Source organism: Crinia signifera, chromosome 4 (assembly GCF_055691185.1).
Source record: "Crinia signifera chromosome 4, ASM5569118v1, whole genome shotgun sequence".
Taxonomy (NCBI): domain Eukaryota; kingdom Metazoa; phylum Chordata; class Amphibia; order Anura; family Myobatrachidae; genus Crinia; species Crinia signifera.
In genome coordinates, this window is record NC_139220.1 from 297,436,545 (window position 1) to 297,488,359 (window position 51,815).

The window sequence follows — 51,815 nt, forward strand, 5'->3', positions numbered from 1 at the left end:
TTTGTCTCAATCCGTGTGGCATTATATGAATTTTGGCTCAATCCATGTGGCATTATGTGAATTTTGTCTCAATCCGTGTGGCATTATATGAATTTTGGCTCAATCCATGTGGCATTATATGAATTTTGGCTCAATCCGTGTGGCATTATGTGAATTTTTTCCAAATCCATGTGGCATTATGTGAATTTTGGCTCAATCCATATGGCATTTTATGCATTTGGCTCAATCCGTGTGGCATTATGTGAATTTTGACACAATCCATTTGGCATTATGTGAATTTTGGCGCGCGCACAACTACATCCTTCACTTTTGTCGCCATGGTGGGCCTGCGTACATTAAATGCCAGGGCCTATTTTTAATTCCATTCCCACCCTCTCCTGCCGCTCTCTTAGCATGTACACTGGCACCACTAACACCGCCCCTCCCCCACCCAAACCCTTTTTTATCATGGTGCCCCCCCCTGTAATTTTATCCTGGATCCGCCCCTGGTCCCCATTCCGGCCCCTCTCCCCGAACCCGCCGCTGATTGCATTCGAGCAATCGCATGTGGTTAAAAACCACATGCGATTGCTCATGCAATTCGATAAATATTATGTGTAGCTCATAATATCTATCGAATCTCAGCTTAAAAATGCATGCAATCATTCGATTTATCGGCCAGAGGTGGCCGAAATCAAATGATTGCATGCAATATCTCACATATGTATGGGCAGCATTATTCAGCTCTGATTGCCGTACAAATTTGCAAAACCAAAATGGGCAAAACCATGTGCACTGCAATTTTTTAATTATTTATATAGTTGCAATAATGATTTAATTATCAGCTGTATTGCGATTATCAGCACATTGTGGTATTCATTTAAATGTACTTTACTTTTTGCATATTGCATTTTTACCTCAGACCATATTGAAGATTTAATATATATAGATATGCCGTAATTGTAATGTTTAGGACCTCACATTAGTTTACAAGCATGGCTTTTAATCATTGTTATTTTATTATAAATTCATCTTTTAGACCAGACATTTCCCACCTGCAGCCTTCCAGCTGTTGTGAAACTACACATCCCAGCATGCCTTGCCATAGTTTTAGCATTCCTTGTTAGCAAAACTGTGGCAAGGCATGATGGGACTTGTAGTTTCATTACAGCTAGAGGGGCTGCAGGTCAGACATGCCTGTTTTAGACTATAACACAGAACATGTGGAATTTGTCTCCTCAGTGACATCTTGTGGTATTTGTACAAATTGCAGTTTTTTTTATACAAGTACACAGGTTTTATATATAATGCATTTTTATTCAAGTATGTTTAGTATATTCATGTAAGCACTATGTATGCACATGCACATTTGTGCACTTTGATTGCTTTCGATGTATTTAGCACTTTTTCCAGTGCTCCCCCGCTGCCACCCGGTCTCGTATACTGGCGCTGCATCACTTCTGGTCTGAAACCCAGAAGTTAACTCCCGGACCTGGAGGGAGGGCGGACTGGCGGCGTCTTAGCTCCTTGTCTGTAAGTATATATTCACTTATCTGCCCCTTGTATTTGTGTGTCCTGAAAACGGGCTAATGATCAAAATGGCATAGACCACATATAAAGATTTTTTTTTTTGCGAGGGGTAATCAATTTTGGTGACAAGGGCCATTATTCTGGTACATTTTCTTGGATGCCCTTGCGAATGAACCAAACCCCCCCTTGTGAATTGTTAGCCCGCACCACCCATTTGCACGCTGAATTCATTCGCAAGGCTTGCAAACGACCATTCGGATGCCAGTGGGAACCTCCCCCATCTTTCAATGGTCGCCGACCATTGAATGATGGCCAAGGTGGCCGCATATGTAATGGTGGCCCAGACCAATTGTACATATGAGCGAAGAAATGCAGGGAATTGGGCGAGCAGCTGACATCCGGCTATGCCAGCTGTCCGCCCCCTGCACGAGCGTGACGACCGCATTAGCATATGTACGCCCCAGTGTTTTAATGGGAACACCCATGAAATGCAGGGAGTACACATATGCTAATGCCCCATGCCCCTCTCAACCCCCCGCTCGCAAGGCTGGGAGCATGCACTCGGTGACCAGCCTTCTCGCCGACTTCACACGCACATACACATATGCAGAAATGCTGCTGCGCATATGAAAAACATTGGTCCCTGTGCTAATTCCTGTACGAGCGAATGAACCAGAATAAGGGCCAAGATGTATTGGTAAAATGAATCCAAAAGTCACATTGTGGAAGCAGCAATAAAAGCACCAGTTCCCCAGTGTCCTCTCTGGCATGTGTCAGATTTAATGTTTTCATTTTATTTATTGTGCATGTATCAATATAATATCAATGTTGGGCATACTTGCCGACTTTTGCTGGCTGCCTTCCGTGAGAGGGCAGCCAGCTCTGTTATGCAGGGGGGTGGGGCCATCGCCGGGAGTTAAAAAGAGGCAAATTGGGGCGGAGCCACAGAAGACTTTCCTGTTGGGGAATTTTAGCCACGCCCCCCGTCGTGCAATGCCGGTATTTCAGGCATTGCACTGCGGGGGGCGGGGTTAAAATGACGCAATCGCGTCATTTTACCCACGGACCCACCCGCCGAGGGCCGGATCACGGGAGATTTTCGGGACCCTCCCGGCCATTCCGGGAGGGTAGGCAACCCTGATGTTGGGAAAGATTGATATTATTTTCTCGATTCCTTTCTGTATTAAATACAAACAGGGAAATTGGTTATTGAACTATTCGAGTGATGCTGGACTGCAGATTGGCCATTCCTACTTCTTATTGCTTTGAACAAATGGTAAACAGTGTGGTAAGCTCTAAACATTCTCTCTCAAACATATACTCCTTTCTTCTAACATATCATCATACCACTGACTTACCAAATTTACAACAGAAATGGGAAATGGAAGTGGGTGGGTTATCTGGGGACGAATGGAGTGAAGCACTTGCTTGTCCTCGAGAATCTACTGCTTCGGTTAGATTTCAGCAAATTCAATTGTTCATTTTGCATAGAACCTATCTGACTCCAGCTAGAATGGTAAAATTTGGTGGGAGGGCTTCAGAGGTATGTCCTAAGTGTCAGGGTAGCTCAGGAACCTTTTGGCATCTATTGTGGGACTGCCCAATAGTGAAATCATTTTGGGACCAGGTGAAACAAGCCATAACTGTTACAGGAATTCCCCAAAGTAATCTAACACCTAGGTTTTGCTGCCTTGGGGTGTCTGGTGACGATGCCCTAGATAAATATACTAGGCAATATGCAATTAATTTATGTACATTGGCTAAAGTCTGCCTAGCTAGACTCTGGATGGCTTCCTCAGGACCTGACTTTAAGGCCTGGAATTCCTTAGTTAATGCTACAGTGCAGCATGAGAGATATTTATATATTACGCGTAAGGCTGAATCCAAATTTAATCGTATTTGGTATCGATGGCTTACTTCAAAATATGCATCCCCACAACACTCCATTAATTAAATAAGAATGTGTTTTCTGTTTTGTTTACGTAATTTTTTCACCTTTGGTTATAGGCAGAATGATTTACAGATCATTCTTTAATCCAGCATATTTTATATAGCTAACAGTGGCCTTACATGTTTTCTTAGGATAATTGATGTTTAAGATAATTGAAAAATTGATGTAAAAAATGTTATGTATGAATATGACTTTTTAGCTTAAAATAATTATAAAAGATGATAAATATTATTCACATAAATAAGATACTGTTAATGTAACGATATAATTGATTATCATGTGATAGTCTTTTATATTATAATGTAATTATTTATTTTTATTTTTTTTTATGTTTTTTTTATTTATTTACTTATTTATCTATATTTTTCTAATTCAAGTTGTAGTTTATGTTTGATTTGTGAAAAAATAATAAAAAATGACTCAATTTTAAAAAAACAGTGTGGTAAGTGGAATTCCAAACTATAATCACTTCCTGAAGACAGAAGTTTCCACCTTCATTACTAGGATCATTTCCTCATTGTTACTTTATAAATCATAGTTAATACTTGCATTATTAGATTAGATTATTTTTACAGTTTCATAGTACTTTGGTAAATTACAACTTAGAAACATAGAAACATAGAATTTGACGGCAGATAAGAACCATTTGGCCCATCTAGTCTGCCCCTTTTTTTACCCTTTAGGTAAACTCAACCCTTTTTAATCCTTAAAACTTGACTGAGTTTATCCCAGATCTTTTGTGTTTTCTAGTGAAAATGGCTAATTGTTTCCGCAAGGAAATGGCCTTACTTAGATTGCCTGAAGAAAAAAACAGGCAAAAAATAGCAAAAAATATTTTTTCCAAGATAATGGAATTCTTTATAGTGGTAAAAATGAAAAAAAAAAAAATTTTTTGGTGCTTGTGTATTATCACGGCGCCCGATTTTATCTAAATCGTATACGATATCGCATACGATTTAGCGGCCGATTTGCGACCGATTTTCAGCCGATTTTCCTAGTTTTCCTGCCGATATGCATGCCATTCCATCCTTGCACACCTCCACTGTCCAAGTTAGCCCGAAGCGTGGCGAGCGGACGCGGTACGCATCCTCCCGACCTGTTCATACCGCCACTATCCACGTCGGCGCGGAGTTGTATTTTACAAAGCGTGGCAAGCGCAGCGAGCCACCGAGCCCGAAACGTGGCGAGCGGATGCGGAAAACGATCCTGAAGCGTGTTTACAAAAATCTATTTAAATATTAAACACACAGCATAAATAACATTGCTTTCTTCTGGAGATTCCTCAGCTCTGCGAACAGCACGAATTGTGCGATTACTTCCCACCTTACGTTTTTCTCTTCCTCAGATTTTCCCGCTCTGGTTACAGCAAGAGCTGCGCGATCATGTTCCAGTCTTCTAAATCTCTGTTCTTGAGATTCCACTGTCCGAGAAGATTGTTAATTTGCCGCTAACATTTTATTCCTTGTGGAATTGTTTTAATTTCCACCATATCTAGCTCTTTTCTCTTTGGTGGCATTTTATTATTTCAACTTTATGCGTTCCAGAAAAGAACAATTATATATTAACGAAGATCATACGTGGAATGAAATATAAAATTTCACAACTGCTAACACATTTCTAAATCCAAACAAAAACAAATGCATAGGTGCCGATTTATGTTTTTGCTGGTGGGTGCTCAAGCCAAAAATAGAGAGGAGTGGCTTCATGGGGAAGGGGTGTGGCCACAAAATAATACCAATTTATATTACGGAGCACAGTTGTCTCCAATATTCAAATTACGGCAACAGAGTTCCACATACATAAATGCCCCCACAGTGCAGGTACATAAATTCCCCCCACAGTGCAGGTACTCCGCGGACAGAATACACTCTTCCCGGCATACTGTTTCCCAGGTGGCGGGTCTGGCGATGTGGGTGCTGCAGCCGCAAATTAGCAAGTTAATATGGCGGTCCAGCAGTGGGTGCTCATCAATTTCCGTGGGTGCTCGGGCCCTTGAGTACCCACAGAATCTGCACCCAGGGGCGTAACTAGAACTCTGTGGGCCCCATAGAAAAATCTTGCTTAGGGGCCCCCCATGTGGTTGTCCATGCGATGCACCTTAGGGGACAGGACAGTTGGAGACAAAGTGGGTGTTGGGGAGAGGAAATAGAGGGGGACAGGAATTGAGAGGGTTTCTGGAAAAAGAGGGAATGAGAAAAAGAGAGAGACATGGTGTCACAGAGAAAGGGGTTAGAAAGGGGAGGGAGAGGAGAGAGAGAGAGAGAGAGAGAGAGAGAGAGAGAGAGAGAGAGAGAAGGAATCAGGGAGACAGGGTATCAAATCGACAGTGGGAGGAGCAAGAGAGAGAGGGTATCATGGAGAAATAGAGAGATGCATTGCCAGAGAGATACAGGGAGAGTGTTTCAGGGAGAGAGAGAGAGAGTCAGAGGGAAAGATGGAATCAGGGAGAGAGCATACAGATAGACAGATTAACAAATGGATGGGGGAGGGCACAGACTGACAAATGGACAGACAGAGCACTATATGGGGGCATACATATACAATACATATATCCAGGGCCAGCTTGGGAACTTAAAGTTCAGGCAGGCTGTCACTTACAGGGGCAGGGTTGCAGGCACATACACACTGTAGGAGAGAGATGTGTGTGTGTGTGTGTGGGGGGGGGGGGGGCATGTGCAGGTCAGAGAGGGGGAGCAGGTAAGACTTATGTGAAGGTCAGAGAGGGAGGACAGGTGCTGTGAGTGCAGGTTAGAGAGGGAGGGCAGGCACGTGCAGGTCAGAGATGGAGCAGGCACGTGCAGGTCAGAGATGGAGCAGGTAAGTGCAGGTCAGAGAGGGGGCCTGGGACTTGCAGGTCAGAGAGGGGTCCAGGCTGTCACCTATGGGGTGGGTCAGCATGTATGTGCAGGCTGTGAGGGCAAAACATGTAATATACAGAAATGGGTGGGGGTGTAGTAAAAGTAGCACATCTATAACCAGGGCCACTCCCCCATCTACAACACTACCTATCCCCCTACCCAGTTACCTGCTCCTAGCTGAGAGTAGTACACTGCCCACCTGTGTGCATGGATGACTGACTGTCAGCGGCCACCCGACTCTGCTGCGCTGAGCTCTGTACCGCTCTCCTTCCAACATCACTGTGCAGCATACATGGAACTGCAGTGCTCCTCTTGTAAAGGAGCCGCCGGGCACCCACTTGCGGTGTGCTTCCTGGCCACTTTCTCACTGCGCTCTTCAGTCCTCGCTGCTCCGTAGATTTACAGCCAGCCGGGAAATAGACAGCAGGACCACGGACTCTGCTCCTGATGGATCAATGGAGAGTGCAGCTGGAGCGCCCTCTAGTCTGGCGCTTCACATAGCCACCATACTCCACTTCCCGGCTTCCGTCTGCGAGCCAACATCAACTTAAAGTGGGAGACCCCTATTACTCAGCGCAGCAACGCAATTTATTTTTTTGGGGGGGGGAGGCAATAATGAAAAGGGAGCAGACCGTGACGTAACTAGGGTGCAGGGGATAGCATGTTGGGTCCTCGGGGCCCCCCAAGCGGCCGGGCCCCATAGCAGTTGCATCCCCTGCACCCTCTATAGTTACGCCACAGTCTGCACCTATGAACAAATGCATGCTCGTGTATAATATTTCATGATCTTCATTTTCAAAACAATAGAACATTGTGAAAATCATTTCTGAAGTAATATTGGCAACAAACAAAGTTTGTTTACATACAACCTCCAATCGCAAAGCGTAATTTGGTATAGTCAGAGAATGCTGGCAAAGCCTGCTAAACTCTCTTCCATAATAAACGCTTGCTCCGAGTGCCTACCCATATGCCGTGAGGCCCCACAACGAGTGTACGGCTACAATTGTTTTTTTTTTATTAATTAAAAATTAACAATAATTTTGAAAAAAAATAATAATAAACAAAATAACAATAATTTTGAAAAAAAATAATAATAAACAAAATAACAATAATTTTGATTTAGAATTTTTTTAGTTGCCTCGGCCATGTTTTAATACGCTTGTATGTAAAATTAAATGACGTTCGCTTGTAAACTGTTGATTTGTATAGAAAGACAGAAGGACAAATTTTCGCTTTTATATATTAGATTATATCTGGGTCTCTTGCTAGAATTGAATATTAACTAACACTTTAAATGCATGAATTATAATATAATTCAATATATATTTTTTAAATGTATTCATTTTCAGGGCTTATAGAAATGTACAAATTTTTTTATTTGTTCAAACTATAAAAGTAAAACATTTACACGTGTCCACCAGCTCCAACCCCTCAGAGGTTAACTTTTAAACAGTGCCATTGTGTCCATCTCTGAATTCAGCCTAATATCCTCCTGCTGGGCTACTCCCCTCTTAGTGGCCTGAGATGGTAATTGCCATGAAAGGAAATGCAAATCTACTCCCACAATCCTCTGCTCTAAGGAACTAATGACGATGTGTCTCCATAGCCTTAGCCGGCATTGCGTGTAAGGTGATCCTGGCTTTTTACTACAGTTTAGTTAGCTTTGCGCAGTGGCAGTATCATAGCCAATGAGGTTAATCTGAGGCGTGATTATTGCTTTTTGAAAACTTTTCCCAATACCCCGCCATGATGACTTGAAATATAGTCAGCATCGGCAATTTTTGACAGTCTCTCTGGAGACTGAATAATTTGTTGAATAATAGATCTATGTAGTACATACTAGGGATGGTCATCGTTGCCATTGCCATCATGGCAATTCTGCAACAGGCCATCGATACTGCTAAACTATGCAATGGATGATCATTTACATATCGATGGTCATCCATTGTGTTTGATTGATTGGCCTGTGGGCCAATCAAAACAGGGGGGCGGGGCTTCGCGGGTGTCAGGGGGCGGGGCTATGCTCGGTCCCCGGCACTTTGAAAAAAAAAAAGCAAAACATCGTTTTGCTGTTCCATCGATGGAGGGAAACCATCTGGTTCTCCCCCATCGATGGCAAAAGTATTCGACATCGGCCATGAACCATCGATAATTTCGAATCATCGATGGCCATCCCTATCGCTTAGCAGCGCATGCGCAGAGCTACGGGAAGGGTCGCTGCGGGCAGCCTGCTTGACCGGGATCTGCGCGCATGCGCAGAATAAGCTTTATCGATCAATCCAGTTTGTTTCTTTTGCGCTTGCGCGCACCTTCTGGCGGGACGGGCTGCCCGCAGCGATGCCGCTGGACGCATGCGCCCACAACTTTTACCATCGGCAGCCATCCATCGATGGCATAAAGGTAGGGATGGCCATCCTTGCCATTGATATCGATGGCAATTCTGCAACTGGCCAATATAGTATTAAACTATGTAATGGATGACCATCGATATTTTTAGATATCGATGGTCATCCATTGTGTTTGATTGATTGGCCGGTGGGCCAATCAAAACACGGGGGCGGGGCTTCGCGGGTGTCAGGGGGCGGAGCTATGCTCCGTGTCCGGCACTTTGAAAAAAAAAAAAGCAAAACATCGTTTTGCTGTTCCATCGATGGAGGGAAACCATCTGGTTCTCCCCCATCGATGGCAAAAGTATTCGACATCGGCCATGAACCATCGATGATTTCAAATAATCGATGGTCGATGGCCATCCCTATCGCTTAGCTGCGCATGCGCAGAGCTACGGGAAGGGTCGCTGCGGGCAGCCTGCTCGGCTGGGATCTGCGCGCATGCGCAGAAGAAGCTTTAGCGATCAATCCAGTTTAAGTTTATTTTGCGCTTGCGTGCACCTTCTGGCGGGACGGGCTGCCCGCAGCGATGCCGCTGGACGCATGCGCCCACAACTTTTACCATCGGAAGCCATCCATCGATGGTATAAAACTATTCGACCATCCACTATCGATGCCCAAAACACTGAGCACTAGGTCCCAACCATCGATGTTTTGGGGACATCGATAGTCGATGGCCATCCCTACTATAAGGGATGTGTTTGAACATAGGTTTTTTGGGAAACTATACTTCAAGGGACTATATATTAGGGGTAGGGATGGCCATCATTGCCATCGATGGTTGGCATCGATGGCAATTCGACAACTGGCCATCAATAGTGTTAAACTATGCAATGGATGACCATCGATATTTTTACATATTGATGGTCATCCATTGTGTTTAATTGATTGGCATGTGGGCCAATCAAAACACGGGGGGGCGGGGGCCTATGCTCTGTGTCCCGGCACTTAAAAAAACCCTCAAAACATCGTTTTACTGTTCCATCGATGGAGGGAAACCATCTGGTTCTCCATCATTGATGGCAAAAGTATTCAACATCGGCCATGAACCATTTTGAATCATCGATAGTCGATGGCCATCCCTAATTAGGGGATAGGGTAGTGATGGCCATCGTTGCCATTGATATCGATGGCAATTCTGCAACTGGCCACTATAGTGCTAAACTATGTAATGGATGACCATCGATATTTTTAGATATCAATGGTCATCCATTGTGTTTGATTGATTGGCCTTTAGGCCAATGCAAACACGGGGGCGGGGCTTCAGGGTCTCGGGGGCGGAGCTATGCTCTGTGTCCCGGCACTTTAAAAAAAAAAAAGCAAAACATTGTTTTACTGTTCCATCGATGGAGGGAAACCATCTGGTTCTCCACATTGATGGCAAAAGTATTCAACATCGGCCATGAACCATCGATGATTTCGAATCATCGAAATTCGATGGCCATCCCTAATTAGGGGATAGGGTAGGGATGGCCATCGTTGCCTTTGATATAGATGGCAATTCTGCAACTGGTCACTATAGTGTTAAACTATGTAATGGATGACCATCGATACTTTTAGATATCGATGGTCATCCATTGTGTTTAATTGATTGGCCTTTAGGCCAATGCAAACACGGGGGCGGGGCTTCACGGGTCTCGGGGGCGGAGCTATTCTCCGTGCCCCGGCACTTTGGAAAAAAAAGCAAAATATTGTTTTGCTGTTCCATCGATGGAGGGAAACAATCTGGTTCTCCCCCATCGATGGCAAAAGTATTCGACTTCGGCCATGAACCATCAATGATTTCGAATCATCGATAGTCGATGGCCATCCCTAATTAGGTGATAAGGTAGGGATGGCCATCCTTGCCATTGATATCGATGGCAATTCTGCAACTGGCCAATATAGTATTAAACTATGTAATGGATGACCATCGATATTTTTAGATATCGATGGTCATCCATTTTTTTAATTGATTGGCCTTTAGGCCAATGCAAACATGGGGGCGGGGCTTCACGGGTCTCGGGGGCGGAGCTATGCTCAGTGTCCCGACACTTAAAAAAGAAAAAAAGAAAAACATTGTTTTACTGTTCCATCGATGGAGGGAAACCATCTGGTTCTCCATCATCGATGGCAAAAGTATTCAACCTCGGCAATGAACCATCGATGATTTCGAATCATCGATAGTCGATGGCCATCCCTTATTAGGGGATAAGGTAGGGATGGCCATCCTTGCCATTGATATCGATGGCAATTCTGCAACTGGTCACTATAGTGTTAAACTATGTAATGGATGACCATCGATACTTTTAGATATCGATGGTCATCCATTGTGTTTAATTGATTGGCCTTTAGGCCAATGCAAACACGGGGGCGGGGCTTCACGGGTCTCGGGGGCGGAGCTATGCTCAGTGCCCCGGCACTTTGAAAAAAAAAAGCAAAACATTGTTTTGCTGTTCCATCGATGGAGGGAAACAATCTGGTTCTCCCCCATCGATGGCAAAAGTATTCGACATCGGCCATGAACCATCGATGATTTCGAATCATCGATAGTCGATGGCCATCCCTAATTAGGGAATAAGGTAGGGATGGCCATCCTTGCCATTGATATCGATGGCAATTCTGCAACTGGCCACTATAGTATTAAACTATGTAATGGATGACCATCGATATTTTTAGATATCGATGGTCATCCATTGTGTTTAATTGATTGGCCTTTAGGCCAATGCAAACACGGGGGCGGGGCTTCACGGGTCTCGGGGGCGGAGCTATGCTCCGTGCCCCGGCACTTTGAAAAAAAAAAAGCAAAACATTGTTTTGCTATTCCATCGATGGAGGGAAACCATCTGGTTCTCCCCCTTCGATGGCAATAGTATTCAATATCGGCCATGAACCATCGATGATTTCAAATTATCGATAGTCGAGGGCCATCCCTAATTGTCCTGTGTGCCAATCAAAACACAGGGGCGGGGCTTCACGGATGTCGGGGGCGGAGCTAATAATTTTCTTTGACTGATTTGCCTGTGGGTTATTTTTGTACATAGGTTAAGGGATGGCCATCTACACATCGATGCAGGATACTGTACTGAAAGCCTGAAGCCTCCGAGTCCCAGCAAGTTGTGTTGCGTGATTCTGTGATAGACCACAGACTGTTGTATGTACAGCTAGGGGAAGTGCTTCACACTGGAGACTGCTGGACAGAGGGGGGCGGGGTCCAGGATAGGGCAGGGTCCACTGTCCTGGGCGTATAGTTTATGAACACAGCCAAGCTGAGCGTCAGCCAGCGACGCCCACCAATGCTGTGCACGCGCACACATGCCCAGCCATGTATCATAGCTGCTACTGCCCAGGGCTGCATCGCTGTCTGACAACTGGTAGGGGGGGGGGGGGGGGAATCATCATCGGATGCCATCCATCGATGGCATAAAACTAATCAACCCTCACCTATTGATGCCAAAACCATTGAGCACTAGGTCCCAACCATCAATGTTTTGGGAACATTGATAGTCGATGGCTATCCCTACATAGGTTTTTTTGGATGAACTGTAATTCTAGGGACTATGTATTATGGATGGTCATTGCTCTTGTTCCACGGTGCTACACACTGAGCTAGCTTCCGGGTAGGCAGTATCAGTGACACTGCGTCTGCCTGGAGTGCGCTGTCAGTGGAGTGCCGTGCGCTCCACTCCACAGGGGGGGGGGACTTGGTGAAAGGTAAGTGGATGAATCAACTGTCTCCTGCACTGCTTGCAGACCCCGGCAGAAGAATCGTGATGGAAGCGCCGAGGGACGGTCGTAGTAGAAGCTCAGCGGGAAGTGCACCATCAGAAGTTTGTCCGCTTCTCAGCCTTTTGGCTAAGATCAAGTGTAGTATCTGTTCTTATCAGTGGGTATGGACTGGCCTCTGGCAGAGAATAGAGAAAGGCTGGACTGAGTAGCTGCTCTGATGGGCGGAGGGTTTGGGACCCCTCATGCCTGGGAGTGGTGAAAAGTCTGGCTGAGTACCTTCACCTCTGCCAGTGGTAGGAGGTGTTGTTTCCGTAAACCCACTGGTAGGAGGGGGGGGGGGGGGGGGGAAACACTGGGCCTAGTAGTTTGGCTCTCTTGATGGGGTTCGTAGCCCCCGAAGGATGAGACAGCGAAAGGCTCAGTCTAGTATACATTCCCAGGGAGCGGAGAAAGGCTGGGACTGAGTAGATGGCTCCTGTTCCAGAGGTTTGTAGCCTCTGATGGGGAGACTGTGAAAAGCCCAGCTTAGTACCTTAACCTTGGGACCGGATAAACACTGAGACTGAGTAGATTGCTCTTCCAAGGGGGCCTCAACCCCTAAGGGAGTCATTCGAAAAGCCCAGTGGAGTACCAATTCCCATGCCAGGGGCTGGAAAGTGCCCTACGATCAGTGGCGTAGCTACGGTGGAGCCGGCGGAGCACGTGCTCCAGGCGCAGAAATATCCCACGGCGCCAGAGCCGTGCACTCTGCCGCCGGCTCCCCCAGCAAGCCCGCTCCCCCGCTTTCCTAGCAAGCCTGCTCACCCGCTGTGGTGTCAGCGCCGCAGTCCCTAGTCAGCGTAGGTTGTCTCCTCCGCTCCTGCGTGTCACCTGCTGGGAACGGTAATGCGCCGCAGCCTGTGCGGGAGACCCTGCAGGTGGACAGTGTCAATGCCGGCACTGGGAGACCCTGCTGTGAGCAGGACAACAGTGTCGCAGCCAGCACGGAGAGACCCTGCTGTGAGCAGGACAACAGTGTCAATGCCGACGCCGGGAGACCCTGCTGAGAAGCTGAGTGAGACCTGGTGAGACAGTCAATTATTGTGGCACATCTACATTCATTAGTGCATTATAATGCAATTAGTCTTTTTTTTATTCCATATATCTTCTGGGTGTCAGCATTGTGGCAGCTGCAATTATGGTACAAGAGGGACTGCCTTTGTCTCCCTAGCCCCTCTTCTTCCTCTCTTACAGGGTCCCCAGCACCCCCCTCAGTCTCTGCAGTCCCCCCCCCCCACTCCCCCCCATCTGACCAGTCCCATCTCTCCCCCTTCTCCTTCCCTGACTCACCAGTCCCCTCTACCTCTCTTTATCCCCAGTCCTGATCTCCCTTTGTACCCCGCCCTGTCTCCCAAGTACCTCTCCCTGTCTCCCCTGCTTTCTCCCTTTCTCCTCAACCCCCCCCCCTTGTTATATAGTATGTAATTGGCATCATGAGTGGCCTTATGTGTAATTGGCATTATGGCTTGTGGCTTTATGTGTAATGGGTATTGCAAAGTTCACTAAAATGTGCAATGGGCATTACGGTGTGTGGTATAATGTACGGCCTCGCCCCCTTTTTGCCGTACAAGAGCCCTGCCTACTATAAATCGGGGGGGGGGGGGGTGGAGGTGCCGAAACATGCCCTTGCTCCGGGCACTCCCGGCACCTAGATACACCACTGCCTACGATGGGAGCAGAGAAACACTTGGTCGGACGCTGATCGGCTGCCTGGTGTCCAAAGCTGCACTGTGCCCCCGGGGAAACTCGGGGGTGCCGAACCTGCACGGGTGATCCCAAAAATCACCTTGCACAAGTAAGCACTTGCACTGCGCACTTCCCCTCTAGGTTAGGCGGCACATCCTTACCTCGTCCTTTTGGATGGGGTAGGACAATTTTTCACACCCCCACCCTGGCCTTCTGGCTGGGGTCCTCTTTATTATTTATTTCTCTTCCTTCTCCACGTTCGTGCACTTTTCCACGTTTTCTGTATTTTGTCACTTATTTTTTTTGGGTTGTGTGGTTGACCCTTATGGGCCTAACATTCCCCAATGTACCGAAGCTCTCATCCTTTTGGGGAGAGCTTCCATCCCCTCGAGGGTGACCCCGAGCCGCAAGGTGGAGGGAAGCCTAATGCAGGTCTCTCCAAACCTTCGGGTGCGGAGGACCCACCGTCCTGACCCTTCCGGGGGTTGAGGAAAGAGGGTCTCTCTGAGCTCCTGCGAAGTGGACCCACCGATCCCTTTTTTTTACCTCTTCTGCCTTATGGCTGAGAGGGGTTAGGGGAAAAATGGGGCCCTTCTCCTTTGAGAGAGGGTCCATCGATCGCACAACCCCCTATGCACGTGTTTAGGCACAGCACTGGTGGTGGGAGCACACCTCGGGCTCCCTGAGTTTCTTCAAACTCATCAGAAGTTTGTCTGGGAGTATGAGGCCTCCAAAAGGCTCACAAATAGACACAAGGACATGTCATGGATGGCCATTCAGGGGGGCTTGCCTCACAAGGCATTCATGCACTCCCGAAACTTGTGTAGGTATAGACATTGTCCCTGGTGCTTTGTGCATGAAGAAACCTCCATGCACATCTTCTGGGACTGTGCCTACGCACAGTTGTCTCATACTGCGGAGGGAGAGAATGTCCGTCCAGGACTGCCGCAGGCTGGTTCACAGCCTGCTCAGAGACTATTGTATTTGGGATAGCCCTGAGGAAGAAGAGGACTAAACCCCTTTTCTTCTGGTCCTTTCCCCTTGTTTGGACTGTATTATAAGACTTTGGGACAGTGGCCCCTTCCCCCTCACTTCACAATGCCTGTTGTTTTGTTGATGTCTTTTTATTTAGTGCCCTCCCCTTATATGTGTCTGTCTGGTCAATAAAGCTTCAGGCATGTGATTCCCCCCTCCCTCCACCCCCTTACCCTCCACACCCATAGTCTTGTATACTGTTGTATAAATGTTAGCGTTAGAATGCATAGTGCATAGTATAGTCTATAGTGTAAGTATAGTCACATAGTCTTGTGCTGTATTTTATAATATGTACTATACTGTTTGCATGTGTACTGTGTTTTAGCTGTGCTGTGACACGGTATATGTGTGATATTTGTTATCGTCTGTTTTTTGCATTCTTTATATACAATAAAGACCTGCTTTTTCAATAAAAAAAATCAGTTCTTATCAGTGGGTATGGACTGGCCTCCGGCAGAGAATAGAGAAAGGCTGGACTGAGTAACTGCTCTGATGGGCGGAGGGTGTGGGACCCCTCATGCCTGGGAGTGGGGAAAAGTCTGGCTGAGTACCTTCACCTCTGCCAGATGGTGGGAGTTGTTGTTTCCGTAAACCCACTGGAAAGGGGGGGGGGGAGAAACACTGGGCCCAGTAGTATACTCTCTTGATGGGGGTTGTAGCCCCTGAAGGATGACAGAGTGAAAAGCTTAGTTTAGTATCCATTCCCAAGGAGCGGAGAAACTCTGGGACTGATTAGATTACTTCCATTCCAGAGGTTCGTAGCCTCTGATGGGGAGACAGCTAAAAGCCCAGCTTAGTACCTTAACCTCAGGGTTGCCGACTTTCAAAAAATCCTCTCTGGGAGAAGCCCGGAGAGGAATCTTGCATTACGCGATTTGGGGGTGGGGCTTAACTGTGACGTCATTAAGCCCCACCCCTATTACAACAAATAGCCGAAATATGTTATCCATGGAGGGGGCGGGGCTAAAACGTCACGATTGTGCCGTTTTAGCTCCGCCCCCTCCCCTGAGACCCGCGGATTGTGGCATATAAATGCTGCGATCGGGGGGCTCAGTGGGGGTCCCCCTGATTCCGGGAGGGTTGCCCACCCTTCCGGGGGCCGGGAGGAAGGACCCGATTTTCGGGAGACTCCCGCAAATTCCGGGAGGGTCGGCAACCCTGCTTAACCTTGAGATGTAAGAAACACTGAGACTGAGTAGATTGCTCTTCTGAGGGGGCCATAACCCCTAAAGGAGTCAATCGAAAAGCCCAGTGGAGTATCCATTCTCAGGCCAGGGGCTGCAAAGTGCCCTAGGTGGGAGCAGAGAAACACTTGGTCGGAAGCTGACTGGTTGGTTGCCTGGAGCTCGAGGCTGCACTGTGCCCCCGGGGAAACTTGGGGGTGCCGGAACATGCACTGGTGATCCCAAAATCACTATGCAAAAGTATGGCACTTGCACTGTGCACTCTCCCCTTACCCTGGGCCTTTTGGCTGGGGTAGGACAATTTTTCACACCCCAACCCCGGCATTCTGTTTAATATTTAGTTCTCTTCTTCTCACATTTGTTCACTTTTCACGTTTTCTGTAGTGTGTCACTTTTTTTGGGCTGTGTGTATGACCCTTATGGGCCATCCACTCCCCAAAGTACCGAAGCGATCATCCTTTTGGGGAGAGCTTCGGTCCCTCGATGACAACCGCGAGTCGCAAGGCAGAGGGAAGCCTACTGTGGGTCTCTCCAAACCTTCAGGTGCGGAGAACCCACCGTCCTAACCCTTCCGGAGGTTGAGAAAAGAGGGTCTCTCTGAGCTCCGGCGAAGATTACCCATCGATCCCTTTTTTCCCCTCTTCGGCCTTACGGCTGAGAGGGGTTAAGGGAGTAATGGGGCCCTTCTCCTTTGGGAGAGGGTCCATAAATATGTACAGCCCCCTATGCACGATTTAGGTTACTGCACTGGGTGTTGGGAGCACACCTTGGGCTCCCTGAGTTTCTTCAAACTCATCAGAGGTCAGGGATGCCAGCCTCTGGTGCCACCTGTGCACCAACACCCACCCGTTATTGACTTTTAATTGCCACCCCCCCAGTTCCCCCACATTACCATCTGCTAACCATTCAACAACCCATTCGCCCTTGCAACCATTTGTAGTACACTGAATGCCCAATACACTGGCGGCATCATGTTTAATACTGCTTACCACGTGCATGCATGGATGGGAGAGACACAGACTTATTTGCAAGCGCTGGCAAGGTACCCACAACATACGGTACCCACCCAGAACACTACACAATTAGACTGCAGACACCCTTTTGGTGCAGCGGTAATTGTGAGACTTCTATCGCTTCCCTTTTTTTCTGCAATTTCACTTGTACTTTACTGCCATTGTGACCAATAAAGAGTTTTTTGCACTAAGACATTATTGTCCTTCATCCATTGTAGCCTATAGATTCTGATGGTGTCAAACTGTCACACAAACACACGTCCATCAAGCGCAGGTCTCCATTATTCCATTTAAAATAATATCAATGTTTGGAAAGAGTGATATTATTTTCCTGATTCTCATCCTGGGGTACGTGTTTCCCTGGGGGTACACATCAGACCATTTGGGGGTATTTGAAAATAATATTGGTACTTTTGGAAGAAGTCTCCCGTTGCCATGAAGGTGAACCTTGTTGCATCACTTCTGGTTCCATCTGCAGTGACATCAGCATCTCCTTGTGCTTATGCCCAACCAGCAATCCACTAGGAGCTACTCATGCTGCCTTCAGACATCAGTGTTCATCTGCCCCGCGCTGACATGGGTGGAGGAAACAGAGGCATTAATCCAACAGGTATTAGCAGGAACCCCAGAGACAATACACAACCAGCAGCCACACACACAGGGACCCAATTCCTGACCACAAACTACTTCTTCGCCACTCATTAATATAAGGACACACATAAGGATACACATACCAGTTACGTCCAATCAACTCGTGAGTACTGTCTATATGTCAAATTGAGAGGAGGAGGTACTTGTAAATGAAAAGGGGTACGGGAAAGAAAAGAGGTTGGGAACCGCTGATCTAGAAGAGCTGGGCTGCAGATTTGCCATTCCTACTTCTTTTGAACAAATGGTAAACAGGTGATGGATGAGGGTGGTGCTGAAATAAACTACAAAGTTCATTTGTTAAGGGTGTGGTAAATGGAATTCCAAATTATAATTACTACCTGAAGACGGAAACAGTCATTACAAGAATCATTTTCTCATTGTTGCTTTATAAACCATAGTTAATCAGAATCAGCTATATTGGCCATGTATACTTGCATATACTAGGTATTTGTTTTCGGTTTGCTGTGCATCAGCCAGGAGGGTAACAAGTAAACAGGTAAACAGTATACAATATACACAGGTGGGGGAACACGTACAGTTATACTGAAAGATATTCCATGGGGACACAGAGTTAAATTATGTGTAGAGGGTTATGGCGCGACTAGACAGTGAGATGTTTAGGAGTTCATGTGTCAGCAGGTTAACTGCTTGAGGGAAGAAACTTTTTAGGTTTCTGATGGACCTGGTGGGAATGGCAATGAAGCATCTGCCTGATGGCAGCAGGTTAAACAAGCCATGGCAAGGATGTAGTTGGTCCTTGACTATCTTCGTTGCACGCTTTTTGCTCTGGACAAGTACAGGTCCTGGACAGATGGAAGGTCCACCCTGATGATCTTATCTGCAGTAATGACTACCTTTTGGAGTCTGCATTTGTCTCTTTGGCTGGCGGAGCCGTACTAGACCAGTATCGAGGAACACAGTACAGACTCCACAATCGCAGAGTAGAAGTGAAGGAGCTTCTGTGGGATGTTGAACTTTCTCAGTTGCCTAAGGAATACCAGCCTCTACTGTGCTATTCCAACAACAGTCTCAGTGTTGGTACCCCATTTGTGGTCCCCAGGAACTTGAAGGAGTCCACTAGCAACAACACACTGTCAGCAATTGTTAGCGGAGGAACATCACTACCACTACCATCACAATGGTTTTTAGTGGGTTGAGCTCTAGATGGTTGCTGCTGTGCCACTGGGCCAATCAGTCCTTTTCTCGTCTGTAGGACGATTCCTTCCCATCCTTGATGAGGACAATTATAGTACTGTCATCATCAAATTTGAATAACTTTACTGATTGTGCCTCTGATTTGCAGGTGTTGGTGTACAGAGAGAAGAGCAGTGGTGAAAGTACACAGTCCCGGGGCTTCTGTGCTGATGGACCACACTTGGGAGGTGAATTTCCTTGCTTTCACTATCTATTTTCTATCAGCTAAGAAGTCCACAATCTATGAACAGGTAGCTTCAGGGACTTCTAGGCAGAGTAGTTTAGGGTGGAGGATGTTGGGGAGGATTATGTTGAAGGCCAAGCTGAAGTAGACAAACAAGTCCCTTGCATAAGTACCAGGTATATCCAGGTGCTGCAGAATGTAGTGCAGGCCCAATGCGACTGCATCCTCGACACATCGATTTGATCAGTAGACAAACTGGATGGGGCTAGCTGGTGGCCAGTCACAGCTTTCAGGTGGTTCAGAACCAGGCACTCAAATGTTTTCATCATCACGGTCATATGTCATGGGCCGCCACAGAAGGGTCGCTGCATACTCACCCATCCGGCATCTTCAGTCCATCCGCTTCTCTGGCATGCACCCAAAGGTCACTGGCGGGTCCGGTGATCGTTCGCCGCTGGCTCTGGGTATAAGTGCCACCATCCTGTTTCTTGGAGGGGGATATTTACTTCTGGGGTATTCCTGACCGTTGCTGGAGGTCCAGGAATAATGGCAGCACCTTTGGTGGGTAAAATTCCGAGGGTTGGTACTTCCTGTTGCTGGTGCAACTCCTTGCAATACTGCTAGTGAGTGTTGCTGCAGTTTTTCTACCAGTACTTGCTGCTTGGGTTCCTGCCATTCCTTCAGCTGCTGGTTCTGATTTCTCTGTGTAGTCATCCTCCTATGATCTCATCTCACCAGCATTGGACCTGCAGAACTTTAGTTTAGTTATTTCACCAAGTGTGCTATCCTCAGTTGCCAGTTGAGCATTCCTTAGTTTCCTACAGAGTTTCAATTCAGTTATTTTGCCAAGTGGGCTATCTTCAGTTTCCGAAATGTTGGTTATGGTCAAGTGTAGTGTGCAGTGGCATTATACTTGCCTATGAGGTCCAACCGAGGTCCAACCTTCCCTTTACTCGGCCTTCTGACTAGGGCAGGTATATTTTTATACTCCTACCCTGGCCTTTTGGCTGGGGCTTATTTATTTATGTTTTATTTTTGTTTTTGTAACAAATATTGGGCTGTAGGCATGACCCTTTTGGGCTGCCCTGCTCTTCATGTACTGAGGCTAAATCCTCTCAGAGAGAACGGAAGTCTCTGATCCCCAGGGGACACTTTGGCCAAACCTGGGAAAATTGGGATGACCCCAAGCCGCAGGCTGAGGGAAGTCCACTGACCCTAACTCCTTCAGGGATTGAGAGATGGGGTCTTTCTAAGCTTTGGAGACGAGGTCCCACTGACCATTTTTCTCCTCAGTAGGTGTTTTGGTTCTGAGGGATTTGGGGAACACAGAGAAAATGCACTTATAAGTTGTGAGATTCCAGGTATTTGCGATGTTTGGCTCCCCACAGCGACCTGGCAGGGCGGAGTGTCATCTGGGGAAGGGAAGGAGGCATCCCTTGCAGCTGACGCTGCCTCCAAGTGCTGCCTCTTCCATAGTGTAAACCAGACCCGAGTCGCTCCACTTGAGTTACCCATTCATACTGCACAGCAATCTGGGTCCAACCCTGGATTAACACTTCTTTTAACCCAGGTTGGAATGCTAGGTTGCTGGACCTGGTAAATTTAAAAATGCCCTTTTAGATTGCACAGAGACCCGGGTCGACCCTGCAACAACACGGGATCAACTTGGTTTTTTTTGCAATGTGAAAGGGGTATTACAGGTAGTCAAACATCATAGGCATGCCCATCTCTTAAACTTAAGCTGGCCATACACAAATGACCTGCATATGACCTGATTGTAGCTTTTTACGTAAGAGAGATCAAACGAGTGATCGTATGTGCTTAAAAAGCACATACAGTTTGCACAAGACCGCAAGCAAAGCCGACTGATCATATGTGCAGCATGTTTTATCAGTGGAGTGACCTCTCGAGCCACGGGACAGCATATCTAATGCTGGGTACACACCAGGACGACTAGGGCCCGATCCGCACAATCTAGATCCAATTCCGATCAATTGGATGTAGATTGTGTGCTGATTGGGCCCTTTTCTGACCTGGTGTGGACCGATACCGATCCGATGCGCGGTCCCGCGGGTCGGTCGTTATTGAGATCCTACCTGCTGCAGGTAGGATCTCAATGACGACCATACAGCCGGGTGCGGGTCGCCATCGGATCGGACCCGCTCACGGTGCACATCGTGAGCGGGTCGTGCCCCCCCGCGTCATCGTGAGCGGGTCGGACGAGACACTGACGACCCGCTCACGATGTGCATCGTGAGCGGGTCGTCCTGGTGTGTACCCCGCATTACTTATATACCTCACAATGTGCACACAATCGATTGCATGACCCGTCGAAATCGTGAAGATCTGCCAGATATCATTCTCATGTATGGCCAGCTTAAATGTAGTCACAAAATCTTCCTGCTGGGCTACTTTGTCTCAGTCACTTAAGTGGCCTGAGGTGGTCAATGCCGTGAAAGGAAATGCAAATCCACTCCCACAATCCTCTGCTCTAAGGAACTAATGATGATGTGTCTCCATAGCCTTAGCCAGCATTGCGTGTAAGGTGATCCTGGCTTTACTAAAACTTAGTTAGCTTTGCGCAGTGGCAGTATCATAGCCAATGAGGTTAATCTGAGGCGTGATTATTGCTTTTTGAAAACTTTTCCCAATACCCCGCCATGATGACTTGAAACATAGTCAGCATAGGCAATTTTTGACAGTCTCCCTGGAGACTGAATATTGTATTGAATAATAGAACTACACATAAAACTGGCTAACAATTGTGTCTGTACACTACATTCTCATAGTAGGAGATTGCCATTGTTCCATTGCAATTGATGTTTCCCATTAATGGTTATAGCACAACTGGCTGTCAATAGTATTAAACTTAGGGATGGCCATCATTGCCATTGATGGCAACTGGCCATCGATAGTGCTTAACTATGCAGTGGATGACCATCGATATTTTTACATATCGATGGTCATCCACATCCATTGTGTTTGATTGATTGGCCTGTGGGCCAATCAAAACACGGGGGCGGGGCTTCTCGGGGGCGGAGCTATGCTCCGTGTCCCAGCACTTTGGGGGAAAAAAACCAGCAAAACATCATTTTGCTATTCCATCGATGGAGGGAAACCATCTGGTACTCCCCCATCGATGGCAAAAGTATTCAACATCGGCCATGAACCATCGATGATTTCTAATCATCGATGGTCGATGGCCATCCCTAATTAAACTATGCAATGGATGATCAGCAATGTTTTTACCTATTGATGGTCAACCATTTGTTTGGGACTGATTGGCCTGTGGGCCAATTAAAACACAGGTGGTGGGGCTTCATGGGTGATGGGGGTGGAGCTATGCTCTATGTCCCAGCACTTTGAAAAAAAACACGCCGTTGATGGAGGGAAACCATCTGGTCCTCCCCATCGATGGCAAAAGTATTCGACATCGGCCATAAACCATTGGTGATTTTGAATCATCGATGGTCGATTGTCATCCCTAACTCATAGACTAAATTGAGAACTATATTTCTAGGGACTGTTTATGCATTATAGAGAATAAAAACATTTTATTTCTTTTTTTCAGACATTACAGAAACACTACTGAAGGAATTCGGATTAGCCTTTTACTATTGTATAGCTTAGTGAACTTTCCCCCACTTTAAAATTTTCACTTTGACCACTGGTCTATAGTATACGGTGGTCATATAGATAAAGGGTGAATGCTATCCACTGCGATGGAGGGGAGCATAATACTTGTTTGCACCAATTGGCAAAAAGGCTATATGTTTACCCCAGGAGACGATAAAATAGATTATAGCCCTCTCCTCTCTCTCAGAGACCACAAGGCTGTGTGCGTGGCATAATGTGTAATGGACATTACGGTGTGTGGCATAATGGGCATTACCCCTTGAAGTGAGGCCGCACATACTTTTTGAAATGTGCGCATGCTGTATTTTTAAATTATCTGTATGTGGGGCACATTTTTACTGTTAAAACTGGGAGACATATTGTCTAGAAATAGCCCTGTTTGTTTCACCAGAATTTATGGGGGGGGGGGAGCACAGGAAACTTTTTGGCTTGGGGGAGCACATTTTATAGTTACGCCGAGGGCTATTTTTCAGCAGGATCCAGCAGGAACTGAGGCCCTTATACTAGTTCACTCTTTCTGACAAAATATTTCTTAGATGGACAAAACCATGTGCACTGCAGCTGGCGCAGGTGTAAAACCCCACCCAAATCTAATTATCTCTGCACAAGTAACACCTGTCTCACCTGCAGTGCACATGGGGGGTTATTCTAGTTCACTCTTTCTGACAAAATCCTTCTTAGATGGACAAAACCATGTGCACTGCAGGTGGGGCAGATGTAACATGTGCAGAGAGAATTAGATTTGGGTGGGGTTGTACTTCAAAGTGAGATCTATATTGCAGTGTAAACATAATGCAGCCAGTATTTACCCTGCACAGAAACAAAATAACTCACCCAAATCTAATTCTCTCTGCACATTTTACATCTGCAGTGCATATGGTTTTGTCCATCTAAGAAATATTTTGTCAGAAAGAGTGAACTAGAATAAGGGCCTCAGTTCCTGCTGGAGCCTACTGAAAAATAGCCCTGGTTACGCCACTGGCATGCACATAGGGGCTTGACAGATAATACTCAGCATTGGCGAGTGAACATTAGCGAAGATCAATGCAAGAGAATACCGCACACACAGAGGACTTCTACACTGGCCCTGTAATCATGTCCGAGACAGTTTTCTGATTATTTTAAAAATGCTATGTTTTTTATTGGTCCTTTTTTATTAACTCCAGGATTGTGTAAAATGTAGGTATTGGGATCTGCATATTATGTATTACCCTTTCTGCACTATTTGTGGTTATTTAATTATTTGAGTTAAATATGAACTAAAGGCAAACGCCCGAACAGGGACTTGAACCCTGGACCCTCAGATTAAAAGTCTGATGCTCTACCGACTGAGCTATCCGGGCTCTGAGCTGCTCCCACGTACATTAGCTTTTGGAAGTTGAGTCATCCTTCTGCATCTGCTTTGTCATTTACATTTGCTTTATTTTGATATATGCCCTTATGCTGAGGCATACACATGCCAAAATGTGTGCAGGCCAACACGGGTAACATGTGTGCCAGGGTTTTGCAAGACATGTCATCTACACGTCTGCCCCTGGTTTTGCCTGTTTTTTGTTTTTTTTTGCTTGACAATACAAATATGATATTAGGCATATAAATAACTAGCAGAAACAACTTTATATAGCAGAAACAACTTTCCACCTTGTGCAAGTAAATACACATAAAATCCTGCTATGTAATCAGGTTTAGCAACGTAAAAAAAAAACCTTGCGTACCTTGCGCCCAGTTTTGGATTACCAAGGGTATGCGCACTCACAATACCCGCGGTTTCGAATTTAAAAAAATATTAATATTGGAAGATATTGAAAACCCTGCGATGTGAGTAAAAAAAAATGATACTTACCTGTCCGGTTCATCTCAGCAGCTCATGGTGGTCTCCCGTCCATCTTTACACTGGGGAGAGGACTACTGGAGGGTGTGGGGCTGCTGGGAAGCTATGGGGTTGCTGGGAGCCAGAGAAGAAATTAACCCTAATACCCCTTGTAGACCTGCGACCTGGCAATTACCTGGCATTTGACCCCCTTTTACACTGAGAAGCAAATTACCGGGTCAAAAATGGCAATCAGGATTTAAGAGCCGGGATGACCCTTTTACTCTGAACAAATTACCTGGTGGAACTGCGTCACCCGGTAAATTCATGTTCGGTGTAAAAATAGGGGTATAAATTTAAAAAAAAATCTGAGTGCATACAATAGGTCCTTTTTTATATGCATACAAATGAGCCCCATCTTGTTTTTGTCAGTACCACAAATCCTGTACGCTTTTCTATCCTCTGTGCTCTAACCTCACCCACCTCCTCCTAGGTGCCGGGTGACGTTCCGACAGTGGGGATCCTGACAGTCAGTATCCCGACTGCTGGTGCTACGACAGGGGGATCCCAACACACAGGGGCTATTCTCCATTGTGGGGGTCCACGACCCCCATAGAGGGAGAATATAACCTATGCTCACCACTGGGCCCTCAGCGTGGTGAGCGCAGCAAGCCCCTGTTTGGAGCACCGGCAGCCAGGATGTTGGGATACTGACTGTTGGGATCCCCACTGTCGGAGTCCTATACCACACCCCCTCCTCCTGATCTCTTTGTGTGCCAAGGATCTCCCATTTACTTTAAGGACTTTTCCGTGGCACCTACATATATGGCGCCTTATGAACTGTATAAAGGCCCATACACACTGGTTGATTCTGAGCTGAAAGCAGCTCGATTTTACTATAGAAAAAGGTTTTTTTTTGGTAGTGGCGTGGCGCTACTTCAGGTTAATCATAGATTTTTTCTTCTTAATACTTATCTTTTATTGTTCTTAATCATGCAGGGTGATCTATCTTCTCTCTTCTTTTATCTTTTGATCTCGCAGATAAGTATAGGGGAGCAGTGTGGGAGCTCATGCTGGGATTCTGCAGCGCCTGTGTACAAGTCGAGCGATCGCGAGGGTGAACTACCGACGCGATTTCAGGGCTAATTTAGCCTTTTCCCAGACAATTAAAAAATTGCGTCCATCGCATGCCTTAAGTTAAGGCATGCGATGCGACCGATGCGATGGACGCAATTTTACGTAGGGAACAATGTTAAATGGGCCAATGGACCCGATTTTTCATTGTATACCCACCCTTTTGGGTATTTTACATGTGAAATGCCCCCCCCCCCCCCATTGTTAACGCCACCCCACGATGAACGGCAACCCAAACCGTGGCGAGTGCAGTGAGCCCGCTAGGGGCGGCAGTACGCATCCTCCAACCTTTTCATACCCCCACTATCCACGTCAGCATGGAGTTGATTTTATATAGTGTGGCGAGCGCAGCGAGCCCGCTAGGGGCGGCAGTACGCATCCTCCAACCTTTTCATACTCCCACTATCCACGTCAGCGTGGAGTTGATTTTATATAGTGTGGCGAGCGCAGCGAGCCACCGAGCCCGAAGTGTGGCGAACGCAGCGAGCCCTGCGAGGGGATGCGTAATACCTGTGAAGTAATGCGCGTCCCCTCGAAGGGCTCACCACGCTTCGGGCTCGGTGGCTCGCTGCGCTCGCCACACTATATACAATCAACTCCATGCCGACGTGGATAGTGGGGGTATGAAAAGGTCAGAGGACGCGTACCGCTGCGCTCGCCGCGCTTCGGGTTGGCGTTCATCGTGGGGTGGCGTTAACAATGGGGGGGGGGGGCATTTGACCCATCAGGGTGGGTATACAATGAAAATTGGTGTCTGGGGGGCATTTAACATTGGGCCCAATGTAAAATCAGGTCTCAGGGACCATTTTACATTGGTTCCGATGTAAAAATCGCATCGATCGCATCGCATGCGATTTGGTTGCATGCGATGCGATCGACGCAATTTTTTAGGACCCGATGGATACAATCAAAATTGCAGGTGCCGTGCTAGGAAACAAGGCCGATACATCGTCTGATGTTTTCCGATAATCGGTCGAAAATCGTCCGATTTCGGTCCGATGCACGCTCCCGTGGATCTTTTGCTAAATCTTCTGATCTTACGTGCTGCATGAAAGATCAGAAGATTTAACAAAAGATCCATAGGAAAAATCTTTGGTAAAGATGTGCGCTTGCCTGAAATCTTTTGTCCAGGACAGGCAAAAGATTTGAAGGCTAATTTATGCGCACATCTTATGATCGCAGATCTTTCTAGTGTGTGGGCACCTTGAGAGAGAACAGTGGGGGACAGATCAGGAGAGGAGAGGTAGATTTGGGTGTCATCAGCATAGAGGTAGTACTGGAGGCCAAAGGAGATGTGCTGGGAGAACAGAAGGGGGCCAAGGACAGAACCCTTACATTTCCCTAAAGACTAGCAGGTGAGAGATGCCGTGCAGAGGACGTGTGCAGCCCGGAATCACCGCCTCTACAGCACTTGTTCACGGCCAAGCCCACAAATCACCTCCCATGTGGAGCAACACGGCGGCTGAGAGACGCCATGCCCAGGACACCTGCAACCCAACAAGTGCATTACACGGCAGGCGCCATACATCATCCTGACCCCCAACACCAAGTTGCTCCATTCACAGCCAGCTCCAGCAAAAATCGGATCCCTGCTGTGGGTGTCGAGTCCCTTCACCACAGCGGAGACCAGCAGCATCACCGTTCACAATTCTGCAATACTCAGCATTTGGCAAGTGATCCAATACAAAAATGAACAAAGAAGACTCTGGGCGGTATTCAATGAGCCAGAATCGCCAAGTTTTATGGCGATTCTGTGTTTTTTTCGTGTCTGACGGTGATTTTTGGAGCTCCTAATGCGAATCACCCTATTCAATGACCTATAATCGCCGATAAGGACCGGTGAATGAAGCACCAATCGCCAAATGTTATTCTCTACAAATCGCCGTTTTTAGTCTATAGGATTTTGCATGGGGAATCGACGGTAGTCGAGGGGAATCGCCAAAAGTGTATTCAATGAGAAGTTGGCGATTCCTTTTTCTTGTTACATATCGCCGTTCCTCACCGAGTGTCCCTCGTCATCTTTTTCTGGTGAACTTTTATAGGAACATGTCAAATAATTGGTTTTAAGTGTTCTATTTAACTGTGCAAGTGTAATGTATTATTATTTGCTGCCCTTGTGTGATGTGATGGTCGTAGAAGTGCTATACAAATATATATTTAATTTTTTGAGGTATTTTTTTTTTCTCCCACAAAGCACTGTTCTTACCCATGGTGCACCTCACTTACCCATGATTCTCCTCCCCACCTCACTCCTTCGTTTGGCCTTTGTGCAGATTACCCAGATTTTGCCGTCTGCTGTATTGGAAGCGTTTATTCAGGGTAATTTGCATTTTTCTGGCATTTCACTGCAATTTTTTAAACACTGACGACATTAATGAAGCTGTTTAGGGAAACGCAGGGTTGGCTGAGAATCGCCGTTAGGGCCGGCGATTCTCAGCCACGTTGAATAGGGTGACTCGGCGACTCCCCACGAATCCCCATGCATGGCGATTGGCAGCAAAAAAAGGCGATTGGCTGGCGAATGAAAAAACTGAATCGCTGTGACCAACGATTCAGCTCATTGAATACCGCCCTCTGAGTGATCTGTCAGCCCTGTGCACAGAAATACAGCTACAGACAAAGTTACAATTGTTTTTAGTAATATTCTTTTTATTACTTTGTTGCATTCATTATTGTACTTTTTAGTCTAACATATGAAGTCAGTATATGTATGATGATTGTTATTGTTATTAATTAACTGCTGGCCACCCAGTATCTTTTATTTCATTTCTTTTTGAAATATAAATTTATAATAATTTAAAAAAAAATAGCATATACGTTGGTGCATGTGCATTCACCCATCGTGCAAACATCTTAAAGAATATATATAATTATTATTATTTTTCCATATTTTTCTTCTTTCTTTGTATATATATATTTTAATAAGCGCCTGAGTATATTTAGTTGTTAACACAGCAGTATTGAACTGGCGCTGGAAACCCTGCTGCTGCTGTCCTCCTAGAGTGACAGCACATGCGCCGGATCACTCCTTGTGTAGTCACGGCCCGGCGGCTTGTGCATAAGGAGTAATCCGGCGCATGCACTGTCGGGCTTGGAGGATGCTGGCAACAGCGTCTCCAGCACCAGTTCAATACGACTACTCACAGCATGTTCGGTTACTCTTCATGCGGCTGCGGCCCGGCGGCGCTGTGCGCGCTTGAGCCGCAGATAAAGGGGAGAAGAGCCTCATGCGTCTCGCGAGCTGCACTAGATGGTATGGGTGATACAGATGTAGCGGGATTCATCTTTGCAGGGGATGGCGATGGCGACGCCAGCCGCCATCCCCTGCCCCGCGCCATCTGTATGCCGGAAGGGGACGTGCGCGCACGAGGTGCGCGCGCGTCCCCTTCCGACGGTGCTGCCCTCGGTGGCCCGGTGCCCACACCGGGTGACCGCACCCCCCGCAGTGCCCTCGGGTCCCCCCCAGCCCCCTCGAGCGGGAGACGGACAGTATTGCGTCCACCTCGCTGTCCGGATACTGAGACGCGCGTGCATGGGGGACGCACGCACGTCTCAGTCAGATGGAGCGCCGTGTTGCTGGCGGAGCGCCAGCAGCATGCTGCTGGCGCTTCGCCAGCAACACTAAGGCCGGCTACATCTGTATGTTGTTAATATCATTATCATTCATATCATTAAGGATATAACATCTTGTGTGTATGGAGCTTTAGTGATGAGAAAATACTCATGATTAATTAATATGTACAAACACATTACGAAATCAGAATCAGCTTTATTGGCCAGGTATATTTGCATATACTAGGAATCAGGTTTTAGTCAGGGTGAATACATACAAGTTCTCCTGACGGGTTATGTCTCGTCACCCTCGTCAATGGCCCGAAGCACCATGTGCTATAAAAGGTCATGTCTGAGCTTGGGGGAGTGGCTCATTAGCATATTCCCTCCCATATTACCCATATCCACATGAGCTGGTATCTGTGTCTCTCCACAATACTAGTCAGCATCTTATGCAAGCGGAGCCTTACATTTATAGATACTAGACAGCTTTGCGCAGTGGCAGTATCATAGCCAATGAGGTTTATCCGAGGCGTGATTATTGCTTATTGAAAACTTTTCCCAATACCCCGCCATGATGACTTGAAATATAGTCAGCATCGGCAATTTTTGACAGTCTCTCTGGAGACTGAACAATATGTTGAATAATAGATCTATATATATTAGGGATGGACATCGGAAGCCAACCATCAGAGCCAAAGACATCATGGAACCGATTTTAGGGCTCCCTTCAGCAACTGCCAAGTTTGTCTGGGAGTATGTGGCCTCCAAAAGGCTCACAAATAGATACAAAGACATGTCATGGATGGCCAGGTAATGCAACTGCGGCTTTTTTGCTAAGATCAAGTGTAGTATCTGTGTGGTTTGCCAGGAATTGCCTCATTTTGAGGAGGGAGAGGATGTCCGTGCAGGACTGCCGCAGGCTGATCCACAGCCTGCTCAGAGACTACTCCATCCGAGATAGACCTGAGGAAGAAGAGGACTAACCCCCCCTTCTTCTGGCCCTTTCCCCATTGAACTGAGTGATAAGAACTGTGACGTGGCCCCGCTCCCCCATTTCACGATGTCTGTTGTTTTATTGATGTCCTGTCTATTTATTGCCCTCCCCTTATATGTGTCTGTCTGGTCAATAAAGCTTCGGGCAACGTGACTCCCCCTCCCTCATCCCCCTTCCCTCCACCCATAGTCTTATCCATAGTCAATGATTGTTTAAGGTTAGAATGCATAGTGCTTAGCATGTCTTATGGTATTTGATTTCTTATACTGTATTTCATGAAATGTACTATACAGTTTTGCATGTGTGCTGTGTTTTGGCTGAGCTGCGACACAGTATATATGTCTAAATGTTACCGTCTGTTTTTTGCTTTCTTTATGTACAATAAAGATTTGCCTTTTCAATCAAAAAATCTGTTCTTATCAGTGGGTATGTACCGGCCCCTGGCAGAGAATAGAGAAAGGCTGGACTGAGTAGCTGCTCTGATGTGCGGAGGGTGTGGGATCCCTCTTTTTTTGCCTGGGAGTGGTGAAAAGTCTGGCTGAGTACCTTAACCTAGGGATTGGAGAAACACTGAGACTGAGTAGATTGCTCTTCCGAGGGGGTCGCAGCCCCTAAGGGAGTCAGTCGAAAAGCCCAGTGGAGTACCCATTCCCATGCCGGGGGCTGGAAAATGCCCTACGATGGGAACAGAGAAACCTTGGTCAGACGCTGATCGGTCGGTTGCTTGGAGTCCGAGGCTGCACTGTGCCCCCGGGGAAACTCGGGGGTGCCGAACATGCACGGGTGATCCAAAAATCACCATGCACTAGTAAGCACTTGCACTGCGCACTTCCCGTCAGGTAGCGCTGCACGTCCTTACCTCGTCCTTTTGGATGGGGTAGGACAATTTTTCACCCCCCCCCCCCCCCGCCTTCTGGCTGAGGTATCTTTATTATTTATTTCTCTCACGTTCGTCACTTTTCACGTTCCTTGTTTTTTGTAGTTTTGTCATGTTTTTTTGGGTAGTGTGGTCGACCCTTTCGGGCCTTCCATTTCCCCAATGTGCCGAAGCTCTCGCCTTTTGGGGAGAGCTTCGGTCCCCCGAGGACGACCCCGAGCCGCAAGGCGGAGGGAAGTCTACTGAGGGTCTCTCCAAACCTTCGGGTGCGGAGGACCCACCGTCCTAACCCTTCCGGGGGTTGAGGAATGAGGATCTCTCTAAGCTTCGGCGAAGTGGACCCACCGTTCCCTATTTTCCCCTCTTCGGCCTTATGGTTGAGAGGGGTTAGGGAAAAAACGGGGCCCGTCTCCTTCGGGAGATGGCCCACTTTGATCGCACGGCCCCCTTTGCACGTGTTTAGGCACAGCACTGGTGGTAGCAGTAGCGCACGCAGGGGGGGTTTCTGAGTACCCAGAAACCCCCCAGGAGTCTAAGGGGCCGAGTTTGAAAGCTGAGGACCCCCTCTTTCCATGGGTATAAGAATTTTAAAAATCGGCCCTTGGGAACAGGAGATATCTGACTTGAAAGCAGTGGTCCCCATCCAAGCCTGTTAATTGCTCTTCCCAGTCAGATATTTCAGGTTCTGTCTGACTTAGAGTTTCTCTGAGGGTATGTTCCAAAAGATGGGACTCTCCCCATTTGAAGGACACTAGAAGTTTTTCTCTACTGTTCCCAGAACCAGAGATATCAGCCTTCCAGCAGCTGGTTACTGCTCCAGCTCCACACACCTGGTATGTAGTTTTATATCCTCGTTGGCAAAATTGCTCTGCCTCCTGAACTCTGATCCCCTTGTCCCCAATACCATTTGGTAGGGGGGATCCTCTAGTTTTTAATTCCATTAAAATCTAAGAAATCTATTTCTGGGAACTGGAGATATCTGCAGTCAAGCAAGGTGTCCTCCCACCAGAAAATTATGAATAATAAGCCCACTCCACTATACACCCCTCCTCTGCATATTAAACATCCTCTACCACCCTAGAAGTTATGTATCAGGGCCCCTTCATTCAGCCCAATGCCCCCTTCTCCCACCCCATCTCCCACCATCTGTGCAGTAAAGGGGTAGTTAGTGGAAATTACTGATCCAGGCCCAACATGCTGAGCGGTTGATATAACACCCCCTACCACCCGGGGGACATCAAAGCTTCCCCCACCCCTACCGCTGGAGGATCGGTAGGTGCCCCAATACATTGCTATGCCCAGGGGTCTACACTGCTGTTGACGCCCCTGTATGTATATATATATATATATATATATATATATATATATATATATATATATATATATATGTGTGTGTGTATGTATATATATATATATTATTATTTATATACATTTGGTCTATCTATAATACTTTAACTGACCCAGCATATACTGGGTCACCTAAGTGTCCATCTCCGTACTTTGCTCCGCCCCTCTGGAAACCCCCTTCTGAAAATCCTGCGTTTGCCACTGGGTAGGGAGCACACCTCGGGCTCCTGAGTTTCTTCAAACTCAACTGTGAAGACTATATAGTACAGATCTGTATTATATTTAGTCATGGGCAATACAATTCATTGGAATGAGTTGAGCAGCACGGCTCAGCTCGGTAAAGTGTGTTGAGGCAGTGACTCTGCTCTCGAGTCACTACTCATGTGTAATTACAGGCACAGGGAGACAGTGCACGGCTCACAGCACACTCAGGGAATAGTAGAGTCTCTGTCCCTCAGTGTGTGCTGTGTGCCGGCAGACAGGAAGTTAGTCAGTGGCTGGGCTGATGAGTAGTGTGGAATTGCAGGCACAGGGAGACAGTGCACGGCTCACAGCACACTCAGGGCGGGATGTTGTAACATCCGCGCCCATTATCGCCGGACATCGCATTTTTAATAACGGCATATGCTATAACATATGCCGTTATTCATGCAAGGGACAGCTCTTGCGGTAAGAGCTGTCCCTTGCGATGCGGTGCCGGCGCTGGACTTCCGGGTCTGTGACCCGGGAGTCCATCTGCGCATGCGCAGACCCCGGCGCCGGCCGCAGGGCACGCTGGGAGGGATCCGTGACGGATCCCTCAAACAGCGCTGCGGTAAGAAGCCCATAGGCTTCTGCAGGGATTCGCCAGCTTTAGCTGGCGATTCCCTCCGCAGCGCTGACACTGCGGAGGCGCCATATAGCATATAGAAATGCGGTAGAAACCCCGAAAACGGGGTTTTTACCGCATTTCTGCTATATAGCATCCCGCCCTCAGGGAGTAGCAGAGGCTCTGTCCCTCAGTGTGTGCTGTGTGCCGGCAGACAGGAAGTTAGTCAGTGGCTGGGCTCATGAGTAGTGTAGAATTGCAGGCACAGGGAGACAGTGCACGGCTCACAGCACACTCAGGGAGTAGCAGAGGCTCTGTCCCTCAGTGTGTGCTGTGTGCCGGCAGACAGGAAGTTAGTCAGTGGCTGAGCTCATGAGTAGTGTTGAATTGCAGGCACAGGGAGACAGTGCACGGCTCCCAGCATAGACTTAACTTGGACTCAGCGGTTACTGCACTCTCCTTTCTCCTGCAGAGCCTGCTGACAATTCAGAGAGGAGGGGCTGAGCTTACTATGCTATAATGCTGCTGCTGCTGCTGTCTCGGCTCTTGCCACTAGAGATGGCTAGTGAATCGCTGCCTCGACTCAGTGACTCGAACCATTAAGCTGAATACATGATTCGAGTTAGTCACTGTGGCAAGATCCGAGACAGCAGCAGCAGCAGCAACAGCAGCATTATAGCACATACTTGCCTACCCTCCCGCATTTAGCGGGAGTCTCCCGTTTTTTCAATCCTCCTCCCGCTCTCCCGCAAATCCCTCCGTTCCTCCCGGTTTTTGTCCAATTCCACCCAAAAAAATGGACTGCGCATGCGCGAGCGGGATCTTTCGGGGGCGGGGCCCTAGTGCGTGACGTTGTGACGTCATTCATTATGCCGGTACCGCGCGGGGCTGTGTGGGTAGCGTGGTGGTGCGGCAGCGGCAGCAGGAGCAGCTGCCTTCAGCGAGCGGTAGCAGCAGCAGAGTGACCGGGAGCCAGGAGCTGGGAAGCGCACAGAGTAGGTGGCCAGCGCGGAGAGTAGCAGCTGTCACTGTGCATAGCAGAGGGAGCCGGGACCATCAGTAAGTATAACTGTTTGGAACTTCTTTCCCCCACTAACTAAACCTGCTGCTTTTTTTTTTTTGAGCGCCCTACACTGCGTGCAGCGTCATTTGGGGGGGGGGGTGCTGGGTGCTGCTGCCGGGCGCTGCTGCCGGGCTGTCATGTCCCGGACGGCAGGAAGATCGTTAGCAACACACAGCTCCCTGATACTGCTGTGCACTGCAGTGTGAGAAGGAAGTTCATCTCACACTGCAGTGCACAGCAGCATCAGGGAGCTGTGTGTTACTAGCAATTATTCCCTGCCCCTGTGTGAGACACCGCTGGGGAGAGACATCAGCAAATTGTAGTGGCAGGAGAGAACTCTGCTGCCTCTCCATAAGGTAGTGCTGCTTTGTGAGACCTGCCTCCTGCAAAGCATTACTGGGAGCAGGGAGGAGCTCTCTCCGTGTGTACCTGCAGGCTCCTTCATGATATCTCTGCTGCAGGAGGAACCCCCATGGCAACAAGAGAAATTAGTAAGTTGGCTGAAGTAGCTGTTAAAGAACTAGCACTTCAATGCCATACCTTCTTACAGCCTTACTTTACTCCAGCGTTCCTGTGCCCCCCTAGCCTTGCCTTCCATACCCTGTGCCCCCCTAGCCTTGCCTTCCATACTCTGTGCCCCCTAGCCCGGCCTGCCTTCTCTTCTCTGTGCCCCCCTAGCCCTGCCCTGTGGCCCATAGCCCTGCTTTCCCTTCTCTGTGCCCCCCTAGCCCTGCCGTCCCTGCCCTGTGGCCCATAGCCCTGCCTTCCCTTCTCTGTGCCCCCCCCCTAGCCCTGCCTTCCCTGCCCTGTGCCCCCTAGCCCTGCCTTCTCTTCTCTTCTCTGTATGCCCCTAACCCTGCCTTCCCTGCCCTGTGCCCCTAGCTCTTTCCTCCCTTTCCTGTGCTCCCCTAGCCCTTCCTTACTTTCTCTGTGCGTGTGCCCCCTAGCCCTGCCTTCCCTGCCCTGGGCACCCTAGCCCTGCCTTCTCTTCTCTGTGCCCCCCTAACCCTGCCTTCCGTTCTCTGTGCCCCCTAGCCCTTTCCTCCCTTCCCTGTGCTCCCCTAGCCCTGCCTTCCCTTCTCTGTGCGTGTGCCCCCATAACCCTGCCTTTCCTGCCCTGGGCACCCTAGCCCTGCCTTCTCTTCTCTGTGCCCTCCTAACCCTGCCTTCCCTGCTCTGTGCTCCCCTAGCCCTGCTTTCCCTGCTCTATGCCCCCCTTGCCCTATCCTCCCTTCCCTGTGCCCCTATAGTCCAGCGTTCCCTGCCCTGTGACTAACCCTTAGTCTAAGCTTCCCTGCGCTGTGCCAAACACCCCCTGCCCTGTGCCCCCTAGCACTGCCTTCTCTTCTCTGTGCGCCCCTAACCCTGCCTTCCCTGTGCTCCAGAGCCCTGCCTTCCCTTCTCTGTGCCCCCCTAGCCCTGCCTTCCCTTTTCTGTGCGCATGCCCCCCTAGCCCTGGTTTCCCTGCCCTGTCTTCCCTTTTCTGTGCGTATGGCCTCCTAGCCCTGGTTTCCCTGCCCTGTGCCCCCCTAGCCCTGCCCTCCCTGCCCTGTGCCCCTATAGTCCAGCTTTCACGGCCCTGTGACTAATCCTTAGTCTAAGCTACCCTGCGCTGTGCCAACACCCCCTTGCATTATATAATATAGATATGAATGAGAAATATGCTTTTCAGTGTAAACAAAAAAATTTTCCCATCATTGTTTCATAAATGAACAGAGTAAAGCCCCATACAAGCACATAGGTTTAAAAACAATGCCTAGTGTGAACACTCAATATCGTTATTGTGATGTCACTGAATGATATTGTTCACCAATACCATTCAGTGTGTATGCTCAATTCATCCACTAAGGTTGTTTTAAGTTTTATTTCTGGTAGATGGGGTGGTAGGTAAGGGGCCCATCTTATTCTGTCTGGGGCCCCAAAATCTTTAATGGCAGCCCTGGAGACAGGCTGTGTGTTATTGCTCCGGATCCCGAGACCGAGTTCGCTGCTGATTGACAGCCTGAACCGCCGGCTCCATAGAGGACAGGATAGCTGAGCGACTGCGCAGCTATCCAGTCGTATCTGACACAGTAGCCTGCGGCTCAGTGACTGGCTGGGGACTTAACGTCTAAGTGGCATTATGGTTTGTGTCATATAGAGTCCTTTGTAATGGGCATTGCAGTGTGTGGCATATTGTGTAATGGGCATAGCAGTGTGTGGCATATTGTGAAACGGACATTGTGGTGTGTGGCATAATGTGTAACTGGCATTACAGTGTGTCATAATGTGTAATGGACATTGCGATGTGTAGCATAATGTTTAAGGGACATTACGATGGGTGACATATTGTTAATGGGAATTGCAGTGTGCAGCATTTTTGGAAAGGGCAGTACCCCTTGAAGCGTGGCCGCATGTATGTTTTGAAATGTGTGCATTACATATTTTTAAAATATCTGTATGTGGGGCACATTTTTACTGTTAAAACTGGGAGCCATATAGTCTTGAAACACCTCTGTTTGTTTCACATGATTGCTGGTTTCAATTGTACAGTTTCTGTTCGTAGGTTGCCCATATACATACTTGCTCTGGTGGTATGCGGCTCTTCATATATTTTTTTTTTTTCACCAGCCACTGCAGGACACACCCCTGGGTGGAAATAGATACGCCCATATGTGTCACTAGACACGCCCTTTGGTTGATACATGACACACCCCTTCAATGTTGCGCGACGCTGCGCTCGGTGAATTTTGCTAGCATCTAAAATCTCCCTCATTTTGCTTTTCAAAAGTAGGCAAGTATGTTATAGCATAGTAAGCTCAGCCCCTCCTCTCTGAATCGTCAGGCTCTGCAGGAGAAAGGAGAGTGCAGTAACAGCTGAGTCCAAGTTAAGTCTAAAGTCTATGCTGGGAGCCGTGCACTGTCTCCCTGTGCCTGCAATTCCACACTACTCATGAGCCCAGCCACTGACTAACTTCCTGTCTGCCGGCACACAGCACACACTGAGGGACAGAGCCTCTGCTACTCCCTGAGTGTGCTGTGAGTCGTGCACTGTCTCCCTGTGCCTGCAATTACATATGAGTCGTGACTCGAGAGCCGAGTCACTGTCTCAACACACTTCAATGAGCTGAGCCGTGCGGCTCAACTCATTCCAACGAATCGTCTTGCCCAAGACTACTTGCCACAGTGACTAACTCAAATCATGTATTCAGCTTAATGGTTTGAGTCACTGAGTCTACATTGTAAGAAATCTTTCTGCTCTTTTACTTATTGTTCAGTCTCCAGAGAGACTGTCAAAAATTGCCGATGCTGACTATATTTCAAGTCATCATGGCGGGGTATTGGGAAAAGTTTTCAATAAGCAATAATCACGCCTCGGATAAACCTCATTGGCTATGATACTGCCACTGCGCAAAGCTAACTATTCTTTCATCATGCATGGATCACCGTAGACAGAACACTGGCTAAGGCTATGGAGACTCAGCCACTAGTTCATGTGTCATGTTGAGCAGAGGATTGTGGGAATGAATATGCTAATAAGACACACCCCCAGACTCCGACATTGCCTTATATGGCAATTATTGGCATCATGCCGTTCAGGGTAATGGAAAGAGACTGAACCTGCTTGAAGAATTTAGTCTGGCTGATTCCTCATGTCACATCAGAGTATAGGCACTGCAATGGCACATGAGAAAACTGGTTAACAAAATAAAAAACAACATTGAAAAAGCATCTCTCTCCTCTTGACTGAATATTATCATATCACAGGTGTGAAAAATGAGATTCCTAATAATTATAAATAGATGAGCGCCAGGGCCGAAGATTTGTATTTGTATTCGTTGCTAGGATTTTGATTTGGCTTTGTCAAACAGTGGTGAAAGGATTTGGATTTTTTTCAAAAATGGTCCAAAAAAGTTAGAGCTAGAGCAGTGGTTCCCAAACTTTTTTGAATCACGGCACCCCGGAGTATCAGAATTATTTTCATGGCACCCCTAGGGCAAATGTTTCTCATTGATAAAATCAGAAGATAAATATAAAAATAAGTAAAGTGTTTATATTGCATTTTTAATGTCAGTTATGGGGTAATGGCAGGATTCACTTCTGTTAGTTCGCAATTTGTAAACATAAATAAATTGAATTGGTCATGGACCACTAATCCAGGGCACCCCTGCAAGTCCCCAAAGGCACCCCAGGGTGCCATGGCATACAGTTAGGGAACCACTACCCTAGAGTAATATTGACCTCAATAACTAATTTCCAGCCCTTTCCAGACAATTTTGACCACTTTACAGCTCACAATGTTTGTTTTCATTCAATTTCGGCCAAGGTCTGCAGCAAGCTGGCTGGTTATTAACACATGGAACTTCTGACAGTATCAGTATGGCAATACACAATACAGTAACCTAAATCTGTGGTCGTAGATGTGTGATATATTAGACACACAACATGGCAACAGAGACAGGGAAATCAGGTGCACAAATATTAATAGGTACTTGTTTCCTAGCAGGGCGCCCAGATTTATTACGTACGCAAACGTAGTGAAATCGCATCGCGTATAGTAGTAGCATGCGATGCGTTGCGAAGTGATTTTCCCATTCCCGCTCCTATTTAAGTAAATTAGTTATTAGTTAACACATGTCGTCATTACTGTGTCAGCTGTATGAATGTGCAGGTGTGAATGTGTCGCCGCGAATGTGTCGCCACCCCCTCCTGCTGACAGCAGCGGCTTACTCCTGCCCGGCTCCCTGAGCTGTCCCCCCTGCTCCCCCACCAGCTGCAGTCCCCCGCACGGCTCCGAGCAGCACATAAGATTTAGCAAATCTTATGTGCAGCCTGTCCTCCTGACTCCGATCCGATGTGCACGGGACCACGCATCGGGTCGGAGGGGATGTCAACATATGCGATTTAGGCCGATTTCACGGCCCGACTTATACGAATCGGGTGAAATCGTGCCCAAATCGAAGAGTGTATGGGGGCCTTATCATAGACAGTGAAACTTGCTTGAGCGAGTGACAGCTGAGCTCAATCAAGTATCTATGGTATAATCAACTCCAGGCCTAATCTTTTTTTAATAATACATATTTATTAAACAAAAAAACCTTAATTTAACGATGCGCTGTTACTTATGGGCCAGTGCTCTGGACTTGCCCCCCAGGCTAAAAGTTGCCAGCCAGCCCCTGCTTCTTACCTCATGTGCTTTCCTTTCTTACTTCAGTAGTATTCGACTGCACCAAAGCCCGCTGTTTGCTGCCACCTGGATACTTATGGTGCAGTAATCGGCTGATGTTCCCATAATCATTTACCCTGTATTTGTCCTGTATTATCCTTAACTGTAAGTCACTGTTTTCCTGTTTTGATTATGTGTACTCTGTAACTGGGCGCGGCGGAACCCTTGTGGCACCATATAAATAAAGGATAATACGCTGAAGATGTTTACGCATGCGCTAAAAAGGGTTTATCTGATCACTAGGTGATTCATCGCACCCTACGGGCGCTCTTCACACCGTCGTAAGGGGCTGCGCCCCCTTAATTTGTGAACGTTTGTATATGAGAAATATGGTTAGAATTTTATGAAAGATGCCCTGTATTGCAACTGGGGTGTCCGCGAATAGTGGGAGGGGGGGTGCCGGGAATTGCGGGAGGGGGGTTGCGGGGGTGGGGGGGTGGTTGCTGAGAATCGCGGGAGGGGAGGGGTTGCAGAGAATCGCGGGAGGGGGGGTGGCGGGGGGTGGGTTGCCGCAAATCGCGGGAGGGGGGGTTGCGGCGAATCGTGGAAGGAATGGTCGCGGGGTTGTGCCGCGAATCGCGGGAGGGGGGGTCACGGCGTGGGGTGCCGAGAATCACGGGAGGTGGGTCGCGGGGGGTGTGTGTGTGCCATGAATCGCAGGAGTGGGGGTTGCGGGGGTGGGTGGGTGTGTGCCGTGAATCGCCACAAGAAAAAATCAACACAGAAAGGTCAACACATGTAAATGTTGACATAAGTGTGGCACTTCATTGGTGTCCATGTCGACACATGAGAATGAATATCAAAACATTAAAAAAATGAAAAATAAATCTTCAAAAACTCATGTCAACCTTTTTAAATGTCGACCATAGCCATGTCAGTGTTTTGCATGTGCCATTTAATCCTGGGGCTGCTGCGAATTGCGGGGGGGGTGCCGCGAATTGCGGGAGGGGGGTCGCGGGGGGGGTTCTGCAAATCGTGCAAGGGGGGTCGCGGGGGGTTCTTTTTTGCCGCGAATTGCGGGAGGGGGGGTCGCGGGGGGTGTTTTTGCCACGAATCGCGGGAGTGGGGGGTAGCGGGGGGAGGGTGTTTGACGCGAATCGCGGGAGGGGGGTCGCGGGGGTTCTTTTTGCCGCGAATTGCGGGAGATTGGGTCACGGGGGGGTGTTTTTGCCACGAATCGCGGGAGGGGGGGTCGCGGGGGTGTTTTTGCCACAAATTGCGGGAGGGGGGGGGTCGCGGGGGGTTGCCGCGAATCGTGGGAGGGGGGGTCGCGGGTGGGTGGGTTTTTTTGCCGCAAATCGCGGGAGGGGGCGCTCACCTGGTGGCTGTGGAGTAGCAGTGTTGGGCAACATGGTGAGGCAGAGGGTGTCTGGCACTGTCTGTGGGCTCACAGGGCTGGTTCTCTGTCATGTGAGTCAGTCATGTGAGTCAGAGGCTCCACCCAGCGTTGGAGAGGCTCCACCCATATATCGGATGCGATATCGGCCGATATATCAATGCGATCCGAAGCGATTTTTGACCTGTTCATAACCCCATTACTCATGGAGTTGATTTTATATAGTGTGGCGAGTGCAGTAATCTGCGTACGCTCGCCACGCTTCGGGCTCGGAGGCTCGCTGCGCTCACCACACTATATAATATCAGCTCCATGTGTAGTGGATAGTGGGGTTATGAACAGGTCAAAAATCGCTTCGGATCGCATCCGATATATCGGCCTATATCGCATCCGATATATCGGACGCCGTGAAACTACACAAGTACTGGTAAATCCATTCATAAATATATGTATACAGGCTAAATTTCTGGGGGGAAAAAACATTTAACTTCTCCATTGTTCATAAAAAGTCCCTAAAAGTAGGGATTGCCATCGACCATCGATGATTAGAAATCATTGATGGTTTATGGCCAATGTAGAATACTTTTGCCATTGATGGGGTAGAACCATATGGTTTCGCTACATCGATGGCACAGCAAAACCAATGTTTTGCTGTTGTTTTTTTTCAAAGTGCCGGTGTACGGAGCACAGCTCCGCCCCCTGACACCTGCGAAGCCCCATCCCTGTGTTTCGATTGGGCCACAGGCCAATCAGTCAAACAAAATGGATGCCCATCGATAGGTAAAAATATTGATGGGTCATCCATCGTATAGTTTCACACAATCGATGGCAATAATGGCCATCCCTACCTAAAAGACTAGTTCACATTTACAAAACAAATATATGTTCATACACAACCCTTAAGGAGTGTACTGTACACATGGTAAATGTAAATTTCTATTCAATCACGATTGTTTGGCACAGCACCATGTAAACATTCTATTTAGGCCAATATAACAATGGCTGAATTCTTAATGTGATACCTCCTGTAGTACGTACTATGTACACAAGCAATAGTTATCCGTTGTGTGCAACATATTTTGACGATCATCTGTTTTCAGTCGATAGTTTTAGCATTTTCTGGTGAAAATCTCAACATTTATTATTTTTTTTTTGGTACTTATGTAGTATCTGGGCGCCCGATTTTTTGATTGTATGCCTTAACTTAAGGCATACAATCAGATGCAATGTGATGCGATAATCGCATCGCATGCAACCAAATCGCATGCGAAGCGATCGACCCGATTTTCCATAGGATTCATTGTAAAAATGGTCTTGTTCATTTCCCTACTATCCAAGTGGGCATGGAGTTGGATATAAACCTGTGGCGAGCGAAGTGTGGCGAGTGCAGCGCACCCCGCGAGGGGACGCAGATTATTTAAAATGTATTCCATGTCACCAAAATGCGATGCGATTGACCCGATTTCAAAATCGGGCGCCCAGATACTACATAAGTACCGCAGGGTTGCCGACTTTAAAAAAATCCTCTCCGGGAGAAGCCCGGAGAGGAATCCGGCATTACGAGTTTTGGGGGCGGGGCTTAACTGTGACGTCATTGAGCCCCGCCCCCATGACAGCAAATAGCAGAAATAACTGCTATCCATGGAGGGGGCGGGGCTAAAACGTCACGATTGTGCCGTTTTAGCTCCGCCCCCTCTCCTGAGACCCGCGGATTGCGGCATATAAATGCCGCGATCGGGGGGCTCAGTGGGGGTCCCCCTTATTCCGGGAGGGTTGCCCACCCTTCTGGGGGCCGGGAGGAAGGACCCGATTTTCGGGAGACTCCCGCAAATTCCGGGAGGGTCGGCAACCCTGAAGTACCGTTTTTTTTACCGTGTTCATTTGGTTACAAGAAGGCAATAGCTGCAGTGTGAAAGACAAAGTTAATGTAGAAGATCACAATATGAGAGTCCTTAGTCCCACTGTGATATTATTGGTTTGTGCAGTGATAAAAAAAAAGCTACAGACTGGATTCCTGTTGCTGTGTCTGCAGTTGCACTACTCCACCCCTCCCCCCTCCATTCCCCTTTGTCTCCAGCCTCCCCCATCTCCTAACCTATGCTAAATGGCCAGATAGAAAGGATTGCAGAAACAACTGACCATCCTAAAGGCCTGATTCAGCGCCTTGAGTACTATTGGAGAAAGAGCGCTGTATGAATTATTCTGTGAAAATCGCTATTTTGCAGGTAGCGATAGAAGAGGGCAGAAAGTAAGGGGTACATTTATTAAGATGGGAGTACTATTGAAGATGGGATGTTGCCAATAGCAACCAACCAGTCTCTGAGAACCACACAAGTCTACTTCTAGGGATAAATTCAAGCTTTTAAAAATAGAAAGAGGATGAGAGGTTGCCCATAGCAACCATTTTCTAGGATGCAAGAGAGAGAAACAACTCAGTCAGAGGTAGAGCTCGAACTTTGTATGCCCCAGATGTGGGCCCCCTAAGCCTCTGGGGTCTATGTTGACAAACACTAGGTCGACCACAAATGGTCGATGGTGACTATGTCAACAGCTAAAATGGTCGCCATACCATATGTCGACAGGGGCAGTACAGATGGTGTAATGGTTAGCATTACTGCCTCACAGCACTGAGGTCATGGGTGCAATACCCACCATGGCCCTAACTGTGCAGAGTTTGTATATTCTCCCCGTACTTGCGTGGGTTTACTCCGGGTACTCCGGTTTCCTCCCACAATCCAAATATATACTGGTAGGCTAATTGGCTCCCACAAAATGAACCCTGGAATGTCTGTGTGTGCGTGTGGTAGGGAATATAGATTGTAAGCTCCACTGGGGCAGGGACTGATGGGAATGTTCAACTGTCCTCTGTACAGCGCTGCAGAATATGTGTGCGCTATATAAGAAACTGCTAATAAATAAATAAATTGACAAAAGGTCGAGACAAACTTAAGATTAACCGTCAAAAGGTCTACACAAGTTTTTCATGTTTTTATGTCTATGTTGACATATATCAACATGGGCACAGTATAAATATACGTATCCCCTTCCATGGCTCGCTGCACTCGCCACGCTTCAGGCTTGGTATACGGTCACTAAGTCTTCAACAATGAGATCGATAAGCATTGGGTCGACACCACTAGGTCAACATGCATGAAGGTCGACAGTGTTAGGTCAAAAGGGTCATTAGGTCGACATGGGGAAGGTCCACAGTCAAAAGCTTGTCATCGGGTTTTTCACTTCTTTTTAGTTGACATGTGCCGACAGGCGGTATTTCATGCCCTGCCATCCACTAGGGCGTGGTGGGAGAATAAAGACTTGTACCCGAAGCATGGAGACGCGGTGCACATTTTTAGTGTCTATGTCGACCTTCAGGACAAAAAAGTGAAAAACCCCATGTCAACCATTTGACTGTCGCCCTTCCCCATGTCAACCTAATGACCCTGTCAACCTAACCCCATGTCAACCTTCAGTCATGTTGACCTTAATGCATGTCGACCTAGCAGTGTCGTCCTAATGTTTGTCGACCTAGTTGGGGTCTATCCAATGATCCATTCCCTCGGGCATGGGGCCTCACTGCACACTATTATATTCTCACTCAGTGGTGTAACTCCAAATTGGGTGCCCCACTCTGCAACCCTAACCCCCCCACCCCACCTCCTCACCTCTGCCGGTGCTGCCTGGTCCATTGCTGCCCGCCGGGACCAGCAGATCCTCCTGTCTGTGATCCCAGCGCTCCTCCTGATTGTCACTTGCACAAATAGTTACCTCCCCATCTGCATTCTGCAGGAGACTCCCTGAAATAGCAGCAATCTCCCTCATGTCACCTAGCCCACATTACACTGTTACATTTTGGGGGAAAAAAGGAATGAGAGATAGATACATTTACACTGAATCATCAGCGCCATTTCCCAGCACTTTACCAAGTATAGTATCTCTTACTAACTGCTTTGAGGATCACCTACATTTGGATATAAGTCATTTTTAAAAAAATCCTCTCAGATGTAGCAGTACACACCCACACTTCTAGGTGCCACGTTCACAATCTCTTTTCACAATCTCTCCATATATGGAACTAGGCACTCCCTTTGGGTGGAGCATGACACACTCCTTCATTGGGGCGCTGTGCAAAATTCTGCTACCAACTATAATCTCCCTGAAACTATTTTTCAAAAGTAGGCAAGTATGCTTGCAAAATGGCCACCGCCTTAAAGCAGACTGTTATTAAGGATGCAAGAGGAGGTCGCGGCCTCTAGCATCCTTAATAAACATCTGCTGTGAGGAAAGTAACATTCTAACAAGAGGATCCACTGTTCCCAGCGGGCAGCGGACTGGGTGGCAGCGGTGAGGAGAAGGAGCAGAGGCAGGGTGCGCTGCCAGCAGCAACATATTCGTCGGCAGCTGCGGCCCCCGTATTAACCCCCAGCAATAGCTTCCACAGACCCTGCAGCGCCAAAACATACCTAGCGCCTCCAAGCCACCGCGGGGTCTGTGAAGCTATTGTTTCGCCATTGTTCTCACTCTATGTCCACTTGGATAGTATGAACCAAGTCGGTCTAAACAAAAAACACATGAAAAACTTGTGTCTACCTTTTGTGTGTCTACCATGTTCGTGTCAATATTAAGCTTGCATTGACCTTCTGTCATTGACAAAATAAGGCATGTCGACCATTCTTAGGTGTCAAATTAGTCACTGTTGACCAATCGTGACTGTCGACCTAGACATTGTTGTCCCATTGCGATCTTGCCACTGTTTTTCTGATAACCAGTCTTGTTTTATTACTGTTGTTATTACGGTTTTGTTCCTAATGGTAAAGCTCAGTGGAATATGGAGGTGCTATATATGCATTAGCAATAAATAAAAGCAACTACAATTATAGATAAAAAGGTAGAAAAACCCTGTTCCAAATACACTAGAGTACAGTTTATGTATTTATAAGTAATTTACTAAATTGTACTATAGGTGCATTTTGTATGACTTGTTAACTAAAGGCAAGCGCCCGAACAGGGACTTGAACCCTGGACCCTCAGATTAAAAGTCTGATGCTCTACCGACTGAGCTATCCGGGCTCCATATCCAATCCAATCCCCACTTCTTGGACACGACCCATTTACCCTGCATCTCATTAGCATGTTTCAGTGATTTTTCTTTTTTCATTTGGATTCTATGAGTCGAAATTTACTTAGCATTTTACATGAAAAGTATCCAGCCACCAGGGGGCAGTAGTACACATTTCTCACTTTGTGTGTGCGTTAGTGTCGACATTCAGTGGTTTACAGTAGTTATCTAAAAACAATGTCAGTAAGCCGCACCCCACGGTTCCTCACTAGCACACTGACAGGTGGGAAAGATAAGGGCAGTTCCAGATGAAGGTGTTTTCTTCTCTGAAAATGCCATAGGCTGTTAGTTAACCCATTGTTGACTCCAGGAGAATGTAATGAATCTAGCTCTCTAATACCGTATGCTACAGTTTCTGGATTTATTTACTATAAATGAGGGTTTTCCTATTCCCTAATAATGTGGCTAAAAAAACTGACAATGTGAATGTTTTATTACCCTAATTTACGATCAAAAAGTCTAACGCCCGAACAGGGACTTGAACCCTGGACCCTCAGATTAAAAGTCTGATGCTCTACCGACTGAGCTATCCGGGCTCTGCTGTGATTTGCCAAAAATAACCACCAGGTGCTGGAAAACGGCCACATTATTCTTCTCGATTTCATTACTAGGTTTAAGCGATTTCCGTTTATGTTCCTGTTTCTTTGGGACAGCTTGTGATTGTTTATCGTATATGAATAATATATTCAGCCACTAGGTGGCATTAGGACATTTCATATATTTGGATTTCTAGAAACATACAGGCCAAGAAAAGATGCATTGAATACATAGAATTTGACCACGAGGCACCTGTTTTCCCAAAAGCTGCATATCCCTCCCCACGAATGCATATGCCTGTCAATCAGATAGAGGTATGAAAAGATGAAGAACAAAGCACTCTCTTTGTTTGGGGGCACACTTGTTTTAAAACTTAACGTTTAATGGTATTTATATTTAAAAAAAAGATTTATTATGGCTTTGTCATAACAAAACAAACACATACAAGACATACAAAACATGTACCGTGACGGTGTCAGGACACTGAGGAAGCGGGACCACCCCGAACTCTGATTGGTTAGTAAGCTATCTTGTTATTTATTAACTATACTTACATATACTTACATATATCGCACATATATGTAATGTAGCTGCAGAAATAGGGACACTCGCGCGGCCCCAAGAAGGGGGTGTGGCTTATGTAAATGAGGGGTGCGGCTTATGCAAATGAGCCGCATCCCCGTTTTCGGCCGGGAATAGACGCTAGCACAGCGTCTATTCTGTTAAATTGGGGGGGCTCCCAACTGCCCCCCCCCACAGCGGGACACCTCCGGCCGCGGGTGGGACAGCGGGACAGGACCCGGTAATCGGGACTGTCCCGCTGAAATCGTGATTGTTGGGAGGTATGTGTTTTGTATGTCTTGTATGTGTTTGTTATGTTATGACGAAATCGCCATAATAAATCTTTTTTTAAATATAAATACCATTAAATACCATTAAACGTTAAGTTTTAAAACAAGCGTGCCCCCAAACAAAGAGAGTGCTTTCTTCTTCACCTTTTCATACTTTGGATTACTCTCAGGGGAGCACCTCCACACTACTTATTAGTGCCTAGGCACTCAAATGTTTAAATTGTGGATTTATCAGAATTTCTTTTGACAACCAAGATTAAAATGGTACTAGTGCACAGGTACTCTGTCCCATTACCCACTCCCCATGTTAAAAAAAATCAGATAGAGGTGTTTGCAAGGGATACAGTTACAATCCCGACCGCCGAAATCCTGACAACCATAGAGGGAGAATAAATTAGTGTGCCGAGCATACCAAGGCACTGGGCCCACTGTGTGGCAAGTGCAGCGAGCCCACAAGGGGGGCGATCCACGTCCCCCCTTTGTCGGGATTCCGGTGGTCGGGATTCCGGCGTCGGGATTTTGAACCAATCCCATCTGCAAAACAGCGATGTAATCACAGGACCCCTACACCAGTAACAATCATGCAGCCTGAATGAGGGCTATAGTGCTGACATCTATCAATCAATGTATATGTGCAAGACCGCTGAAAGCACTGCTGGGCCCTAGTAAAAAAAGGGGACGTGGCCCATGTCCCAGAGGACAGGCGGCTGCTGCCGCCTTTCTCCCTCGCTCAGCACATGGCACTGAGCAGCGTGTCCTGAGTGGGGGAGAGAGGCTGTGCTGCTGTTCTCTATTCTTACACCCGGTCTTTGCATACTGATTCTCCAGCCATTCTGCCGCCCCAAGCATAAGGTGCCACAAGCAACATGTCCGCCAATGAGCATAGATATGTGCAGTACAGATTCACATCCAGCCCCTTAATCTGATGTGTTCTGGAGCTCTCAGTAACTAGCTGCTGGGCCGATTACATGTGTGTTATAGGAAGGAATCGGGGCGTATTTCAGTACAAGGGATGTAATTATGTAGGCAGAAAACTTGCTACTACTTATTAATCCATATTTCTGCTGTGACACATACATGTGATATTGCAGAGAATTGTCTCTACAAGGCATTTATTATACAAGCTATTATTACCCAGGCTTGTGTTATTACTATTCTATTGTTCCCAGCTGTAAAGTACAATGGAATAGACTGGCGCTATAATAGTAAATGTTAATAAATAGTATTCAAATTTATAGGAAAAGAACCCTTAAATACATTGGCCGCTATTAATGCACTTATCTGTGATCTACTCACATGTAATATGGGTGATGGGTTTTCTATGTCCTGCAAATATAAACTAAATGCAAACGCCCGAACAGGGACTTGAACCCTGGACCCTCAGATTAAAAGTCTGATGCTCTACCGACTGAGCTATCCGGGCTCTGCTGTGAGCTGCCAAATATAACCACCAGGTGCTGGAAAACGGCCACATTATCCTTAAGGAATTTATCAGATTTAAGGAGTTTCAGTTTTAGCTCCTGTTTCTTTGGGACAGCTTGTGATTGTTAATAATATATCCAGCCACTTGGTGGCAATATGACAGTCCATATATTTATATGAACATACAGGTTAACTAAAAATGCATTGTTTTCCCGAATACCGGGCACATCTGCCTCTGTCCCTCCCCACAAATGCATCTCTCTGTAATCATAGAGAGCTGTTTGCAACATAGCAATGTGATCACAGGACCCTTCCTGCTTATTCAATCCAACTTGAATGCAGACCATAGTGCTGACAACTATAATAATCATCGTATATGTGCATCAGTTCCCAGACACAATATGGCTTGTATATCTGCATCTGCATTAGTCGCCCCATTAGTATCAATGGTAACAGTTTTATACTTTACTCCAGGGTTGCCTACCTGACCCTCTCCATCAGGGAGAAAAAGCTCTGTTCCTGGGCTTCCCTGGTAATGTAGGATTGCCAGCACCTGTGGGGAGCTAGGTAATTGATAAGAAAGGTGTCACCACAGGTGCTGGCAATCCTACATTACCAGGGAAGCCCAGGAACAGAGCACTTTTTCCCTAACGGAGAGGGTCAGGTAGGCAACCCTGAGTTAGAGGTTCCCAAGCACGGTCCTCAAGGCACCATAGCAGTTCAGATATTAAAGGTATCCACACTATATTTACCTACTTCTCATTTATCCTCTCTGGGAGAAACCCTGAGAGACTTTCAGAGGGATTTCTGGGGTGGGGGCGGAGCTTGCCTCATCAAGCTTCATCCCAATTATAGTAAATGATTTGTGTCACTTAGCCCCATCTCCTCCCCCCAGGAGCCGCATATCGCAGGATTTTCACCTGCGGAGGTAGTAGTTGAGGGGGGTTCCACAGACATGCTGGAGGCTTGCACACACTTCCGGGGGGGCGGGAGGGGGACCCGATTTTTGGAAGCCTCCTGGCCATTTCAGGGGGGTAAGCAAGTATGATGCACACTAATATACAGGTGACAATACTTGTAATATAACCCAGGCTTGTTTTATTACTATTCTATTGGGGTGCCGGATGACCATGCTGTCTGGGTCTGGCCAGTCAGGATCCCGCCGTCGGGATAATGACTGTCGGACCCCTATACCACACCCACTCTATTGTTCCCAACTGTAAGGTACAATAGAATATACTGGCACTATAATAGTTAATAAATATAAGCAGCTAAAAAGTATAGAAAAAAAACCCTTAAATACAATGGCCGCTATGTAATTATCTGTGATTTACTCACATGTAATATGGAAGATGGTTTTCTATGTCCTGCAAATAAGAACTAAATGCAAACGCCCGAACAGGGACTTGAACCCTGGACCCTCAGATTAAAAGTCTGATGCTCTACCGACTGAGCTATCCGGGCTCTGTGAGCATAGCACCAAGGTTATGTTTATCATGCAGTCACCCAGACCTGACATTTTCATTATATAATTTAACAAGTTGGTGATGAACTGCAGCTGCTGGTTTGCCCTTTAGACACAGAATCCCGATCACACTACGCACCTCAGTGAAAAACATGTCGACCTTCCCATTTTCAACCTAATACTTGTGTCGACCTTCCAACTCTGTCGACTAACTGCTTTGGGGCTCATCTATATTTGCATGTAAGTAATTTTAAAACATGCCTCTCAGATGTGGCAGAGCCCATCCATGCTTCTAGGTCACGTGCGCCTAAGGAATGCGCCCAAAATTTTGGGTCATGGCCTGGTGGCAAGGGGTGTGGCCTATGAATTGCATTACTCCGGCGATGCCACACCCCCATTTTGCCACCATGGGGGCATGGCTAGTGGCTCTGTGAGCTGCTTACCATGCCCCCAGCCCCTCTGCCTACAAGAATATACACTGCTCAGTGGGTGACAGGGGGGACACCCAACTGCCCCTTCCCCACCTCCACAAGACGCTGCTAGTCCAGGGTGGGATGCAGGAATGTCCACACAAAAAATGAGATGGTCACACAAAAGGGGGACAGTTGGGAGGTATGCTGGAATGCTTTTTCAAGTAGGCAAGTATGGCTTCCCCACTTACTTCATTATTGCAGCCACCTGTAGAAAAGTCCCAACTTTCTGATTAATACAGGTGCCTACAAGTCCAGGAGCAGGGACGGCGCCACCACTAGGCAGCTCTAGGCATTTGCCTAGGGCGCCGGCACCTGGAGGGCGGCAGTTCGCCCCTCACCCCCAGCGAGCTGTGGAAAAAACTTGCTGGAGCGGTCAGGGGTGTCCGTGCGGCAGTGGTACCTGCGGTCAGGGGTGTCCGTGCAGCAGTGGTACCTGCGGTCAGGGGTGTCCGTGCGGCAGTGGTACCTGCGGCGCCGTCATGTGTATAAAGCTGGCTGCGGCCGGCGGGGTCCCTGCAGTGAATAGAAAATAACTATCGCTTCCTGCGCCGCCGCGCGCATAGCGCTAGTTATTTTCTATTCACTGCAGGGACCCCGCCGGCCGCAGCCAGCTTTATACACATGACGGCGCCGCAGGTACCACTGCCGCACGGACACCCCTGACCGCAGGTACCACTGCCGCACGGACACCCCTGACCGCAGGTACCACTGCCGCACGGACACCCCTGACCGCAGGTACCACTGCCGCGCGGACACCCCTGACCGCTCCTGCACTGCAGGGACACC

The 51,815-nt window shown here is 47.5% G+C and overlaps 9 non-coding genes and 1 pseudogene across 9 annotated transcripts; 4 read left to right on the forward strand and 6 right to left on the reverse strand.

Moving 5' to 3' along the window:
* Positions 1 to 7,977: 7,977 nt before the first annotated feature.
* Positions 7,978 to 8,118, forward strand: LOC146076524 (U4 spliceosomal RNA). Its single transcript, XR_014473924.1, has one exon. It is a non-coding gene; the product is annotated as a U4 spliceosomal RNA (small nuclear RNA).
* A 4,401-nt stretch (positions 8,119 to 12,519) lies between these two features.
* LOC146076306 (U2 spliceosomal RNA) lies at positions 12,520 to 12,655 on the forward strand (annotated as a pseudogene).
* Positions 12,656 to 21,972: 9,317 nt separating this feature from the next.
* Positions 21,973 to 22,113, forward strand: LOC146076566 (U4 spliceosomal RNA). Its single transcript, XR_014473966.1, has one exon. It is a non-coding gene; the product is annotated as a U4 spliceosomal RNA (small nuclear RNA).
* Positions 22,114 to 24,305: 2,192 nt separating this feature from the next.
* TRNAK-UUU (transfer RNA lysine (anticodon UUU)) lies at positions 24,306 to 24,378 on the reverse strand. Its single transcript has one exon. It is a non-coding gene; the product is annotated as a tRNA-Lys (tRNA).
* A 5,640-nt stretch (positions 24,379 to 30,018) lies between these two features.
* Positions 30,019 to 30,159, forward strand: LOC146076343 (U4 spliceosomal RNA). Its single transcript, XR_014473744.1, has one exon. It is a non-coding gene; the product is annotated as a U4 spliceosomal RNA (small nuclear RNA).
* Positions 30,160 to 37,880: 7,721 nt separating this feature from the next.
* LOC146076344 (U4 spliceosomal RNA) lies at positions 37,881 to 38,021 on the reverse strand. Its single transcript, XR_014473745.1, has one exon. It is a non-coding gene; the product is annotated as a U4 spliceosomal RNA (small nuclear RNA).
* An 8,138-nt stretch (positions 38,022 to 46,159) lies between these two features.
* On the reverse strand, positions 46,160 to 46,232 carry TRNAK-UUU (transfer RNA lysine (anticodon UUU)). Its single transcript has one exon. It is a non-coding gene; the product is annotated as a tRNA-Lys (tRNA).
* Positions 46,233 to 46,744: 512 nt separating this feature from the next.
* On the reverse strand, positions 46,745 to 46,817 carry TRNAK-UUU (transfer RNA lysine (anticodon UUU)). The gene has a single exon. It is a non-coding gene; the product is annotated as a tRNA-Lys (tRNA).
* Positions 46,818 to 49,019: 2,202 nt separating this feature from the next.
* TRNAK-UUU (transfer RNA lysine (anticodon UUU)) lies at positions 49,020 to 49,092 on the reverse strand. Its single transcript has one exon. It is a non-coding gene; the product is annotated as a tRNA-Lys (tRNA).
* Positions 49,093 to 50,482: 1,390 nt separating this feature from the next.
* TRNAK-UUU (transfer RNA lysine (anticodon UUU)) lies at positions 50,483 to 50,555 on the reverse strand. Its single transcript has one exon. It is a non-coding gene; the product is annotated as a tRNA-Lys (tRNA).
* Between the last annotated feature and the right edge of the window lie 1,260 nt (positions 50,556 to 51,815).